Consider the following 63,569-nt stretch of genomic DNA (forward strand, 5'->3'; position numbering starts at 1 on the left):
ATGCAGTGGAACATACTGTAAGCTCAATATTGACATATATTATATTATATTTATAATGACCATATAAAGCTGTGGCATACACACTTATTTATATATTTCTATTTTCAAAACACTTATTTATATATTGAAATTTTCAATACATTTTTATTTATATATTCAATACCTGAATTTCCCCTAGGTGATTATTATATGCTTTTAGACACCTGAAAAATGTAAGTTTTGTATTCATTCCCATTTTAGCTCTGTTCTGCTGAACAATTCCTTAACAAAATATCAATTGAAATATGCTCCTCTATGTTCAGCAGCTACAGTGGGGTAGTATCAGTATCAGTTGTGCTGGATAAGTATGGTACAGATGGCTTAATAGCCTTCCCTTGTTGAAACAGCTTCCTGCTGCAGCTAGAAACAGGGTAGATGAGAACATTGAGAAAAAAACAGAAAAGCAGAGTTGCAGGCTGTAAAACTGACACAGTGAACTGAAGGATGCTGAACCCTACAGCTCTGTACAGCTAGAGGGAACTACCACATAAAGTGATAATATATTGTGAGTTTTACATACATTGTCACATTCTACATGTTCATTTGATTGATACATTTCATGTTAATATATCTTTTATGTGGATTAATTTTCATGACCATATAAACCTACTTGTGCCATGTGATATGATTAAGGAACATGCAATGCATTAACACAAAACTATATACATTTATTTTAAACCTAAATTCTGACGCACAGCAACATTACTAAGATTAAAGTAAAACCTGTATTATATTTCCTAAACAAATTGAAAATGCAACAGTACAGTAGTCAGTCTGGATCTTTCAGGGACTGGATGTTTTGACTGCTATTTCATTGCAAATCAGTATCTGGGAAAAAACAGACCTATGGACAGAGATTCAGAGCTATGGAACCAGGCTTGTTCTGGAGCAGTTACTTGACTTAGTTTACTAAAGTTTGTAACTAAGGTCTAAAGTAAGAAATTACCTGAATTACTGTGATATAGTTTTTCTTTCATTATAATGTCCAATTATCATTTAAACTTAACTATGGGACTGATAACGCTGCAGGTGTCACTTCTGACTAGTTGTGTTTGTAAGGCTACGCTAATGTGTTTGACTTTCACACTGACCAGCCATTACCAGCTATGTTGTGCTACAGTTTGGCTAAATAATCTGAAACTGTAGACAGCATAGGGCGAGTGCTGTTATTTGTTTTGGACCGTAACATTCTTTTTGCATGTCAGTAAGAACTGGGACAAGTTTTACAGTTTAACCTACTTGCTTTTACACGAAGTTCACTGGGGCGGATCAGTGTATAAGGAAACATCTGGTTCTCTCCCTCCGGGTAAAACAAGACAGGATCCCTCAGCTTCCTTCCTGTGTTTATGTCATGCATTTAATGACAGTGAATCAGTAAATCCCAAGCAGGAGGACGTTTTCTCTCTCTGTTAGACCCGTTGATTCTTTTCTGTCTGTTTGTATTAAAACTTAGAGATCACGGCTTCCTAGCACACTACTTACAAAGGACTAAGATTATAGTCACCTGTCAAAGCTTCTTATAATCTACAAGGAATATCAACTGAGAATATAATTACTCTGTAGCACATACAAGTACTAAATATTTCAGTCAACTGACACAACACAGGCCTGGGAATTCAACAAATGTTATGTTCTATCAATTCTCATATTTTGTATGAATATTCATTAATTATGTACTATAGAGCATATTTCTTTCTGAGGTTAAAAACTAATCAATCAAATTGAACTAAAATAAAACACCACCATGATTAATTGTTTATCAACCTTCACTTACAACGATGACAACTTTCTCATATTAATAGCTTTATTTGCTGCAAACACCTGGAGTTCACAAAGTTGCGACGTTAAATGAGTAATTAGGCCATAACTTCTAGCGCTAATGGTGGTGGACATGCGACAAGTCTGTCACCAACTAAAGCTTTCAAACCAACACGGAATCGAAAAACACCCCTTAAAAAAAATAGAGTCATCAGAAAGGCAGAGTTTGTTTTATTAGATCTTGCAAGTGTTTAAATTGGAGGCTCACTTCGGAAGTAAGGGGAAGTCTAGATTTTTAAAAATAATAATGAGAGCTACGACCATCTCAGAGAAGAATTTCATAGAAAGGAAGGGGAAGTTCACAGTCAGACGAGGTTTCACGGCAGTCAGCAGCTGTGCATCATAAGCTGCAGCAGCTCTCTCTGTCCTCCAGAGGCGATACTGGAGTTTGGAGACGAGCGGACGGCGCCGAGCGCAGCCTTGTATCATGTCGTGCACAGCTTTAAAATAGGAGACAAAGTTTTAATATTTAGCGACAAGCCGCTGTTTTCATCGCTCTCTGACAACATGGAGTATTGGAGACAATGTGCGATGTGGCTGATCAGCTGCAACGTGCTGCCAGCGAACCACAGGGTAACTGCGGACACAGCGCAGGTGTTCGACTTGGCGCAAACCTTGCGGGACGGGGTGCTACTGTGCCAGCTGTTGAACAACCTGAGACCCTGCACCATCAACCTGAAGGAGATCAATCTCAGGCCGCAGATGTCACAGGTACACGGATCATCGTGCGCTGGTGTCATGTGAGAGGAACTGGGAAAATGCTGTGACGGCAGGGTTAGGCTGACAGAGACGCGCTACACTAAAAGTGTCATGTCAACAGTAGGCGATGCCCATCAAATGAAATTAGGGTTTTTCATAGGAAGGCGCTCCAGAAGGCATATCAACGCAAAATTATCGAGGTTTATCGAGGCGTATTAGAGTTCAAGCTACAAATTGGCAGCTGCTTTTTGAGAAGTAGTTGTAGGAAATACAAATAATTCAGGTCTCATGCCGCCACAGAAAAAGTAGATGTCATGCTCGCATATACTTGTTTTGTTAAAATAACTGCAAGCAACCACAGTAACTGAGGTGTTAGTATAAGTTAAATGCAGAGGAATGGGGGGAGATTGGTTATTCTGTCCTTTCAAAATAGGTCAGTATTAATTCCCAGTAGGCTATTTTGTAGTTTAAACTAAACTTATGGTTATTTTCCATCTGACCAACACACTGTCCAGAATTTGGGAATATAGAGCCATCCTCTTTTCTTTGGCACTATTTTAAACCACTGGCTGACTCAGACAGGAGATTATCATCTGCTTTGGACATGACTTCAACCATCAGTTGTTTTCTAAATATGATAATTAACCCAAGCTGACTTCTTCTGTGTCTGTGCTGTTTTGGTGTCTTTAACACTGATGTTTAACAACTGATGGTGCACCGCACATCCCTTAGCCTGGGAAACCCAAATCAATGGTCTGAGGTTTGACCTCTCTTTACCCATCATTCCTCCTGCTGCCACTGGAGAGGCCTGATAAAATCGTGGCTTTGATCCACCCGTTAGTTAGGGATCTCTTATTATCAGCTTGTGGTTTGCTTTCCAGTGAGTTTGAAGTCTTATAGCATGTTTAGTTAGTGTTTAGAAGACAAAAGTACACACTTTAAGAAACATATTTTCTGCTACATGGCCAGATAGTGATCTTTGTTGATGTAACTGAGACTGATTTTTATAGCAGTGTATCTCAGTATGAGCCAGTAAATATAACTAAAATTGGGTGTGCTTATCAAAGTACTCACTATGTCACCATGACAAGATTTTCTTTGCACTTACTTATAGGCAGTAGCTAGTCAGACTTAGACCTAGCTTGATTCTATTTAACCTGAGGTCATTGAATGTAATAATATGGACCAGGATACAAAGCACGCATGCAAAAAAAGGTTTAACTTAAGCAAGCCTAATAATTTGTTACTCAATTTCATACGGTACAATTTTAAATCCATAAATGTATGATTGAAAGGCAGCATCACAACCTTAAAACATATTTAATAAAAAAACCTTTAATTTAATGACCAAAAATCTTTGCGTCAAAGATAATTAAAAATCAGTTTTCTAGCTGGGCATTTGGTTGCACTCAGTCTACAGTTTTCTGTGCTCTGTCAATGCACTTATCTTTTATGTTCTTGACAGACAGAAAAAGCCAACAGGGGCTAATGTACAATGGATTGTCATAGCCTGCAGCTATAGGCCATCTGATTATGGTCCTTTAGCTATCAGTGAGAAAAGCATATGTGTCATGGAACTCTAGGTTTTAAATGGCTTTCGCTGTGCTCTAGTGACCTGCGATCTTGGAAGTGGAAACAAGGGCTTGAAGGTAATGGACTGGCGTACGAGAGTGCAGTGTACTGTGATGAAAATGCACCCAGAAATGCTGTTTGTATTCTTTTGTTTTCAGGCCTTGGTGCAAATACAAAACACGGAACTGATAGTAAAAATTGTATATATGCATCATGAATAAACAGGCAGTCACCTTGTGTGTGACCCCACCTTGAGAAAATGATAACAACAGATATCCAAAGAAAATCATTCAAGAGAGAATCAGTCAGCATAAACATCAACGTATATGAGCAAATAAGATAATAAATAATAAAAAATATCCAAAAGATAAGCCTCAGAAGGTAATCTATTATGAATAAACAAATCATTAATATCCTTCACAAAGCCATACAAAAAAAGAAACATGTTTTCTCCAGTGAAACCAAAGATCTTGTTCACTCTCAAACTAGATGTGAACAAAACAATATGCACCAGAGCTGTGGCTGTGTTCAGGACTACGATACTGCTATTGGTGCAAAGCCATCACCTTCATGCACTTCCTCTCCAGACAAACAGGGCCCCAGGGGGCGGTGGAGTGATTACAGGCGCCTCCTCGATGAGCTGATAAAAAAAGAATTATATCTCTTCTCAAGAATCTTGTTATAGCTCTCTCTTTTACTGCTAATGATCACATTCATCTTCTAGTTTACTCATCACTCAATAATGTGGTTGAAAGGGCTAATTATATCCTTACAGTTGTTTACTGTTTGAATACTATACAGTGTGATTTGTACAGCATTTTTAGTATAAGTGGCCCACGCTTGACTAAGATCTCAAGCTTGAAGCTTAACTCATAACCATAATCACACTGTCTGTTTAGAAGTTGAAAAGTGAATGCATTCTTCCCACTGAGATGCAGATCCTAATAGGAAGTGACACCAAAAAGCGCACATGGTTAGTGGTTTCATTTTGCACCATGAAACTTTCAGTTTTCACTTTCAGTTTTGCAGGATATGTGGTTCATCTTCATTTTTATAAAGGCGTCTTCAAAATTCCCTCAGTGGCATAGTGTTGCTGTAATAGAGAATTATTTAGATTGTTTAGATTACAACAGAACTAAAAGGTTTGTTCTGTTAAATTATGCATAAAATATTTTATTGCAACATGCAATACAGATTCCTGCTGGAATACCAGTATAGTGGAGGTGAACTTAATTCCATCTGTGGTGCTCCAAGCATTAAAAGAAAATATTTATAACTTTCAGTAGCAAAATATATGTCCAAAAACTATGTCAGCTGTTCATGGGGACTGTCTCGTTGGCAAAGAGTACTTCCAAAAATGACTATTGACAAATTGTGCTTATTCTGTGGCGCCGTTTCTGTAAAGAAATATTGATTTTTAATTTTCCACTCTTCAGCATGAGCTTTGAGAAAACTGAGACATGAGCTTTGAGAAAACTGAGACATGGGCTTCTCAAAACCTGGGCAGCTAAATTGCAGGAAAATGTGCTTTTAAATTCTGCATTCAGGTCGTTGTAGCCAGACAAAACTACGTTTGGGTAAATAATATACAAATTAATATGAATGAATATAAATAAAAAGAGAACAACATTTTGTTATTATTAAATTGATATGTGTACATTTTTGCCATTTTCAGTTCCTGTGCTTGAAGAACATCCGGACATTTCTTATATCTTGCTGTGATGTGTTTGGGATGAAGAAAAGCGACTTATTTGAAGCTTTTGATCTCTTTGATGTTCGGGACTTTGGCAAGGTAACATCTACATATATGATTTTTTTTTTTCTGTGACAAGACAATTAAACAGTCCCATGCTTTCATTTATGACGATACATGAAAGCAGTCAAATTAATTTTGCTCTGTCCTCTTTTCTTCTTTTCCTGAATTTGAACAAGCACTGCCTGTTATATTTATGTGACATCAACAGCTGAGTGATAATGAGGCTTGTACTGGTTGTCTCTAATCAATAATTCAGTTTACGGTTTTTCTCCAAGCACTGGGCGCACTGTTGGAAACAGTAGGCCGAGTTTTGAGAATGTGGGAGACAAACACCGAACCTGTGTTCCACTTTACAAAACACTTTTCAACATAATACATCAAATCCCTGGTTAACAGCTACAATTACATACTGGAGATAGAAAAATGAAATTGAAATTATATAAGAAAATATTGGATTAATATGAGCAGAAAACTTCCAGGGGAAACTCAAACTCTTTCTTTCACCTATTGCCTGTCATTGCATTTCTCTTGCTTGGTCATCTTCTTTTTATTGCCATTATTATGGGAGCCAGTTTGAGTGTTTGCACAGTGTTACCAGGTCAGTGGGTTTGTAGTGTGCTCCTCCTAGCTACTCAGTTGAATCTGCTCACAGCACAGAAGCCTGATTTAACTTCACTGAAAAAAGCACACACTTACTCTGCGCAGCCTTATTCCCACACTTCTTTACTTGAGTGCAGTTCATAAATTTGCCTTGGAGCATTTAGAATTGTCTGGACATTTATAGGCTATCCATGGGGAAGTACATTACTGTTTATTTCTTACTTTTGAAGTGCATTTTCTTTGTATTAAACTGATGTATTTATTTTTCTAATTTATTACCATTAATTGAATTTATTACTTACTAAAATACAGAGAGACTAGCTTGTAAAAACCTTACCTTAATGCCAAAAGGACCTAATTTAAGGTAACTATTCGCTGTTATGTATAATACTTTAATTTTATAATTTTAATGATTTTTGCCAGAATGTATTATATGGGTTTTTAAATCATTTAAAAGGTATATCCTGTGGTTTAACAGCATAATGCTTTCCTTGTTTCTTAATCAGAAAATTGTTAAAAGAAAGAAATGATCTCCAGACAAAGAAAAGTATATTACAATTCTTTCACTGAGACATATTATACATGATTACACTGTTTAATCCACTTCCCTTCAGAGAACAGAGGGCACTCATACGTATCAGAGAACTGTGCCGGAGTGCATATTGAGCTTTGCGTGTAGTTTCCCTGCACAAAATCATTTCTTTCAGTTCAGTGTGCTCTAAAGAAGCTTCCAGTTAATCTGGTTGCTGTTAATCCCACAGGGGAGGTGCTGCAAATATGTACAGTACATCCAAGCTGGGCTGCATAATCTTAGACATGTTCGAGAGATGCCCATCAAACAAACAAGCATCCAGAGAGTGAAGATTGCACTACATCACTGCATTACTTTCTTCTTCTTCTTTTTTTTTTAGCATCATTAGTTAAAAATATGGGTGTACTGTTGGATGGGTGTCAGGAAGGGTTGTACAGCCAAACAAGAAATGTTCAATCACTTTTTGATTTTCCAGAAAACATCCAAAGACTACATCTCAAATCTCAGCCAGTGTAATCCACTGGGGTAGAGTTGTGCCAACTCTGCCCCTAGATTGAGCATTAGTCTACTGAATATCTAATGAGAGCTCTCTAACCTACATTTCTGGGCTGAGTTTCTTCAGGCTTCACCTCAAGTAGACTGCTTGCAGCAGCCTGGAGGCCGGAAGCATGAAGAGAAGGAAACAAACCATTTGTTTAATTTTTAAATTTTATTTAGCTAAAATATGAACATCACAGTAAAAGCAAAATGCAATCATTCAAGTAAGCCGAGAAGGTGTCACAGTTGGTGTATGGAGCTTCAGAAAAGCTAAACATGCAGTCAGGCTGACAGGTGCAGTGAAAGGATTTAATAGAGAAGTGATGGCTAGGATTACAGGTAAACAACAAAAGTCCAAAAAAAACAGGCCAGAGGTCAAAGACAGATAAACAGAAAGGAAGACTAGAAAACTACTGGTCTGGCACAAGAGACAATCTAGCAGGGAACTGGTTGAAGAATACTTGTGGACATTATACAATAAGCTAATGAGGGAAATGGGATCAGGTATACAGGCACCCACTGACAGTTTTAAGAGTAGGAGACAGGTGTTTCTGGAAGTCAGGGAGGGAAATCTGAGGATATCTGATGGGTGCAAGGGCATGGCAGAGAGACATCCTTCCTTCCATCTATTATTACTACCGCATTATTATTATACCACTTATCCCGCAGTGTAGAGGGTCACCAGAGGGCTGGAGCCAATCCCAGCTGACACTGGGCAGGAGGGAGACAGGGACAGAATGGCCAAAATAAACAGGACTCAGACAGGAAGCATGGGAGAAGAACATTTAATAAGCATGGTTAATAAAATAGTAATGGTTAATAAAATAACTACTCATGCTCCTTGTGTTGCTGAGAGTTATGAATTCATGACACTCTTGTGTCTGTATGGTGAATATGAAGTTATAGCCAGCAGGTGATTAGCTTAGCTTTGAACAAAGGCTGGAAATGGGAAAAAGAGCTAGTCTGGTTCTGTCCAAAAGTAAAAAAAATGGCAGTGTAACAGAATCTGAAAAGCTCTTTATTGTCCAGCTGTTTGTCCCTCTGCGGGCGACTTAGAAGTAGAGGAAAACCTTCTAAAATACTGAGGTCTGTAGAGTCATTATCACCAACCCATCAGTGAGAGAGTAAACAGTGAGAGACACTGCAGTTCCAAACTATGTTACAGTTACCTGCTGCAGCTAAAAAAATATAGATGGAGACATGGAGCCTCCTTCCTGCCCTAGCATGCATAAATAATCATGAGATGGTCCGAAATCTGTGGACACTAGTGAGTTTAGTTTTTGGGGACCTAAAAATAGTTTTGAGAGTAGTCTTGGCTGGAACTCTGAACGTTAACTTGCCTGGTGTTAAAATGTAACTGTGTGCAATTTGTCTTCTTAAATAGGGAAACAACGATGGTTCAGTTCTATGTGACATACACAGTGTTGCAAGTGTCCTTATTCTTTGTTTCATGGTACTCTGGAGCTTTAACATACACTTTGTAACTAGGCCACACTAACCGCTGTGGCTGGACGAGCTTGTAGGTTTGCTTCTCAAGTCATATGTGGCTTAAAGTCTCAGCTCATTGGGCAAGTATGAGAACGGTTTGTTTTTTAAGATCTGATGATTTACACTTTATAACATAAAGTAAATAAAGGTTGGATTTATCCAGCATATTTGTATGGGTTATTTCTTTCTTTCTTTGTATGGGTTCTTCTTTCTCACTTTAAGAACTGATATTTCTTTTTTTGTTATGCTCTTTTAGTACTAAAAAAAAAACAAAAAAACTAAGCCCTGCATAATGACTTCATCTATCTGTGGTTATATCAGTTGGAGCAGGTGTGATGCGTTCCGTGGAATTAAATTTACACTGATGGTGAATAAGTTGCTAAAATACCACAGGCATCAAATCATTCATTCAATGTCTTTCCCTTAATACATATTGTTTTTAAAGTGAAATTTATAGCAGTTCAAAGATTTTCTGAACTCAGTTAATGTGACTTTGGGTGTGCTGTAGGTGTTAGTCATGAAACAGTGATACACAGCTGCATATTAAACTTGTAAGTACATAAAACCATATTGCAAATAAGTGAAATTGTATCACTTCAAACAGAGATTTTGAGTGTTTTAAGATAACTTGTGAAGATTCAGAAGCCTTTTGCAGTTTTAAAGCTGATCTCTCACACTATAAACAGGACTCTTTTAAGTCACAAGCACACCTGGGTTCAGCCAAAGCCACAGCACTCATTCACACAGGAAGAGGAGACAAACTGCAGATAGACAGACTGCTTTATCTAACCCTATCAAGCATCTTTTTTTAACCGTGCATGCACATCCAAAACCTAAAAACAGAGTATTTGTTATTACATGTTATTACTTGAAACGTCTTGATACCAAACATAAAAATGATAAGGTGAAAGCGTTAACTGGTAGATTTTTTTTTACATGTGCTTTATTTTTAATGACACATAAATACATGCCGTGTGTTGTTGTTAATACACACATCTGAAAGCTGCTCACTACAACCACAGTTTTTACTGCTGGTCTATGAGTATCTCCACTGGAACATTCGGGTTTATTGACCTGCTCAGAGGAGCCACAGTGGTGTTGATGAGGGAGGGGCAAACACCTCTTTGTCACTTGCACCACTCAGATTTTATTCTTGCCAGTCTGGACATTTAACTGTCATATTTTTGGTCACAAGCTTGCTTCTTTAACTTTGGGGGCAATCTAAGAAATTTGAGGAAATATAATGTCATTTTCATCAAATACACATTATATTTCCTTTCACTGTTTGTCCTGAATACTCTACTGACTGCGCTTTGTGAACGGTCAATACTGTAGTGTCAGTCAGGACAAGTCAATTGCAGCATCATATGGTTAATTCGTTTGTCAGTAGTGATTTTATATCTGAGTGGACAAAATTGATGTACACTGTTCATGGACACTGTTCATAATTTTTACAAGCCCTGAAGGCACACGCCTGCCTATATATATAACAAACAGCTTCCAGAGTTTAAATCAGTCCAGTTTCATTTGTGTTAGCAGACTTGAGATAAATGTGCAACAATTGTATAAGGGAAAAAATGCTTATTTTTAATTGCTTAAATCTGATGACGAACATAAATGTATAGCTTCAATAAAGGTATATTTTTTCTGACTATGACTATGATTTATTTGCTTATATCGTCATATATCATATATTTTATATACTTATATCATCATGAAAATCAGATTTTTAAAGATTCAGATTACTAAAAATGTTTTTGCAGAGAATGCAGATATTTAGCTCTTTTCATCAGAGCTTTCTCACTTACATTTTCTATTTCACACGATCTTACACGCAAACACCATCTCACTCACACACACAACCCTGCAGGCAGTCATGCAGTCTGATGCAAAACTGTGAGTTTAATCTTGCATGACTATCTACTGCAGTTCCCTTTCTCTGTCTTTCTGTCTCTCTGTTAACATTTTGCTGTCATTGGTCTTTATTTAAATTTGAAGTCTTGGTATAATTAATTTAGTTTTTCCCTAGACAGGATGTACAGGTTTGCAATGTATGTATAAACATTTTGCATGTATGTATAAACATTTTGGGCAGCATGGTGGCTTGGTGGTTGGCTCACTTCAAGGAGGTTCCTAGTTCGAAACCTTTCTGTGTGGAGTTTGCATGTTCTCCCTGTGCTTGTGTGGGTTTACTCCAGGTACTCTGGTTTCCTCCCACAGTCCAAAAACATGTATGTCAGGTTGATTGGTGACTCTAAATTGCCCATAGGAGTGAGTGTGAGTGTGTGAGGTTGTTTGTCTCTATGTGGCCCTGTGATGGACTGGTGACCTGTCCAGGGTGTACCCCTGCCTTTCACCCAGAGAGAGCTGGGATAGGCTCCAGCAGATCCTCGTGACCCTGGTTATGGTATAGATAATGGATGGATGGGTGGTTGTTGAATGAGAGGTACTTGGTGGATATTCAGCATGTGGTTAATCTGTAAATGGCTAGTGGCCCCCAAAGACCAGGAAATGACTGGTACACCAGGCCATCTGTCAGGAAGCACACAAGCAGATTCAAGACCCAAAAGGCCACCAAGACCAAAAGGGTCAGCAGTAGGGAAGAAAATATAATAATATAAATAATAGAAACAAAACACAAAGAAACAAACACACACACACATATATATATATATATATATATATATATATGTGTGTGTTTGTTTCTTTCTTTATATATATATATATATATATGTGTGTGTGTGTGTTTGTTTCTTTGCATGCAAAATGTTTATATTATATATATATATATATATATATATATATATATATATATATATGTTACATTACAAAACTACATTACTATACAACTCGTATGCTGCAATACACAGCTAAAACAGCTAAAAGTAATGGTATAGGTATAAGTACTACAGAGGAAAATAGATAGTCGTAATAATATAACAAAGTCAAATTTTGAAGGGGCCCAGTAAAGTTTTATATGTTGTGCTGGTTTGTTCTGACATATTTTGCTCGATGTTTATATACAGTGATATACTGAATTTTGCTTTGGTCTCCACAGCACGAGTTTTATTTTGCCCAAGGAAAAGTTTTTTTTTCTAGCTTGTTGAGCACATATTAGTTGTCACTGAATCTGCTACCACTTTGCTTTTCCATTTATCTGGATACCGTTTTGGTAATATTATGCCATTAGCTATAAGATAGCTGTAGTAGAGCCATGACAGAAAATATCCTTGGATGGATTTGTCCAGGGAATGGTGTTAATGCTCGGTATCTTCAGATGCCTGAAATTAGCATTTTAAGTGGTAGCTAATGTGCATATGTACATAACATTATACAGTTTATGAATAGACATACACAGAACATTTCACACAGACAAATTTGAGTTTTTTACTAGAGAGCAATAACACGTGAAGTTATAAACACTTAAGTAGTCTTTCGTCTTTTAAAAATCATTAAACGCAAAGGCTCACTTTTATTTGTTTCTGCAGCATAGTATCTGAAATCTGTTCTCCCAAGTTCAGTTTCCTGTGATCTGACACTTTAAGTGCTTTGTTTAAATACCCCAGAGAATGCAATTTTTGCAGTAGAGCATAAAAATGAGTATTCCAGTATGATATAACATTGCACTGACATTCACTAAGTCTCTTTCACCTTTGTTTCAACAGGTTATGGACACTCTATCCAAGCTCTCTTACACACCTATTGCACTGCAAGGAGGATACAAGTAAGTCACCAAATGTTAAACATAGTCAGTAGATATTTCATAAAGTTATGGTAGGCAAGCTTTTTGGTAAACCTTCACCACCAACTGCTCCTCTCCTTACTGTCACTGCTGCCACACATAGCCACCTCTTACTCACCAATGTCCAGTTTTTCCAGATGTGTCAATTTCTGCTATGCAAAGTCATATTAGGTTGTTCTGGAAGTAACTGTTCAATAGCTTCTTCATAGTAATTTTTCTGTTAAACACTGAACCTCATGCTGATTTGCTGTCATTTCCAGGCCATTTCCAACAGAGGAGAGTCTGAAAGATGAGGACATTTACAATAATCTGGAAGACATGATTGAGTATGTATGAGGCTCCTCTCTGAAGGCCCATTACTGGTGTTGATAAAACATGATTATAGTGCTCAGCAGCAGAACCAGCTCTGCATATAATCCATGCTCTCCAGGGGTCTGGACACCCACATGTTTTGGTAAAAGGGTTGGCTCCCCTTCTCTGTTACTGTCAGAGGAAATGAATGAGTAATTCTGCATGTTTTTGCTGAGTGCTTGCAGTCCACCCACATCAAGCTTCTGAATGAGCGCTGTTGACAGTTTGATTGATAAAGAAAAACAAATAAGGCAAGCCAAATATGTATAGGGCAGATATAATATCTGTTTTATTTTCATGTCACATCAGATTTTTGAGCATGTGCTCTTGGAATTGCACATTATTCCTTTCTGAAGTATTTCATTCTCTATTATAACCAGTGAGTAGTAATTAATGATGAGTATGAGTAGAGAAAGTCCACATATTTTATTTATTATTGCATTACTCAGCTATTTTTATAATGGATAAAAACATTTTTTTTTCACACAGATGGCAAATAAAGTGTGTTGCTTATTATTTATACTGTAAATGCCTTACTGCTAAATGCTGCTTCTGATACAGAGCAAACAGCCATTTACAATAGCTGTGTCACTATAACTGCTATTATTGTTTACATTTTCCACAAATGGTTGCCAGATGTAATTTGTGATGGATAATCAGTGCATTTTAGAGCCACTAATGTGTGTCTGTGTGTCATAGTCAGAATGTCCCTGAGGACGAGGATGAATTGTATGCGGCAGTCTATGGACTGGAAGAAGACTATGCAGGTGGCGAGATCTATGAAGACCTCATGAGGACTGAGCAGCAGCCCCCATTGGTACCACAATGAGTCAGCCAAACACAGACACACAACCACACAAACACACACACATTTAATTTTTGCAGAATACTTAGAAATTCTTCAAATTTAACAGTCTAGCCTGTAAAAGTGGAGCAAATTTTAACAAGTTCATATTTAACTGACCAGCCTAATCTATAGACCAATGTATCATATTTTATGATCTCTAATATTTATATATAACAGTTTTTAAAAAGTAACTAGTCATTATAGATGTCAGATAAATGTAGTAGCTATAAAACAATAATTTCTAATGAAATGTAGCAGAGTACAAGTAGTAAGTGACGAAAATGGATGATAAAATTTGAGTGCCTTCAAAATTATACTATAAAGGTACAGTATTTGGGTTCATATATTTACACAGTTACCAACTCATACTTCAACAGGGGTCAATTTTGGATTTTTATTAACTTTTTTATTAACTGTTTAGCCATTGCACTTACCTGTCAAATGCATTCTTAAAATGCAGTCCTGTAAGTATGTACAGTATGTTTTTAACAATTAACAACAATGTTCCTGGTGGTTGCCAGTGAAAATGAACAGTTCGCGTTTGCATTATTGCTGATAAAGTAGCTACTACTAATGAATATGTCGTGACTATAGACAGAGTTTGACATTTGCAGTTTTTTTAAACTGTTGTCAGTACATGGTCCAACTACTGCACTGTGTTGTGCATCTAGCAGCAGAACAGTACCAAGCAGTTGTGACCAGTATAATTTCAGTGATAATCTGCATATGCAAGAAGTCACAGTTGCAACCTTCAAATAGCATGCACTGGATGAAAAATGTGACAATTTGTTTGTTAGCCATCTCATTTTGTTCCATATTAATCTTGTTAAAATCAACTCACATAATAAAGGAAACAAAAGCAGTATTAGATTTCACTAACTTATTTCAGTTTTGGCCTTCACCTCACCCTAAACCTAACCTAACCTGCATGTGTTTGGACTGTCAGTGGAGAAAACCCACACAGATGCAGGAACAACATGCAATTAGGGTTTGAACCGAGAACCTTCCTGGTGTGAACTGAAAGTGTTAAACACTGAATCTCAATGCTACCTATTGCTGAACCATACTACAAATAGTAGTATAACTGAAAGGATAATATATATAGAAGGTTAATTGAGTATATTGCTTGTGAGCATTTTACTTATATTAGTCAACTAGTACACAGCTACACCATCTAATGTTTACAAAAATGAGTGTTTTTAGACCAAAAAGTCGACCATATACAAGCCACTGGGAATTTTTTCCCAGTTCCTGATTAATGTTTGAAATGTTTTGTTGATGTTGCCCAGACCTGCAGGGGCTGAACTCAGCTGTGATCTCAGAGAGCACTGATTGTCCATCTTTTTATCAGCCGCCCACTGCACTTTATAGTTGCGTGATACATGCAGGAGGAAGTCTGCACATGCTGCTTTAAAAATACTGCCGATTGTAAATAGCTTGTAGTAAAAAGACTTTATTTCCATTTCCAAATTCTGAAATGTGATATGGATACAGACCTTTAATTTCAGTGTTCTTACTACATATTATGAATATGCTTGTGGTATAAAGTTTCTTGTCTGCAGGTAAACACAAACACAAGTCTAAATTTCTTCATCAAATCAAATACATATAGGTTTAGCACTGTCTAAAGTGGTCATCTTTCCAGAAGCAGACAGAGGTGGATGTCCGGAGCTGCTGCCTTACAGAGATCAAACAGACTGAGGAGAAATACACAGAGACCCTGGAGTCCATTGAGAAGGTACTGAACCTCCTTTAATAGTTTTCTCTGCACCGAGGTCACGTACTGTTACAGGACGAATGAGAGATTTATATGAAGACTTGTTTCTTCTTCATTTCTTCTTTCTTTATTCAAGAGCACTGTCCTACAGATTAAGAGCATAATTTAATGATTACAAGTTCAAATTTTGTAATCATTCTCTCAAAAGGGTCTTGGCAGGTTGTCAGTGTCCACAAAGAGGCAGGCATATCTTTGAAAGTACTTATGCTTGACTAAACATGTTTTTCTTGTCACAATTACGTGATTTCCTGTGTTGTATCTTCAATTGTATAGTGTGTATTTTGAGATACTAAACATGTTACATATCACTTGTTAGCTCACTTAGCACTCAGTGGACAGGCAGTCATCTTTGCTCTTACTAACATTGCACTATATTGATTGTTAGACAGCATTTTTACATTTTTGCATTTTTAGCCCAACACGTACGTACTGTAGGGGCATTTGGGGGAAATTCCCAGATATCAATTCCCTAGATGGGCTTGCTATTGACCTTTTATCCGATATCTTATGTGACGCCTGTTATTTGTTTCAGTATGAGTACATCACAGCAAGTCACTTATTAATACACATGACATTTTATAGTTTGTAGTTTGTTGATCATTTCCAAGTAAGTAAACAGTTATTGAGAATAAAGAAACTGTAAAGTTTGATTTGGGTTTTTTTAAAAAATGTTTCAGTATTTCCTGACTCCTCTGAAGAAGTTCTTCTCTCCAGATGAAATTGACAAAGTATTTCTCAATATTCCAGTAAGTCTCAGAGGTTTCTGATCTTGCCATGTGATAGGAAAATACAATGTTTATGTCCAGTTACTGATGGCTTTTCTAATGCAGGATTTGGTTAAACTTCACAAGAGCCTGATGGTTGATTTGCAGGACTCCATCTTGAACAGCAATGCCTTAAATCTCTACCAGATCTTTATCAACTACAAAGAGAAGTATTCATCAACACATTTCCATTAAATGTTGTATTGTTGATAAGAAGAAAACACACGCAACACACACGCTTCACTACTTTCTTTCATTGGAACTTTCTCCTTTGTGAGCCTTTTACATTTAAAGTCAAAAAGACACATCATTTAAAACACACACTGTCAGTTTTCTGGATTTGTGATTTGTTGTAGTTTTCATTATTTGTGAATTCTTAAATTGGTTTCTTGCCCAGTTGTCATTTGCAGTTAGGTCTCATTATCAGCTTTAGGGTTACAAAACATTTCATCTTAGGTTCACTTAGACCATGTTGGTGTTAAAAGGCTCAGATTTTATGCAGCGTGTTCTATATCTTCTCTGTATTCAATCCTGTGAAAGTGAAAGACTGCAGAATGTTGTGAAAAGACACAGAGTTTGATTGACGCCTGCTTTTTGAGAGCCTAGTCCCTTTTCTGTGAAAGGATTTTGATGTTAGTTGAATGAATATCATGATGCAGTGTGAATTTGTTTTGCAACAAGTTCTGTATCAGAGAATCTCTTGATACTTGCAACATAATATTTTGTGAAAGCACATTTCCCCCACTTATACACTGTAATTCACTTCTCATGGCCTCATTTCCTTTCTTCTGAACTGTAGATTGCTCATTTATGGAATATACTGCAGTCGGGTGGAGATCGCTATCGCTGTATTAGACCTCATTTGTAAAGAGAAAGAGGATGTTCGTCTGAAGCTGGAGGTTAGAAACCTGAAGAAGCTGCCCTTCAGTGACATATACACACACAACCTCTCATGCACACAGTTTTCCAGCGGCTCCTAGTGTGTATATTGTGCACTACATATATATTAGGTGTTTTCTTTATTGCATTATATCTGGCAAAAAACAATTTGCTTTGTGAACACCTTCTTGAAAAGTCTTGAACTGGTTTTTGGCTGCTGGTCATGAAAATCTCCCTCTTGAGTGTATGCTGCATATCAAAAACATGCAGTCAAATACGTTGTATTATATTTACTTTCTCAAATTCCTGAGTGACATGTTCAATCTGAAATTGTATTTCACTTATTTAGTTCAGGCAAAATTTGTTGCCCAGTGTGATTTGTCCTGTTGGCCCAGTTTTAACAAATATGATAATATTACCACACTGGTAATATATATGTTTAAAAAAAATATTCAAATACCAAATTTAATGAAATTTACTTTGAAAGTAAAAACTAGATGTAGAAATATGTCAATTATAATAAATCTTACCCCAGGGACATATGAGATGCTTGAAGGTTTTGTTGTATTTTTCATCAGTTGTAGTCTTGAAAACAGAATATAAAATGATGTCATACTCAGCTTTATATGACCACTTGACAGCTTCATAAAGTTGAAGGTTTGTGACAGTTTTGGGCCTTTAGATGTGTTATTGTATTGTTTTGTCTATTGGTCTCCATAACATAAGAGAAAATGACATTTTCAAATACAAAGTGTGTATAATGACTGCAGCTCTATTTTGTATTTGTTCTAGGAGTGTTCTAAAAGAGCCAACAATGGGAAATTTACACTGAGAGACTTGTTGGTTGTCCCGATGCAGAGAGTCCTGAAGTACCATCTCCTTCTTCAGGTAAAGAGATATGATTCTGTTCGTTTGAGGCAGCAGCATAATTCATGGGAGACTGTAATTTTCTGTGTAAGAAAACACTTGAGCTGATGTTGGTGATTAGTTCTTTCTGAGTGGTTTGTTAATCACTGAAATCCACTAACTCTGCCTTCCACTACTTTGTTTTGACACTCTTGATTCTGAAGAAAATTTTCTTAAAGGAAGAGCCTCTTTTTAGAAACAAATCAGAAATTTGACCTTATAATTACTTTATACATCAAATGGAACATTTGAGGCTCATGTGTCTTACTCTTGGAAAACCTTTTAGGTATAAGATCACATCCATAATGTCCAGTCTGACTTGTAACTCACATATATCTTTTACTTTTTTCTTTTCTAAAATGAGTGTAAGTTTTATTATTATTATTTCACTATTTATTTGATGATTCAACTTTCAGTACGTTTTCTTCTTAAAATAAAAGTGTCCACTTGAGGGCACCATTCTCCACATACTTACCTCCCTTCAAAATGTCTAAGCCGATCCACACTGCAAATAAACTTGCACTGTTTTGACAAGTCATTTAGGTGTTGCATGTAGTTTTAATGTCTCACATCTCAAAGAAATACAATAAGTGAAGAAGGTAACACAATTTCAATTCATCTTCAGACATTTCAGGTTTCTGATTTCTTCTAAACCTAGGATTTTTTAATGGGAAGATTATTTATTCCAGGGGTGTCTGTTTACAATTAAAAACAAAGTTGGATTTGATATTTATATGGTAGTTGATATAATTGTTAGACATGTTTTGTTAGTTATTACAGTGTAAAAATTTCACTCACAATTTTTGCTCTTTGTAAAAACCAGAAATGCAGCTTTTCAGAATCCCCACAATTTCATCTCCTCCTGATAACTGTGTGACACAGTCTCGCCTGGTTGGTATGAATCAAAGGTCAGAGTATAGCTGGCAGGGCAGATGAATAGAGAGCTGTTTTAAATTGTTGTAGAGGGTAAAGGCCTCCTTGGTAAATGGTGGTGATCCTAGGTGTTTTCAGCCACCCCCTGAGGAGAAGGGAGCAAAAAGGGAAGAAAGGAAAAAGGGAGGGATGAAGCTGAAATCAAGTGAAAATGAATACTGTAGCTTGTAGCTTCTTTCTACTACACATAGCACACGTTACAAGGCAAATACGGTATTGGCACATAGCAGGTGGCAGTATGTGGTGTTAACAAGCAGCATCTGTCTAGAATAAAGTATAAATCAAATGTAAGCTACAACTAAAATGTCCTGCCAAAATAGTGAAACAGTATCCATTAAAAATGATCCATTAAAAGCACAGAGTTTTATGTTATGATTTGTAATTATATTGTCTGTGGAAATTACTCCTTCTGGAATAGTATAAGGTTATTTGTCTCCTTTGCTGTTTGACTGGTAGTGAAAGTCTTCCACAGGAGACTCTGGACAGATTTCATCAACAGATTGGTTCCTCAGTGCAGGTTACACTCCCAGCAATAACTTCCATGTGTTGATTAATCAAATAGACACATGAGTGTTGGCAGGATGATGTGGTTAGAACATTTTTCCCCACTGTTCCTGGCATAGTTTTTTATAGTTGTACACATTCATAAAAGTGTATTCATACATGTTTTGTTAATTGCACTTTGTATTCAGGGGGAAAATAGCCTTTTTTGCAGTTTATTAAATATGAATTACATTGAACTGGTTTTAACGATCTGCTTGTAGTGTTGGGCAGTGTGTTCAAGAACACTGCAATAAATTTTATTAACTGACTACATGTTTTTACAAGGTAAATCTGCACTGGCAAAGTTACAAGTTACTATAAAGTGTGTACAAAATACTGTAGTGCAGTAAAAATCATACTATTAATGAATGCAAGGTAATGGAGTAGTATAAAATATCATAAAGTGAATCTAAGTAGTTCGTACTGAATAGTGCATGATTGACATGAGTCATATTGTATAGTCTTACATGGAGAAACAAAACAGAAGAATAAGAGACCTTTTTTATATATCTCTGTGTGTTAAGTTTGAAATTTTAAGGGAGTAATCCTTTCATACATGAATTATGAAGGCTACAGTCAGGACTTCTTTCCTCTCGTTTTTATGGGAATGAAAAGAAAAGAAGAGTTTTTAATTGGAAAAAACAACTTCATAAAACAGAGACAAATATATGCAGAAACTATGAGTACTTCGAATAGTACTTCAAATCTTTTTACTCACGTGTATATATTTTTACAGATTCTAACACTCTTCAATGCAATGCAAAAGAGACATTCTTGTGGCACTTACAATAGCTGACCAGTGGGTCGCAGCGTATGAGATGACACTCCAGCATCCACTGCAATGTGTGATATGCAACTAAACAATCTGAACCCATGCACATACTCTACAAGAAAACAGCTTTTAGTGACCACTGTGCATGAAAGGGTTAATGCTATAATCTGTAATGTATTAAAGCATATTTGTGAGTTTTTAGTCAGTTCTCAGTCTTTCAGAATAACATAGATAATGGGCTGTCTTTTGAGTGTGAAAAGGGATTTTTGGTTATGGAAACAACATGAACTGAAATTGAAACATGGAAATAGCTGCCTTTCACACAGTTAAAAGTCAGCTTCATTATGAAATCAATAATCCAGCTACTCATGCTAAATGAGTTTATCCCTGCAGTTGCATCTGTGTGTAAGAGAGTGCTGTTAGTGAGTGGAATCCATCATTTCTTTTCTGTCTTCCTCTAACAGGAGCTAGTCAAACACACTCATGATGCTGCTGACAAGAACAACTTGAAGATTGCTCTTGATGCCATGAAAGTAAGTGCAGTACTTATGGTAAATGTACTGCAATCATTGTGATTTCAACTTGTTACCAATATCAGGCTGATTTAGAGGATAATTCCAACAGTGTCTGCCACTCAGTTATCAACTTTTATTAGGTGGAAAAAAAATCATAAATCATTCATGTTTGACTGCTACAAATGTGCGTGAAATGATAAAAACTTTATATTTCCATCACATTAGCTACCGCTGTATGCCCTTTTCACTTTTCTAGTCCTGAGGGGAGTCTGAGCTTGAAACCTTGATTCAGATCTGTAATATTTACATTGCATGTGCGGGTTGCTTACAGAAACACACTAAACTCCACAACATGATCATACATGTGTAAAATAAAGGAATAGTTTGGTTTTGTGAGGATTGTGCTTATTTGCTTTTCTTCAAATAAACCTGGTTTCATCTTCACATTGAGCAGTCAGGTGAGAGTGAGTTACCATTCCTCTTATTTAACTCCCAGCAAGAAAGCAAATACTGTGAGTTTATTTTGAAAATGTATGAACTGTGCCTTCAAATGTACAGCACAGAATATCAGCATATTTTTCTAGACTTTACAGATAAATGCATCCAGAATTTTCTGGCATGTTTCACTATCTCCAGACTAAACTTACCCTCTGTGTGTATTTCTTTATCTGTGTCTGTGTTGCCCAGGACCTGGCTCAGTATGTCAACGAGGTGAAGAGAGATAATGAGACGCTAAGGGAGATTAACCAGTACCAGAGGTCTATTGAAAACCTGGTAATCTAAAAACCTTTTTCTACAACTATCAGCAACTGTTAGTGCACAATTTATGAGGGATCAAAATACCAGGAAGAAATGGTTGTTTTTAGGAGCTGGTCAGTTTTTGCAAGTCACAACTCAGCAGCTCAGTCTGCCTCTAAATTACAAATAAAACAAATACACAAACATAACAACATCTTATTTAATTAAAACTATTTTGATAATAAATGAATGAAATATATGATATGTAAATGATTTCTTATTAGGTTTTGACCATTCTCATTATTTTCTGACATGACACTAAACAATTAGCAGAGAAAATAATCAGCATATTAATCAAATATGAAAATATGAGCTACTTGAAACCTTATGCAAGTTAAAGGTGTTGTTTATAGCAACTGCATCGTAAATAATTTATTGTAAGTGTAATTATAGTATCAAATTAGACTTCTTTTATATTGGTGTCAGAGAGTCTTGATTTCAGTGTTGATTACAATAAATCTTACCCAGGGGGATTTAGAAAACAACCACCACAAGCACATCAAATGTAACCTGAAATATTTGTCATACAGATTGTACATGAAACAAAAGATGCCATCAGAAGCTTTGATAATAAGAAGGGTGAAATAAGGTGGTGAGGGAAGACATTCATTAAATAGAACCAGTATTACCAGGGAAAAAACAGAACCAGCAGTAAAAGTATTATGAGGAAGAGAGGATGAGAGCTTGTCAGGTTATAAAGACCTTCTCCTTGTCTTGACTGAACAAGACTTATGACCTAACTCAATGTCAGTGATGATAACAAGAATCAACAAGAGATGGTGTGAGAACTTAAATGGCATTTTAAGAGGTGATATGGATCAGTTTGGCAGGCATTTAGATGCATTAGTTTGCTATACTATAGTTCTAGTATTTAGGGATAGATAAAACCCTTTCTCAGAAATCATTATTTCATGGTCATTAAAAATACCCAGATCTTTCAAAGAATTTAAATGATCCTGGGAGAAGGTCTGATAGATCCTTTTTACATCAAAAGGTTGTCATGACTGAACATAATGCACAGTTTTCAGGGCTTAAGACAAATAAGACACTGACTGCAAGAGATGGCCTGTTATGTTATAGTATATTGTAGTATTGCTCTATGTTATATTTCTTTTATGCTTTTCTTTAGAATCAACCCCTAATCACCTTTGGTCGACCAAAAGGAGATGGTGAAGTGCGCATTGTCTCCAGCGTTGACAAGAGGAAACAAGACAGGTTGTTCTATTTCAGCTTCATTGTCTTTAAAGAGAAATTTAGATAAGCACAATGAGTACATATCATTGCTACTGTGTAAATATAGCAATCTAGACCAAATAAGGATTCGTTTGTAGTCATCAGATACATCATCTCGGCAACCACATCTAAGAGGACTCATTTATTTTTCTTTGGCTATAGTAATAATATAATTAATAAAAGTATAAAATTATGATTTTATAACATTCTGTCTTCTTGTTGTGCAGACACATCTTTTTATTTGATGTTGTTGTCATCGTTTGCAAGAGACGTGGAGACAACTATGAGATGAAGGACATGCTGGACCTGAATTACTTCAAAATCACCAACAACCCCACCTCTGACAGAGACTGTAAAAAGGTCAGTTGGCAGAAAGAAAAGAATATACTGAATATGTACAGTATTAATATTGTTACATTAGTCCAACTCACATTGTTAAGAATGGTATTGCCTCCTTTTCTGCAGTGGGGTCAGTGGTGTTTTCTCTTCTGTAAAAAAGTCCTGATTTAGTAGCCCGGGAGGCTCTGTTTTGTTACCCCACACAGTTTGTACAGTATGCTGTTTTTTGCCTTGTGGGAACGTTTGCAGGCGACTTGTTGATGTCTTGTTGATGTATACTCACAGATGGTGTCTTCTCACTCTGGTGCTGATTGCTAATGCGAAACTGACAGCTTGCCAGAATGGGATGGTTTTGTGGTTTTTATCAAAGGCACTCCATTATCATCCTCATTTACTCTATTGTGCAGTAATGATGTGTGTGCCTGTCTGGTGGCATGTGGTTGTGTGGGATACGTGCATGGCAGTGATTGATATTGTACATGCGTGGCCATGGTCTTGATGTATTTTCTGTGCTTTCCATTATTTGTGGTTGTCTCTAACATGATTTTTACATGAGTTAACAGTTGTACTGGACATATAAACAAACAGCATGATTTTGCTTAACATGTTTGAATAAGTTATCATCCTTTATTTTTATTCCATCCAACTTCCAACATAAAGCACTATCAATCATATGCTGCACAGAAATACACACACATGTATAAGAATTCATTTGTAGCAGGATTCACACACAGTAAAACACACATTCAGAGACATACGGAGATAGTGTACATGCAACCACCTCAACACACAACCACAAACACCCCCACTGCAGGACAGAGATGCTAATATCAGGTGATGAATGTGTGCAGTCCTCCAAGGCTGCTTATAGCTATATATCATTTTCTGCTAAATGAAACTTCAAAGTGTGGATGTGGTGCCACTGAGCACCCACACAGTCATTAATGATTTAACACTCAGCAGAGCTCTAAAACACTCAGGACTTTGCAGGGTTGGCCAATTACTGACAGGTAAACCCTACCACTTTTCCTGTTACTAGATATAGCACAACAAGCTGGAACAGATTAGGGTGGCAAAAGAGGTTTGGGGATTGATGGGAAAGACACTCCTAAATATACCCATGGAAAAGAAATCTAATCTGTAAGTGCTGTGGTGGAGCAACGTGGTGGCCAGCAGTTGAGAACCATGACTTTTTGGAATAGTTAACCTGAAAGTGCTGCTGAATTAAAAACAAATACACAATAGTTAAATGTTAAGCCCTGATTTTTTTTTTAGTATAGAAATTACATCTATAAAACCTCTGGCAGCCATAGTGAAGGCCACTGTTTTTGGCTTAGAGGTTTTGGTAGCATTTTCCTAATTTTAGGACTTTCAAAAGTTGTCTTTCCTCTGAGGCAACTTTGGGTAAAGTTCCACTGCTGCAGCTCTCTTAACACTGACAGCAGTCTGCATATTCTGCGAGACAGCCGGCAACAACCTTGGCACTGAGACATGTTAGAACATTAATGCTTGTACATATGATATATGTTTCATGAAACTTCCTGTTTGATCCTACCAGTAGGACACAGTACATGTTTGACAACATGGTCGGCTGTGATCAGGGAAGGAGAATGAAGGGCAAAATTTATAGGCAGTAATAGGGATAGGGGAATTTCAAGCAGGGCACACGCCAGCCAAATAAAATTCAGAAATGCTCAGCTTTAAGTTAGCATGTATTCTACTGTTTCCCATATGTTAGTGACATTTTTGAACTGTGAAGGATTGGAACTGTATCGCTACTACTAAAATATAATTTATTGTATAGTGTTCTGTTTTAATTAGCTAGCAATCATAAAAAATGACTTGTCAATTTGAGAGGGACTTTATGTTATTACAGAAAATTAGATTAGAAGATCAATACCACCCTTGTCTGTATGCTAAAGCTACAGTTAGCAACTTGCTGCTTGTCCGCTTGGCGGATTGAAGTGTTTGGACCGTTTCTTGTGTATTAACTTCATAGTGTGGTTGTCACCGTTCGCATCTCTACTCAAACACTGTATGCTGCTGGCTGTTGCTTACCTTATACACATGAGAATGGTATCAATCTCTCTAACTCATGGCAAGAAAGTCAATAATGTTAACTAAGTAAGGTTGGAGTAACCTACTGTGCGGTTCACCAGTGAAAATGTACATGTTGTTAGATAATTACAACAGGATAAATTTAGTTGGTCATTTTCCTTCTGTATTCATAAATATGCAAATGTTTCTGCACATGCATTTGTTTTGACTGATGTCCTCTGTTTGACCTCCATAGTGGTGCTATGGGTTCTACGTCACACACCAGCATGGGTACGCAGGCTTTGAACTCTTTTTCAAGACCAGAGAGCTGAAGAAGAAATGGCTGGATCAGTTTGAAATGGCCATGTAAGTACACAGTCATAGTTGTTTGTGATCAGCACAGAAAACCACTGTGTGTATATCATAGGAAAAACACACTATGAGTGTGTGCATGGTGTTTATTTGTCTTTGTTTGCATCCAGTTATTCCAAGGCCGAGAGAGGTGTTGACTCTTTCATATGCACTGTTTGATCAGGTCTAAGCTGTAATCAAGCACACACTGCTGACAACAGTACGATAACACACACACACACACACACGCACACACAAACAGGCCGACACATTAAACTGTTCCAAAGAGCTGCAAAACTACAAAGAAGTCACTCTGCTTCAGTAGTGCTTTATGGAGGTGTATCTTTTGTATTATTTTGTACCAGTGGGAGATTTTTGCAGGCTGATATCCTGTCTGGATCTTTAAGTTGATTCAGGGGAATCCACTGTTGTTTTGATTGACTGAACAAATGATTTTGTGTTTGAAAACAGAATCCCTGATATGCATGCAGACTATCTGTTAGGCCTTATTTCTTATAGTGTGCTGGATTATTCTTGATATATGCATAATAACAAAACGGTATACTGTAGCTTATGGGGATGCACATTAAACAATGCACAATTTTAGTTTTTCTCTAACTTGAACTGCAAGTTCATGTACTCATGTATAAATTTATACACTTCCATGACCACCAGGTCACTGATATTTTCTCAAAACCCCATGTGTAAATTCCAAAATTTAAAGAAGTGGCCATTGTCACCCTGCTCTTGAACCTATTTTTATCCATGGATCCATGGTTTGTGTCTGAAAACTGCTATGTGTGCCTCTGTGAACTGGGTAATGACACCAGAAGGGGCCCATTCAGAAAGTGAAAATTGTACCTGTAAAGAGGATGTGGGCTTCTGATGAAGGACTCACTTATGGAAGCACTCAGTTTAAGTGGCTTCTGGATGGTGTGTACAATACAAAAAGACGTTTTTGTGTCAGCTGTGTTTGTTCACATTCCAGGAGGGCTGCTTGTTTCTGCTATGCATATTTTCCTTCTCATATTTGAACACATGCAGCTCAAAATTGGATTTGTCTGGCCTAATTCAAGTCCTCTTCATGTACATGTACACATGTCCTTGGGGTAAAATTGCTTCTATTTTAGCCATTGGATGGAATAAACTGCAGAGGTTTTTGCCACAACAATGTTTCTTTAATTTAGTTCATAAAGAAATTATTACAAATTTTTAATAAATATAATCATTCACATTACTTAGATACACACACAAATTCAGCGTTGTTAGCCATACTAGCAGCACGGCTGTAGAGATGCCAGTGACAGTCTGCCTAAAATTGGTCCCCACTTTGGTCCACACTGAAATATTTCAGCTATTGCAGCATGGATTGTCATGGTATTTCGTACTAACCTTTGTGGTTTTGGGTGAATGTCTCAACAACTGTTGGATAGACTGCCATTGAATTTTGTATCCACATTCATTTCCCTCTCAGGATGATGTGTAATAACTTTGGTGATACCTGACTTTCATCAGGTCAAAATTGATTCATTTTAAAATTTTCTTTCTGTATCTGGCAACTGACAGTCTAGACAGAGAGCAGGGTGTGACATGCAACACGACACTGTAGACACATGTAGATGCACTGCAAATAATTTAACTAATTATATTCCCATAAGCCTCATCTGAACTTTGTGTTTAGTGATAATTACCAAATGTCACTATGCTGCAACAAAGATGGTGACCGTAGTAGGCATTAGACCTGCTAAATATGAGCCTACTACTGTTGCATACTGACATTAGCATTTAGCTGAAAACACTGCTGGGTGCATTACAGCCTAACGGGCTCTACAGTACTGCTCTAAGCTCTTAGTCACGTTTTTATTTAACCAGTTTTTCTTCTTCTATGTCTCAGATCAAATATCCGACCAGAAAAAGCCAATCACAACTCTCACCAGTTCAAGATGCACACGTTTGAAAGGGTCACTTCCTGTAGCTTCTGCCACCTCTTGCTCAGGTATGATTTAGGCATTGTGAAGAACCTCTTATATTGTGGATAATTAGACATAATTCCCAGTAGAGAAACAATGTTGCAATATGTGGCTCCCAGTCCTAGGTCTGAGACGGGATGAAGATGAACTGTAACTACACATATTGTTCTAGGATGGCAAATCATCATGTGTTATTGCACTGATATGAAAATACACTTTAAATTCTTTTTCATATTGGAGGTATGAAAGGAACACCATGACATTTCACATTTCAGTCTTCAGTTTTCCTCAGGCACTTTACAGAAAAAAGTTTTTTTTTTTAATTTAGCTCTCGCTTAACTGGAAATGGCTTATTAGTGCTTGGTGTAACTGAAATAAATAGGGGCTTTAGACTGTTAGCTGTCTCAGTTTCCAGCAGACCATTTCAGTTTTATGGTTTGGAAAGCTGAAGGACATATCATGTGTCATTTTTCTTATCTTGAGAGTGTGACAGAAGCCTGAAAATCCAAAATGTCAAGGCATTTCTCTTAAGGAGGTGGTTATACATGAAATATATCCTATGTTTTATTGTCTCCAGAGGCATTTTTAACCAGGGTTATCGCTGTCTAAAATGTGGGCTGGGGGCTCATAAGGAGTGTCTGGGGCGACTGGGAGTCTGTGGGAGAACAGGTGAGATGGAGGCGTCCCAAACCGATTCTGTTTCTTGCCAACCTTGTACTCTACATATGCTAATTGCTACTATGCTGTGGAATTGTTGCTGTAAATGTGTATACTTCCATTACTTTGCCTTCAGGCTCAAATTCTACATACCTTTATTTTCCTGTCAAAGAAAATCTAAATTTTCAAAAGACAAACATGATTTACTTGTTTAACTGAAAGCTAAAATATGTCATCTAGATACCCATCTGCAGCATCATTTTTTATGTCAAGCTTCGGCTCTTTGTCACCAGTGTGGTGCTGCAGTTTGGGTACATTACCCTCCCTGAATACACAGACAGCTAAAGGCAGCTCCGGTCTTTGACAAGCCTTTCTAGCAGAAGTGCTGTGGTCTTTATGCATTCTGAGGTGTGATGAGGGCCAGCCGAGGTTGACAGTTGAGGTTGTATGTCAGGAAGCCACCACACTCTCATACTGCATTCCTCTCACTGTGTCTGTCTCCCACCTGACTACAGATTCTGCCAAGACGAAGCCCAAGGTAGGACGTGGAATGTGTCTCTTCTTTGACTTACACACACAAGTTGACATAATTATTGAAATACAGTATAACAGCAGAAAATGTAATATACATCCTCACATGTGGAATCACGTACTCACGACTATAGGAAAAGTGTAGATGATAAATTTTGCCGTCTTCCATTAAAACTGTTGTTAGTGAACAGTTTAAACTTGTAGAACCTGAAGGATCTGGTATTGCTGTAATTCATGTTTGTAAGATTACTTTAATGGTACTCTTCATCATCCTCACTTTAGGACCAATACACAGAAATAATCAGACACCTTCACCAAGATATTTTTCAAATACATTATGAATCAAAACTGAACTCTCTCATTTGTGAAAGTATACAGATCCTTTGCTATGGCACTCCAGATTGTGTTCAGGTGCACCTTGTTTGCTTTAATTATCCTTGAGATGTGTCTAGAACTTGATTTGAGTTCATCTGTGGAAAACTGAATTGATTGGACATAGTTTAGAAAGGCACACACCTGTGTATACAGTATAGGGTCCCGCAATTCATGCTGCATGTCAAACAAAAACCAACCAAGAACTCTCTGTAGACCTCTGATAAAATCGCAGTAAGGCATAGATCAGTGCAAGGATATAAAACAATTTTTAAAGCCTTGAGTGTTCCCAGGAGCACAGTGGCCTCGATAATTGTGAAATAGAAGATGTTTGAAGCCACCAGGGCTCTTCATGAGTAACTGGGAAAGAAGGACCTTAAACAGGGAGGTGACCAAGTATCCAACAGTCACTCCAATAGAGTGTCAAAAGTCCTCTGCAGAGAACCTACCAGAAGGATGAACATCTCAGCAGCACTCCATAAATCAGGCCATATTTACTCAAATATACTCTTCTCTGATGAGAAAAATAGCTTTCCAAACACTTTATGCAGAAATGTCAGAAAATGTATTTTCACTTCGTCATTATAGATTTAGTGCAGACTGATGGGCAACATTTTATCCATTTTGAATAAAACCTACAACACAACAAAGATGAATCATTTCTGAAACCAATGTAGACTGAGTCAAATTTTAATTAGTTAATAAATAAAGCTGCTAAAAACTGGTTATATATTTGGATTTAAATGATACTTTAAATATTAAGGCCAATATCTTAGTAGAAAAAACAAATGTGTTATTAAGGTTATTGTGCAATTCATTAATTGTAAATGTTTCAAATCATTAACAATTTATACTTTGTGATCATTTTAAATGTATTGATTATTTAATGCCATGTTGATTACATGTCTTAAAATTGGTGCAGAATGGTGCAACATTTAGTGTCATTTTATTATAGTAACAATTCAATACTTTACAAATGTATATTCTTACTGTGGGCTCAACATAAGTCACCTGTTATGTGCGTAGAAAATGATCAGGGCCTTTTCATTCTAAACGCTGTATGGATAAAATTAGTCCTCTCACTCTGCAACAAATGCAAGAAATTCTAGTTTGCTTCCCAGACATTCCAGTTTCTGCAATGTGTGACAACTAATCTAAAAATAATGAACACTCTGGTGGGTTGTGGTCAAAGTGAGGAAAAAAGATCCAGCACTTATATATTTTTCTATTATATTTTAACCCTCAAAAGACAAAGCACTAACAGAACTGAATTTTACTTTGACTTGGTTAGATATTTCATATGGTTAGACCACACATCTAAAGCGTGTAGCGCTCACAGATGATTGTATTAAGAGTATGACTCATTCCTCAGGTCAGGCTGATCCAGCACAGGGAGTAACCTCTATATTTATCAGTCCCTTCCTTTTTCCACATTTCTTTCTTCATTTCTTGTTTTCATGCTTTCTTTTCTCTGCCTTACTTCTTGCTTTTTCTCTGTATCCACAGGAAAGCACATCAGCAGCCGATCCAGGTCAGTATGCCTTGACCACTTGACCACTTTTGTGAACCTGCTAGGGGCTTTACGTGGTACCCCTTAAGCTGCTTTCATCTTGGTTCTGTAGCAACACCGAAACACAGATAGGATGAAAAGGAGACAGTTAGTCAGAGGCCAGAGTGAGACCCGGAGCCGATAGCTGGTGGTTTAAAGCCAACCCTAAGATGTTATCATACCCCTTTTTTGATCAAATATTATTCAACTCTTTCTTGCCATAAAAACCGTGAAGATGTCAGTCTCTCCTGCTCTCACACAGGGTTCAAAGTTGGAAATGAGTAACAACAGTTTCCTCTTGACAAATATATTTGAATAAGAATAACCAATGAATAATAGGATGCAGAATGAATCCTTAACCAAAGCACAAAAAGCCCCTTTTCTCACCACAAGCAGTGATGCCTAAACCCTAGACGGCATTGAAGATGTATTGGAGTGGGTGGAATTATTATGAGAACCACAGCAGGAAAAATGCTGGCAGAAAAGCACTTCCAGCAGTCTATATGCCTCGGCCTCAACTGCTGAGCTGTTGCCTTTGCGATAAATCAATTTCCATAAGGGGCTTTATGAGAAAGACAGCTGTGCTTATTGTTCTTATTAAAAACATGAATGTGAGATATTCCATTCATCTGAGGTCACCATCAGCTAATAGTTTCTTCAGGCTGGTTTGCAGGGGGGCCCATGGCTGGAAGGGAGATGTGTCTGTGGGGGCTAGATGTGTGAGTCAGGAGAGAGTAAGTGGCTGTGTCTTTTATGTTGGCAGGGGTGTTTAGTCTTAGCCTTTGCTGGATGCTTGTGGATGTATTTGTCTGCCACATTGAGGAACGACCGGAGCTGTGCTATTCAGAAATCAAAGAGATTAATTTCCTGCAATTGTACATTGCTGATTTTGAGCCTTGTGCCATTTTAATGGTTAAAACCCCAATCAAAAACACTGTCAGAACTCATTTATGTACATGCAAAAGATCAATTATGGAGATATTGCATAGTGTACATGAGCAATTATTAAACAGTTGGTTCACCCAAACCACCAAAATATGTTCTCACTTTATAAGTATGTAGCTCAGGTGCTTTTATTTGCACAGATTTTGAAATATCTGCCTCTGAGAGTTCTGCTGTCAGCCCAGCAGTTATGAGTGATGATGGAGAATTTTGTTTGTGGTGCTGAGAGGATTTTAGAAATACATTCAAGTAGCAACTTTACAACAGACAAAAAACTCTCAGTTGGTTTAACGTCATTTCTTGCTGCAGGGATGTAAGAGTGAACTCTAGACTGAGTGTCACAGACATTACTGCTTGTTGTGTTTACAGATAGGACAGAGAAATCATCTGACCACACCCATCCATAGCAAATATGAATACATTTATTTGAAACCAATCACCAGAATTATCAAAACATCTTTTTGAGGAAGCATTGTCCATTTTCTCATATTTAGAAAACTATATTAATAGTTTTCATAAGTACTAAATTCCACTTTCATCTCCAACACTGTGAACCTGTAACAGATGTGTAAGTCAACCCACAAATCAAAAATATCCCCAAAATTGTTTAATTTTGTGCCACTATTCTAGTGGGACAAAAGGTTCATCATGTTGCCCTTGTCATATTTTACTCAATAAAAAGTAACACAGTTCTCAGTTCAGGAGAAAAAACAAAGAACAGAAAAGGTAAAAAACATAAAATGCTTCAAAATATATTACTGGTAAATCATTGTGTATATAGTCCAGGCTACATTTAAGTCGAATAAGAATAATTGATTTTAGCTCTGACAGTTCACCAAGAACAGCATGTTATTAATCAAATAACAATCAAATTACTTTTGTTGCACTGCTGTGTGTTGCTCTGTATAAGACTCTTAAATAAATATCTAAACCATCCATCCATGGTCATGGGGATCTACTGGAGCCTTAAATATCTAAACCTTTGAGTATAAATATGCTTGTGATCTGTGTCTACTAGGTTTACCCAGGATGGTTGTGATTAGGGACTACAGTGGTGTCCCCTATCCTCAGTGTGGACCCCCACTAACCATTCATGCGGGGGATGTCATTGAACTGATGTTTGCTGACCTGCACAGCTCCTGGTGGCAGGTGCGTGTCACTCAGCTCCTCGTTTTATTTCAACATCTGTGACTCTATGAAAAAATAACATGTTATGGCTCACTGGTTTGACTTGATGCACGCAATATCTTTGCAGTGATATTGGTTTGATTCCGTGCTGCATGTCATCTCGTCTCTCTAATGCTGGATTTCCTATATGACACAGGGAGAAATGCAAAATGAAAGTATTAATGGTGTGACATTAGCAATTAATCTCCTCTGGGCCATTATTGTTTATAAATCACTAATTGAATTCTGGTTGTTTATCACATTCTGTGTCCTGTCAGGTAAGTCATAAATATGATGAAGTCAGCCCCAATTAGAAATATCAGATGAAGACCTGCATGAACTGTACTGAAACCTAGGTACATTACAAACGGGGACTGTTGTCTTCTCTTTCACTCTTCAGATTGAATCACAGCGTACCTCAGATGATCTAACCAATTAGTGGCTTCAGTTGATTAATTGAGTGCCACAGTGAGACAGTAAAACAGCAGACACTTCAACCTCTGGAGGATGTTTTAATGGTGGTGCACAACCTCATGTACAGGCACATTTGGCAATCACCTCATGAGGTCAGCCAACGTTTGAGAGCATTTGACCTTATCTATTTTTGAAAGGATGGCGATTCATCTGGGGTCTTCCAGCAGCCTCCCTAGCTGTTTCTCACTCTGCTTTATGGTGGCATTAAAGCCTCATCCTCCTTCTGGTGCTGCTCCAATCAGACTGCAGTCTTTGCCAACGGCACAGCTGGGAGTAGGCGTTTAGCCTGATTTCCTATGCTCCATGTTTCTCTCTGTTGTGACAGAGCACAAGGTGGAGGGTGAGGACATGAATGCCAGGAGACTTCTTGTAAGCTGGTAGAATGGCTAGCATAATGTCATGCCGCAGACCTGATGGCACTGCTTTGTTTGCTGCCATGGTTACTGTGCATGATGGAAGGGGATAATCATAGGAATTAAATGATAATACACATTTGTATTTATTCCTGTCCTCTGCAGAGTGATACTGTAGTAAGTCTACTTGAAGCTGCCGTGTGGAGGTTTTGACCACTAGAGGTGCTACAGAGCAATTTATAGATTCAGCAGATTAGCAGTGTTGAGATAAGGAATGTAACGTTTTCAGGCTCATAATATGTAAAAAATACAGATACTTCCCTCAGTTTTTGAAAAATCGGAAAAAAGGAAACCATTGCGTAATTTTAAGTAGCTGAAAAAAACATTTACCATAAATAAACATTTACCATTTACACACTATAGCTCACTGAAGACACATATCTCTTTGTGTCTTTTTTCCCCCTAAAATCACAGTTTATAGTTTTTAGTTAATACACATAATAACATTTGACAGTCTTTAATATGTGGTTTATATGTACTCTAGCTGCACCAAATCACATTAAACTCACAGCTGAGATATCAGCTACTAACACCATTAAGCCAGTTAGCAGGACTAATTTAGACGTTCCCTTTATTCCTTAAAGTTGGGTATTACCTCATTAAAACAGATAACAAAAAACAGCAAAAGTCAGATTCTGGTTAGCCTACTGTGTTTGCCTTCTTACAACAGTGCAATTACAGTCATGTCATGGGCGGATGGCTATTGGACAACAGTGTTAATGAAAAAGTAAGACTTGCATATTACCTCCAAACAACCATGTTTCAAAGCATATCAAAATAGCTTTTCAAGTGTTTTCATCAAGTTTGTTAGGTCTTATGGTCACACACAATGCATTTTAGTGAAAAGCATTGAATCTAAACAAACGCTCTACAGCTATATAACAAATTCTAAACGGAAAGCTCCACAGGGTACCTTTAATCTTCAGCGTCCCCAGTGGCGCCAGAGGATGGAATTACAGAACATTGAGAATTCATATCCCCTGTTACCCAGAAGGCAATTATCCCCCATCCCACTGGCAGAACAATACAATCAATCACTGTAATTTCATTTGATCCTTTGGCTGCTGCCTGTTTATGCCAACAGAGTAATAAGTTTAATCTTTATCATACGCTTATCGAAGGCATAACAAATAGAGAGGGGCTCTCAAAAAACCTTTGATGAAATGTTATTACACAGAATGAATCATAGAGATGGGTAAAGATTCGCTTTCCAATCTAGTTACTGCCAGGGCTTCCACGGTCCCAAAAAGCATTTCATACTCTAATAAAGAGCAGTGTGGAGGAAAGCATAAACAGGGCAGGAAGCTCAATGAAGGGCTTCACATGCCCTCAACACACACTGTCTTCTCAGATTGACTCAATAGACTTCAAATTGACCTCGAACTTAGAACTGGATGCATAAATGATCTTGAGCTAAATTTTGAAATATATGTCTACTGCTGTCATCCAGATGATGTGCATGATACATAATTAACGTATTATAATAAACTGAACTCTCTAAGTAAGAACAAATCTATATAAAAATTAGGTAATTTGTTTTATCAAATTGGTTTGTTTAGCTGGGGGAAAAAAGTCTTTCTACACTATGTTTGTTGAAGGAATTAATGATTTTCATATAAAGCTTGTATTTGCTTGAGGCGGGTTAGCTAGAATGGAATTGTTAGGCTTTAGTGCAAGCCAGGGAACTCACGCTGTTTGGATATTCAAAGACCAGAATAAGATCCATTATTTAGTGTTAAACGAGGCTCTTGTTTTGATGCAGTACAAATCTAACTGCCGGCAGAGTTTGAACCATAATTAACTTGGGCTGCAAATTAGATGCACTGCTTGTTGTGTGCTAATTGCTGAGGATTTATTGAAGCAAGTGTGGGAGGGGAAGAGGAAAAGAGAGAGAGAGCAGTTTAGTTGCTCCCAGACAAATATAATGCGATTAACAGCCAGTTACTATTGCAGGGCAAAATTCTGGCGACAAGCAAGATTGGCTTCTTTCCAAGTGACGCTGTGAGGCCTTGCCCATGTGTAAGTAATCAATAAGACATATTCAGCGTGATTACAATGCATTCAGTGGATAATGGCTACTATTGATGTCTTACCAAAGGAATGTAATGCTTTTCAATTGCAGTTTTTTTAGCTGTAGAAGACTGATTTCAGCCATTAGATGTGGCTTGAATATCACATTACCACAAATGACCTCCGCCCCTCTGTATTGACTCCATTAAAACACTAAATAACCACAATTCTTCTATGCCAGGTACCAAAACCTGTCGATTACTCTGCCCAGCTCTGGTAAGCAAAACAAAACCAAGACTGTAAATTGCTAACAGTTACCACAAGTCATTCTTGCTCTATTTTTTATTCTATTGACTGGTCTCATCCTCATGTTCAGAATGATTGATTGCAATGTAAGTGTAGTAGCTGTTCATGGGTGGTTCAGGTTTGCAGGACCAATGGAGAGATACCAGGCTGAGGTGGAACTCCAGGATCGAGAAAACAGCACTTATCTGGTTCGACACAGGAGTAAAGAGTGCACTGAATATGCCATCAGTATAAAGTAAGTGATATGATTACTTGTTTTCCATTGCTCCCAAACTAAACCTACAGTCTCACTCCAGTTTACCAAGAATAGTGGAATAAACAAAACACATAGGAGTCAGCAGCAGTCTTGTGGGCAAAAACACCTCATTGTGAGAGGCGAGCGGCAAGAATCACTGAAGCAAACAAAATGCCCACATGCAAATAACAGCTCAGTCCAACAATGGTGCTGTATCTGGAAATAAACAGGTCATCAAATGTTGAAGTGGAAGGGCCACAGTAGAAGGACATCATGCTGTGTTCCACTTAATTCACGGATGAACAATAAGTTATAATGGCTCAATAAGCAACAATGTGTAAAGAATGGCAGGAGTTTGCCTGGTCTAACGAATCACAGTGGAGACTAGTATTGCAGATGGGGGTGGGGGGAGAATTAATTTAATGGGTTGGTTCACTCAAAGCAAAACATAAAACAAAAACTTAATTTCTCACTTACTCCTATATCAAAACATGCTGATAGTTTCCAGGTTTTGGGACGTCTGTTTCAGAGATTTCTGCATTCACTGAAATTCTTCTAAGTCTCTAACAGCTGCTATACTGATGAGGAGAAAACACACTATTCCCAGTTCTCCTAGCTTTTAAATGCATTAATACCAGCTGCTGAGGTAGCTAATTCCATCTGAGACACTCTCTCTAAAGAAAATTTCCACTATGCTAGACATATTGTGTAAAGAAACTGCACAAATAGAGAAAGTGCCAGACCCAGAATAGTATTTCATCATATTTCTTTAAATAAACATCACAGAAATTTATCGATAAGTGTAATCTCAGTGCATATAAGTGATACATGCGCTGTGTTGAGGAAGAAACTCTAGAACTGCAGGGATCATTGTTGAACTTGGACCCAAGGAGTTCATGAGGCATTGCAGTTATAAAGATTTAATGTTATGAAACAGTAGTGTTATCAAGAAACAAAGGTGATCTTTGCGGTTGAGGCCCATGACAATTGCAAGAGAAAATATCCAAGGCAGCCTGAGATATAATACTGAAAATTTAATATTGAATGAATGACAGATGCAGATTGGCATGCTGGGTAGTGATTAGCTCTGTTGCCTCACAGCAACAAAGTTCCAGGTTTGAATCCTGTTTAACCTGGGTTCTTCGTGTGTGAAGTTTGCATATTCTCCTTATGTCTGCATGGGTTTTCTCAGGTACTCTGAAGTCCTCCCACAGCCCAAACATATGTAGTTTGGGGTTAGGCTAATTGCTGACTTTTCATTACCTGTAGATGCAGTGATCTGTCCGTGTGTACCCCACCTCTTACCTGATGGCTCCAGTCCTCTTGAATGTACCAGGATAGGTTGTAGATATTTGATAGATATTCCTGCTAAAAGTCTTTGTCAAACAGTTTGAGGTAAAATACAAACACAAACACTCAAGCAGCACAAGGTACAAATTAGTTACAGGTGTGGATAGAAGCTGAGAGGGGTAGGTGGGGCTGCAAAACATGAGAGCCATGAGGAGACACTGTGAACCTACCCAATATGCATAGGTTGTCTGTGTTTAAATTAAATGTATATTAGGTAAACCACTTTTCTTCAAAATATATTTTAAATGAAATTAGTTTGAACTCATAATCTCCCAGTGATATTAAGCACCTCTGCTATACCCAACAGCAAAACTTTTACACCACTACAAAAATAGAAATAAAGTCAGTGGATACATTAAACTCTGTGAATATTGTTGCTTCAAGGGTAAAAATCCAGTTTCCCTCTGAAGCAGCTTTTTAAGTCTAAATAAATTTAGATTTAGATTTTTAACTTTAAATCTAAAACTCTAATTGGCCCAGATAGAATTTAACCATAGACCTGTTTTGGGAAATGGCATTTGGATTTGTTAAAGGAGATGTAACTACCACAGCGAATCAGCTAATCAAGGCTAAGAATGAAGTTACTATAGTGACTGTCTTCCACACAAGGTTTATTTCACACTATTCACAAAGTTTAGCAAGTGAAGTTATGGGCAATGTTATGGTTTTATGAAGCCTGCAGCAGAATGTTAGCTACTGTAACAATGACAGGTGTCATCGTGTGGAATAAACATCAATGTCAATGAGTGCTGGACACATCAGTAGCATTCCATCACATTCATAAATGAGGTTCCTCAGTAGTGTATTGGGGATGGTACACCAGGTCACTAACATCACATCGGCTGTTGTTAAAGTTTACCTGAGGCTGCTTGCAGATACATGTTTCTATTCCTGTATACATGTTTCTCATTTTTAGGCATGTACACAGCTGAAAGAGGACAGTGTGAGTGTCACTTTTGTCTATTGCTATTATGTGACAAGTGGTCAGAATAATATCCACCCTGGAAAATTCCCAGACCATGTTGTATGAGTGAGGACTGTTGATTGCTCAGAGTAACAGGGACACCATTCCTGAAAATGTGTTGCTGTTCAGTTTCTTTGTTGTCAATTTTCAATGCTCTGAGCATCAACCACAAAATTCTGTCTTGATTATACTGAAGTACAAGTAGAAAGTATAAATAGTTCTTAACCTAGGAAAGGAACCCAAACTTTCTGCATGGCTAGACACAAGAGGTAAATAAGAAAATGTTTTTGAGTGATGAAGCTCTTATCCGCACTTCCTGTGCCAATTGCACAGGCTTTATTTGAACCGTACATTATACCTAAACACAGCTGAATATTAGTTTACTCTGATGGTCAACTCAATAATGTGGAAGAGCTGGAATTGGATGATCTATTTTACCATCTGTCTGTGTTCTCCACCTAGACATACTGTACATTTGTCTCACAGCTTTGCATCATATTGTTTGCTGCTCTCAGTCTTAGAAATGTATTTCAAAAGCAGGCTAGCAACATACTTGAATTGTAGATAAAACATTTATTACTTTAGGTCTTAATAAATGTCTGCTTTATCTGCAAGCTGAGTGCCTTTGGTATCCTGCTTTTGAAATACAACACTGTTCGTTTAACTAGTGAATATGTTTTAGGCAACATCAAAGTGCATTCAGTGTTTTAAAAAGAAGAAAGGACTATCGAATGCTCCTGACCTGGCATGACGGCTTTAAGAGATTATAACGATTGAGGGTGCACTCTGAATTAGTGTTTGGATGTTAGGACTATTTAGCCAGTGACACACCATTCCAGCCCATTTAGTTTGGTGAACTCATACGTGCCTCATTGGAAGCTTTGATATACAGGGCTAGTTTCTGAACACGCAATCCTAATTGCCTGTCTCACTGCTTAAGATCATTATCAGGATGGCTGTTTCAGATAATGGAACTTTATACAGAGAACTCCTACTAATCAGCTGTAACTGTCTAATGTCAAACAGTACAAGTGGTCAGTTTGTGTGTGCTGAATGATGTCTGTGTGGATGTGCAGCATTGTCAGCCTATAGGAGGAAATAAAGACTCAGCTTTCACCCAACAGGGCTCATCTGCTCTCCATGTTATGCACATTGTAACTCAACATGCATGAATTATGTATTAACCCCCATATATTTATAATGTAACAGTGAATATTCTCGTCCATTATATACTGCATCAGGAGATTTACAGTGTGGCTCTGTCTCCAGTGCACTGTAACTTGCACAATACCATATTGGAGACATGCAATATACAGCACTATGCTTGTAGTTGCCTTGACATCACATGTTCACTTGTGTGAACATTATGTATTTACAGAACAGTGTGTATTGGTTTGCAAAGTTGGACCCCTTTATTTTTTTAACAAAGTTAATTTATTTAATAATTTCATTATTTATTCAAGACTATCACATACCCTCTCAACTATACAGGGCTTTACACTCAGTTATGATAAATGTTTCTGTCATGTGAACAACTTATTAGTGTCTTCCATGGGAAGACTTGGGAAAAATGTTGACCTTAAAATTATGCTAATTTCTAATTCTAAATACTAAATCAAGATTAATTTTGGGAATGCTTTTGATTGATCTTGTTACGCCACAGTACCTTGCACAAAGGACACTGAGAAAAATGAAAATGAACAGAATTTCATATGATACAATAAATGTAAGTTGAATTGAAGGATAGAAGACAAAACAATACACCACCCAGGTAGAGTTAACAAAGGTTAGATATGTTTCCTAAATGAGAATATACAAAAATGATTCCTAATTTGGGGGTTTGGGAGTAAAGGAAAACAAAGAGAGAAAAGGGTTTTGTTACAGAATATATCTTTTTACTGACTTTTCTATGATTTCTTGCTATACTATAGGGGACTTTTAGTTCTTAACGCCTCCAACAACATTTCAAATGAAACTATTTAAGGTAAATCACTGTTTAGCCAAACTGCTCATACCTCATATCTACAGATCTTACCTGTGATAACCACTTATGCGTACTGTGGACATTTCTTAATTTTACAGGTTGCCAAACCAAAAACTGGCTTCCCCTTTAATGTTTTTTTTATTATCTGATGTGAGTGAATTGGATCTGATTTCCCCAACAGGGAAAAACCCAAGGTCTTCTTGTCAGACAAAGTTGCTTGACTCAGCATGGTAACCCAAAGCACAGACAGAGCTTTGTGATGGTTCACCATAGAGACTGGATGAATGTGGAAGCATGTATAGTTGATTAGCAGCCCATGTCTTATTTATTGTCCACAGGTTCAATGATAAAGTCAAGCACATTAAGATTCTGACCAAGGATGGCTGCTTTTACATCGCTGAGAGCCGGCTGTTCAAGACTGTACTGGTAAAAGCTTTAACTCTGTGAATTTCTTGCCCTGTAAACTACTGTGGCATTAAGGAGCATAATCATTTTAACATTATAGCAATCTCTTGAGAAAAACCACAGCATGCAAGTGGAGATATTACTTTTGTTGTTGTAGTGATCAAAGTGTTGTTTTGAAGTGCAGCTAATATTACACTGTTTCTAGTACTTACACTTGAAATGGGCAGGCTGCTGTTGTATTGTCAAGCTCAGACAAGCAACTTCACCCTAACTAGCCTTCCCACATGCCTTTTCTTTCATTTCTATACATTTGTACACAATACCGTCTAGACTGATCTTGTCTTACCAATGTTAAGGGTATGTTTTGTTTTATTGCGCTTGTTTTACACAGGACCTAGTGGAGTACTACAAGCAGCACTCACTGAAGGAGGGTTTCAGCAGTCTTGACACCACTCTGCAGGTCCCCTATAGGGAACTGTCCAATGGAAACATGCCCAGGGCCATTACCAAGGCTAGAAGCGGTGAGTCTTCTCAAATATCTAGGTTTCCTCTCTGAGACTGTCTGTTCAGGTGAGATCCTGATCCCATTATAGTTGAAAGCAAGTTTGAGCATTGTTTTGCCTGTTTAGAGTACCAGGAGCATTGGTTGTTGTTATACAGTCTAGTTCAGATAAAGTAAGGGGAGACGTTTTTCCCTGAGAAGGTTAGACCTGCTTGGAAAGCTTCTGTAAATGACCAAAACACTCATTTGAAACTTATATTTCCCAGGTCATCACATAGAAACAATAAAATGAGCTGGGGACAGACATAATGTGCTGGAATCAGCATCTCACTTTCTATATTTTGTTGTAACAGGCCAGCTACTGTACTGAATGCCCTCACCTCAGAAGACTGTACAAAAATGTCCTAGCTTACATTACAAAATCGCGCTGACAGAGCATTTGCCTGGTTATTAGACACTCAAGTTAAAACTGTGTCTTAATACCCGAGGCAGTCCTATCTTTGACGTGTGAGACATGCTAGAAATATTTAGCACAGCATAATGAGCTAACACGATTCCCTGCGGAACAGCACAGGGTGGAAGACAGCAGCAGTTTTTCTTTGGAGACATGCCTCTTCAGTTTTGCATGGTTGATCTTCTTTTGTCATTTACATAATAAAATCAAGTACAGTACAACCATATTTCTTTATAGCGTGAGAAAGTGCTTGCTATTGTTTTCACTAACTAGCAGTGCAATTGAGAGGTAATAAAGTACAGTATACATTAGTGCTTAAAGCAGTTTAGTTGAATGATTGTCAAACATGAAAAAATGTGCTTTACAACAATTCTATGACAATTACATTGATCACTGCATTTTTCAGTCTATTGTGCTTCTGTTTATTCCTACTAAATGACACAATCAATCAAATGCTTTTTTTGCATCTGCTTTGGAGCTTTTGATTGTGTCACATAATCTTCAACACATGACATTTGATCACAATTCTACAGGAACTGTAGATGTTTAGTAGTTTCTTTTTCTCAGAGAAAATAATATTAAAATAATGAAAAAAGACTAAATTGGAGCAAATATTCTTAGTATACAAGAGTTACTCACATTTATACATATAAATAAAGAAATGTACTGGTACTGGTATTGTTGACCTTTAGTGTGATCATTTTTTTGTTCTGATAGATGCAATGGGTGTAATGTTATGGATTTGAAAATTGCAGGCTTGGAAATTTGGAAATGCAGGTGGACTCACATGTGACAAGCTCTCAATCTGTCAGCAGGAAACATTCACCTAGAATTTTATTGCTGAAGTACTGTGTGGTGAAGAGGCCATTCTTGGCTGCGAGAGGTATAAAACATCATCTTTGATTTCAGCCTGCCGGCATGCTCTGGCATGAGTAAATGCATTCTTGTACTTCAACAAGTCCAGTGAACGTGTCATTACTGGGGCTCTAAGAGATGCTCATTCACTCTGAGGAAGCATGTGAAGGAGAAGGAGAAAAGGAAAGAGGGTTTGAGGAAGAACAAGATTAGGGGAATGGCTGGTTGGGAAATGCAAGTGTGAGAGAATAGATTAAAATGGACAGAAGTCGAAAAAGAGTGGGAGAAAGATGGAAAGTGAAGGGGACAGGAAGTTAAAGAGAGGCAGAAAGACTGGAAGGAAAGGGTTAGGAAGTGAAGAAGAGGTGTGAGGCAGAGTGAATGAAATGGGGGATGGTGAGAAAGCCAATGATGGAAGGAAAAAACTGAAGGAGATATAGTAGGAGGGAAATGGAAAGAGGTAGATCGAGGTAAAAAGAGAGGAGAAGGACCCTATTTAGGATGGTATCTGTAGCTTTTTAAAGCAGAGTTAAGGAACGTTTTTTAAAGGAAAAAATCAGCATGCTACACCTAAACCTCACAAATATATGGTACATGGTATATACTGTATTTGGTATTAGTTTCATTTGCAGACCCAAGGAAGTTGCTGCTCCTGCCCAAAAACAGTCCTTCACATAACTCATGTAAAACGACAAACTGTTGTTTGCACACTGGCTTTTGTATTGATTAAATGAGCTTTAGAGGTCCCGGTAGGCTGATATTTTTTTACCTTTGGAGATAGCTGTTTCACCTTTGTTCCAGTCTAAATGTTAAGCTAGGCTAACTGCCTCCTATCTCTAGCAGTACATTTAACATGCAGACACAACAGTAGTATTAATCTTCACATCTAACTCTCAGCAAGAGAGGCTTTTTTCAAAAGAGATCAATACAAACCAGACAACCTTCTGTACATGTGATCAAGCCAGTCAGATCATATTTCAGCTGCAACGCATTTTGCATGCATTTTCACTTTGTATTATAAGTGGGTTTTCATATCCAAATAAGACATCCATATGCAGATAGTATGCTACAGTAATATCACGTGCAAGTGGGTTAAAAGACTGATGCAGAGTACAAAGGGAAGGTATGGGGTAAGCCAGACAAAGGGAGAACACAAGACAAAAGAGAGAGTGAGAGCAATAGAGACAGTGAGTGAAAGAAATAGAAAAAAGTGTCGGCAGCTCACCAGGCTTGGCAGAAAGGTCCCAGTTAGGGCCCAATGCCCAAGGCAAGCACCAGGAGCCAGCTACTCCAAACGACACACTCTGCACACTGCTTAGCTCTGAGGTGGCTTCACAATTTTCCTGACAGGACATGACATTTCACTCGGTCTGCCAGTGGAGAAAACCATGTGACAGCCGCCTGCTGACACACACCTGAGGGATACCCATAGTCCAACTGAGGGAATGCGGCTGTTTCCTCAAAACTGGGAAAAGTTTGCAAATATGATCTGATGTAAAAGAGCAGGAAGCAGCTGGAGGTAAACTGTCTTAACTTAAAGAGAGGTGTACATGTAAACAACCACAGCCGCTGCAACAGCAGCTGAGGCAGCCAGACGAGCTCTGGAACAAAGTCAAAGTTAGCCTTTTGTGTCTGTTCGGATGTAAAATTCTGCTACATCCTTGTCCCTCTGCCTCCTTTGGCAGCGTTGGTCTCCCAGCGCATCAGGCTTCAAAGAGGCTCTGCAAGAGGTGTGTTTGTGCATCACTGCCATTCATCGTGCTTCCTTCTGTGAGAAAGCCTTGACAGACCTGCCGTTGCCTCAGTGCATTCTGGGATAGGTTATTATTGCCTTAAGTCGTCCACCCCCATAGACAGACTTAGTGTGGGCACTGCATTTTCTGTCTGGTAAACAGCCTCCGTGAAAAGACAGATGTCATGCCAAAACAAAAAAACACACACAAAATGGTTTAAATCTCATAACAGACACCTCATAGCAAAGAAAACAGAATGCAAGGCTGAGCAAACAATCACAAGATGCAAAACTACTGAAAAGCCATCAAAACTCTGGAGTAATTTGTTTGTAAAAACCCCAGCCAGCATCTTTAATTAAGTTTGACTGAGTGATTTTTGTCTGTGTATTTGTTTGAATGCTACGGCTGGGAAATCATTTAAAATATATTTTATTGTCTAGCAGATGGATCATTTTGTAGTTAAGTATTAATATTATCATGACACACAATTCTATTATTTTAAATTCATGATCGTAAGTGGACATTATTCAAAATCTTTGTCAAAATCAGATCTGAAAATATTAGAAAATGTATTAGAGAAATACTAAAAGAAATATTTAATCATACTATGCATTATCAGCTACTTGTATCAAATTCTACAGCTAGTTTAAGCTTGTATGTGTACATTCATTATATGTAACTTTATATATGTGTGCATATGCATTATGCACACATATATGTTTTTGTATAATGTATCAGTTTCCTGCAGAAATATATAGTATGATTATTTGTGCGCTCTCTGGTCAGGCAAACAGATGAGTATTGGCCTGCATTTACTTATCCCTGTGGGGGAGAGGGAGAAGGCATGGAACCATATTGTTGTGTTGACAGGAGGTGGTTTTCTGAATGTGAGGGTCTGCTGGCTCAGATGGGGTTTCATATGGAAGCAGAAGTTGTTGGCTCTGCCTTGTGGAAGCCAAGCCGATACCTTGTCAGGATGCCATGCTGTGCCCAGACATATACTTAACCCCATGCTGCTGCTTTAGCTCACCTGGTCTGAAACTTAAAAGTTGTTATTTGCCATTATTATGCAGTATGACTTGAGGAAGTATAAGTTATACTGCATGGCCAAAAGGCTGCAGGGTTTTGCTAAGTCTATTGCCCAAAACACAGGGAATGGCAGGGCTACATTCAAACCAGTAAAATTCTTTCACACCAAACTAGGGAAACAGTTTCTTTACAGAAATGCCTACAACAGGTTGTATTTTTAGTGACAGGATATTCCAGGCAGGATTCCTGCTCATACAAGCCCCAGGTGAAACTCCCTGGCTGGTTATGGAATTTTTGCAGCTAACATCGCTAATAGCACTGCTAGAGGTGAGCGTCACTGGAGTAGCTACTGTAGCCAGTCAGATTGTCGCCCCTGTTTTCTCTTCTTATCTCAGTTTCTGCCTCATCGTTGTCATTTTCATGAGTTTCCAGTATCTTGGTGACATTTATCATAGATGCATTTTTATCATGTTGTTAATCCAAGACAGGAGGCTAAATAATACTTCACTTAAGTAAATACTTCACACCTCACCTGAGCAATGTAGACTTGGTCACGTGATTCCAATTCATTATCCGGCCCATTAGATTTGTGCTTGTAGCAGATGAAATAACAATTTATTTGATGCTTTTCCTATATTGCCCTCTCCTCTTACGCTTCTCTCCTCCTGTCCTTGCTTTTTGCTTGTTTTTTGACTTTGCCAACTTTTCCTCTCTCTCTCTTTTACCCTCTCTCATACTATCTTTCTGTCAAACTTGTGTTTACTTTGCTTATGTTCTCTCTTTGCTCCCACTACGGCCTGAACCCCCCATCACTCGCTTCGTTTCTCTGTAGTTTCTCCTGGCGGCTGCAGCTTTGTTCCTCCCTCCTCCTCGCCTTTCTGGTCAGGTACAGGTACAGCTTTTCTACTCTCTTTGTCTCTTCCTTGCTGTATGCCCATATTTCCCCGTTTCTAAATACAAACTCTCTTGTTTTTCCTGTGTCTATTAAATAATGCAGTGTAATGATGCCTCTTTTACGTCATATTGCACGGACCGTGTGAGTTTCTGTGTGGGGAAAGTACATTCACATCAGTCTGCTCTAATACCAAATTGGAGATATTGTGGGTTTCTGACAGCTTTGATATCTCCCACTTGGCAAAAAGAACTGCAGAAAGGGCACCAACCAAAGAGCTGCAAAGCCATCATCGCTGGTATTTACATTTTACTAAAGTCCAATAATAATGCTGTCAACAGCTAATTAAAAAGGAGACACACATTTGTTTCTGTGGTTTCACTTGTCAATGAACTGCAAAAAATATGTAGCACAGTAAAATATGTAATTTAAGCTTAGTATTAATTTATAAGTTGTGACTACAGAGCTAACAATAGTGGTAACCAAACTGGAATAATAAGTGCTCCCACAATGAAGTAATATATTTATCCATTTCTGTCATTCTGCAGACATGGTGTGAATGCAGCATAACAGATTGTCTTTCTTTCTGTGCATCTTCATCATTATCACATATGTAACATGCATGTTGTGTATGTGTGAGCTTCAGTATCTATATTTGTATAAAGTGTGCGCATGAGGGAGTGAATGTATGCCTTTCATTCAGCATATCTTCCCAGTTGTGTCACCCAAAGTGTCCACAGATAAAGCAAACAAACCTATGCCCACCTGTGTTCGCATGTGATATGAGCCCAGACTTGCATGAGTAGGAATAACCTTGTATAACCTGATAAAGGCTGATGCAATGCATGAGCTGAATTGAACATTAACTTTTAATAAGATCAGCATATGACCACGATAACCCACAGACTCTCATCTCTGCTCTGTGCTTGGCACTGCCAAGCTGGGCTGCTGTTTACATCTCTCTTCTGTGAATCGGCTTTTTTCTTTCATCTCTGTCTTCATGGTCCTGGTTTTACATTTAATATGACTCAGGCCCATGAATTTTTGCTGCCCTGTCATCCTTACAAGATAACCACTATGGATAATACCTGTGAATATTGTATTTCATGGAATTGTAAACCTTGTTCAAACAACAGCCAGAACCCAAGGAAATCTAACAATACTGTATAAAGGTAGATAAAAAGTTCTCTAGTGTGTTGTGACTATATCTGTAGTCTTTTCACAAGGATTACTACATAACTGAACATTTTGTTAAGATGAGCTTGCACCCAATCATTCTTTGCTGCTTGTTAGTACATAAAGTTGCTTATAATGGGGAATTTCTAAGAAATTCCATTTTCAATTTTGAGTTATAAATATACACAATGGGATGTGCAAAGAAATGACTGAGCATTCTTATGAAAGCTTCCTAATCATATTCTTGCCCAATCATGTAGCCCTAAAGAAAGTCTTACCGGGCCATGATGTCTTCAGGGCCACACAAGAAGATCTCTTCAAACCTAAACTATCATAAAGTGCACATCCAGTGGTTTCAGGGGCACCACTACAAAACGGGCAAAATGCTGACCATTTTGTGTGTACCCTGGTGTAACTGGTGTGGGTTAGGTATATTCAGTGGCAACAGGACAGTTCAAGCCCTGTAGTTACATTGACTGTCAGTATCAAGAACAGTGATAATACTGACAGTCACTGGTTATCTTGTTGCATTAAATACCTTGGTGCATTTTAATATCCTAAGTTGCTTTCTGTTCTCTCCTCACTATCCTACTAACACTTTTGGTTACATTAGCCTAAGAAGAAATACCAACAGCAATCCTGATAGTTTAAATTCACAGCTCCTATGGAGATAGTTTGTAGGTGTAAGAGCACAGGCAGGTCTACAGGGTTGTCAGGTGGGCACTCTCTCCATAACGGTGTTTCGTTGAGTTGGACCCATGACAATGAGAAGGCATCTCATCTGAGAACCACCTCGCTCTGCCTGCACACACACCCCAACACTCTCAGATAAACTACCCTTGTCAAGAATTGCTGCTGACTTGGACAGTCCACTCATCAGCAGAAAAACTAAGCTAGTAATAGAAAACTAACCTAGTAAATATCTGCTAGTCAATAAAATTTGCAAAAAGTTCAATCTTGACCATGTAAACAGGAATGTAACAACAACAACAAAAAAATCAATCAATCAATCAATGTATTTAATTGTGGTAGGGCCTGTGTTAACATTTTTCTTTCCAGGGGTTGATGAGAATTTAGAGTTAAGTTTTGTTCAAAAGTTAGTCACCAAACATTCTTGCCTCGACTATTGTTCTCAAGGTGATAAACTTAAAGAGGTAGGAGAGGAGCTTTAAAAAAAGCCTAGGATTTCTGAATGCATAGGATTTCTGAATGCAGAAGAGTGGCTTTAAGGGGGTGACACAGGTGAGGAGTTCCACAGCCACGGACAGATTGTTCCGAATGGAAATGGGTTTTTTCATTTCAGTTAGTGAGTATTAAACGTTCTAAAAATGTGGAGGAAACATCTGTAAATCGTACTCTTAGATACAATTCTGATTAAATTGTATGGAGGGTGATTTATTGATTTTGTGAGTGTAATATTTCTTGGTGGACCAATCGCAGCAAATAACTTCATAACCATAAATCCTGAATGAGGTTTTGTTTTTTTCTTTTCCATTTTCAACCCTAGAAGTGCTCTGAAAACTTTACTAAAGTCCTTTGAATCTCTGGAAGTATTCTTAGGATATTTGTGACATTGAGTGTGGATGGCCCCTATTAAAAGAGCTCTCTGTCTCAGTGTTTTCTCCCAGGGTGGTGGGTATTGCAGTGGCACGCTACGACTTCTGCTCCAGAGACACACGAGAGCTTTCACTGCTGCAGGGAGACATTATCAAGATCTACACCAAGATGTCCAATGGATGGTGGAAGGGAGAAGTCAATGACAGGGTAGGTGTATAGATATTGTATTTCATTTGCACCTTGATGTTTTGTGTCATCTGTGCACTGATCATATACAGATGATCATATATTGTGTAGTTTTTTTGTACATCTAACCTATGAATCCATTTAGTAATCTAGATATTCCTGTATAATTACACATCGAATTGATTGGACAATTCCCTATTAGACATAATGCTTTAAAATGGCTATATTGTAGTTTAAATGGAGTAAGTCACTGTTTTTTAACCACGTCCTTGAGGTAATAACTGTCTAACCAGTAGAGATTCAATATATGTTTTGGCCCAGATTAGATTTCAGATTTGCTGACACATACCATATAAACACCTGATAATTGGACGCCAAACCTAAGAGTAAGAGTAAAGACTTGAGAATGGAGGCGCCCTAATATCTGTGTGATTCAATACTTTTGTCTGAATTGTGTTCTGTTTTTCTGCTTGTCAGGTGGGTTGGTTTCCCTCCACATACGTGGAGGAGGAGGACTGATGGTTGAATGACATCTATTCAGCGTCCTTTCAAAGCTGACCACCTATAGTGAGTGCTAGGCTGCTGACCCACACTTTCTGTGCCCTGCAAGTCAGATCTCTTTGATAAAAACCCAGAGACGCAGACTTAAGAGGAAGCGGCACTGCCCTCAAAAACCTTCTCCTGCCCTCTGACAGACTCTCATATGGAGCAGATGTCACATCTCTGATTCCAGGAGCGTCATACCATATCTCGCCTCTCTGCCTCCCTGTCTGCCCCCGCAGCCCACTGGGAAGTGCATGTGCTGTACCCAGATAACCCTACCCGCTCACCTTGTCTTATTATTGATAAGTCCTTTCGGCTGGTGTGAGACTTGCCTTCACTGTCATCATGTTTCGATACTGGGAAGGAAGGCTCAGTCACCCAACTGGAACACAGATCCTGCTGACAGCACACCACCCAGGTACTCCACTAAACTGAAACTCAGGAGCCGAGGGGGCTTTGACAGTTGTTGGCTGTTCAGACTGTTGTGATCAATTTTCTGTCTCAGACTAATTTTCTTTTAAAAATTTAATCACTGGACTGATATAAACTGTGTAATATTTGAATGCAATTGCTGAAACATGATTAGAAATCATTTGAAAAAAGGATGAAAAGATTTCAGCACCACAGCATGAAGGATTGATCTGTCATTCACATACGATGTGTTTGCAGTCTTAATGACTATTAGTCTTGTGGAGCTAGAAGCGATTTTATTATGACAGGAAATCATGTGTGCAGTCAAAGTAGTATGTTTTGTTCCTTTTCTGTTAGAATTTCTTTTTGATCACAGTATGTATTTGAATCACTGCCCATCTTTAAGTACTGCCTTTGTGAGGCATAAGATTTGTGTCAACAATTCGTAAGTACTTTACCTTTTTCTTGTTCCCATTCAGATTTAAAGCAATAGTTTGGCATTTAGGAAAATACACTTAACAGGTAGGTGGATACTGTTACCTTAAAGCAAACTGGTATCACCAAGAAAATAGATAACCACAATTCTCAAAATATCAATCTATTCTTTTAAGCCAAAAGCAACTGGCCCCACGAGACTAAATTACTGTGGTGAATCAGCTGAAGGAGGAAGGAACTCATATTTTGATGATGTTCCCATTTAAATGGCACTGAAAGAAAAAAAAACATTCTGATGGTAAACGTCAGACATGTGAAGTCCTCAAAGAGAGAAAAAATATGCACAGAAAGAATAACAAAGACAAATAAGCTTTAAAGTGCATGTGTGGGATGGATTGTTCAATTGGTAGCATAGGTCTGTACTTCACTCTGAGCGCCTTCATCTTTTGATCATTCATTGTGGAAACCAGAGAGCCATTTTACATTCCAAAGAATTTGTGTTTACCTCAACTCTTTTTGGTTCCAGAATGAATGATTCAAGGGTGATGTAAGAGCCGTTCACTGAAGAGTAATGTAGCACAACAACGTTAAGTGAGACTGTTTTCATTCAAACGTTAACACCCTGATAACCTTGTGTGGCATCAATATTTAATAAAAGCATACTCTTTAGAAATTTGATAGGCCCTTCTTTCCTTTTCAGACACATGTTACTGTACATAGTAGGAACAAAGGATGCAGTTGCATCACAAGTCACAGCTGTGTCTGACAGTTGTGGACAAGCAGTGAAGAACTGGCTCTAATACTGGCTAAATATAGAAAACAGAGAAAAGAAACATCTCAAAACCGTTTAGGTGAATAACGTGTAAGTTCAGCTGTGTTTTCTTTCTAAAACGATGTCACTGAAATAAGAAGCAATCCTGGGCCCTATTTGTCGAATTTGCAACATGTAAGCTGTTATTTGCAACTCCTGTCATGTTGGTTTGACACATTTCAGCTAATTAAAACACCATACCTGAGACAAAAGTATGAGCATGTGACAGTCAAGTTTCTAAATTTATCTCCCAATTTGCAGGTCAGTTGTTTATGAAACACTGCGAATCCCCATTTTGAAAAATGCCCTGTGTCTTTAGCCCTGTTTATCCTCTAGACTTTCAACCCTTACCACAAAGTAGTAAATGTTTTTTGATACATGTTGTGGACATGGTACGCTGTAAGCTATCAAATCAAAAAAAAAGTAAAACCTATAGGTACTGTATGGTGTGAGAGGAGATCCAAACCTCTACAATACATATATTGTCTGTAATCTATGAAAAAATCTTCTTAGTTGTTAAGGAGTAAAGGGCTGTCACTTTTTAAAATAGGTTTGAATACATTAGAACCAAAATGTAATTTGCCCTGTAATCAGACCTGACAACAAGGCATGCAGTGGTTCAGATGGTGCATGTCTTGATCTTAGTCTATAAAAACTGATTTCACAGTTAATTTCTTAACTGTCTATCTAATGTAGATGATCTAACATCTCCTTAACCCCATAATAGCAGGTGAACAATTTGCTATTTCATTCTAAAAGCCAATCGTTGAGCTGCCTTTTTACGTGGTCAAGGAGAATCTTGTCCACCTTTGGGAGGTGAGCAGGGCCATGCCTGGTTGCGGCTTTGATAGACTGCCTTGGAATACCAGGTGCTACAAGCAAGGATTGGATGTCATGCTAGCAACCCATGCCTGTACAAGCCTCACCGCTACAGAAACAATGAGCATCTCTTCCGGAGAGACCTCAGTGCCCAGTGTGCTCACTAGCATGGGAGGAACACAGACTCAGTCTGGGATATGTTTGTTGTCATAGACAAAAAGAAGACATTGCAGAAAATACATAGACATTTAGTGCTGAACACAGTGTGTGATTCTTTTTTCTTTCACCGTGCCAGCAGTAGAGAACTGGTAGTTACAGACTTATATAAATGGTATTTAAAATACAAATAGCTTATATATAGCTTATTGGTTGTATGCTAATGAGTACATAATCAAAGGTGATTAATAACTCATGGCATAATGACAAACAGATAACACATGCACAGGGAGACCTTTATAGCAAATATTACAAGGCTCATATTATTGCCTCCAGTAATGGAGTTTTGTTAAGATATTTCCAAAATTACCAGGATGTTTGTTGGATTAGACCTTTTGATTTAAAAGTATTTTCCTGCAAGCCCTAAACACTTGTTTACCTTCGGGTTATGAGTTTTCTTTCCTTTAACTGTGAGCCAAATTCTATTTGTAAATCAGCTTGTGGCTACATCAATGTTTTTTTTTAACAACAGGCTCAGCAGCAGCTTCAATTACTTCAATGTGATTAAGTCATTTGGACATTATACAAGTAGTTATTTATCAAATCATCTATAACCATGGTGTTCTTGCTGGTTTCTGTCACATTTTCCTTTATTTAATGTTGTTCAGTCAAATTAGTTGATGTGCTCTTTCTACTGTTTTGTACCATTTAATTTATGTTTTCGTAAGTAATTTTAAAATATATGATTGAACTGAAATGCACTGTCAAATATGAGAATGCCTTTGTACATGAGAGCTGCACAGTATCCGTATTCTTGTAATGTAAACACTACCTCAGGCTCACTTTTCCCCCACTGCTCTGCTGCCTCTCTAATGACCAAACTCAGCAGAGGGAGGGCTCTGCTGCGCTAACAATAACCCTCCCGTCACAAAGAGGCTGAAAGAATGGCTCCCCTAATAGTCTTTCTCTCTTTAAACTGCCTGTTCCTGTCTTAGCCAAAGAGATGAAAGGCGACAACAGAGAAGTTGGACAGCAGCCAGAGAGAGAGAGAAGTGGGTGTACAAGGTTGCATGGAGTAGATAAAGTACAGGGAAAAAGAGGATGGTGTGTGTGTGGGGGGGTATGTGTGTGCATGTACGAGAGAGACAAAAGGCAGAGAGAAGGAAGCAATGCATCATCTTCATCTGTCTGAATGATCTCCTTAACCCCCGGTATTTGCCAGTCAGCCCCTCTGGATCTTTATATGGGGGTTAAACAGGGATTTAGCAAAAGCTGAAGCTGCCCTCAAATACGGTGAGCTCTCAGTTCCTCTCAAAAGGCCCCGACTCTCCTAAAAGACTTTATCTCTAAGATTTATATTCAACTCCTGACTTGTGGCCATCAACCTCCTTACAAAATCATAAAACTACAGCTACTAAGTTTTTCTGTATTCAGAAATGGCACATAAAAATTACCTTGCAAGAGAAAACTATAAAAAATGACTATAGATAAAAGGTACGCAGTCCTATAACAAAACCCTTAGAAGCTGTAGAAGCTAATATTTAATATTTAATGGTCACAATGATTTGATGGCAAAAAAAATCAGCATTTGACTTGATTGAGGATGATCTCATCCAAATAGCCCAAAAAATTCCAGACCATTGCAGACCATCTGTGATTCACCTCGCCTCACCTCCTTAGTGCTTTCACTGGGATTTTGTTAAACACACAGAAGAAAATGAGACTGCCCTTGCCAGAAAAACAGCAGCATTGATTATATGTTCAAAAGGCTTAAACCACCCACTTTACACCTGTTCACTCCTGAAAACCACAATCATTTCTTTAAACAATATATTTACATTCAGAAACATGGGCAGAAGTGGCACATTGTTATGCCACTGCAAAAAGTCTTAGATAGGTAAATAGAATATTGATTTAAATATATATATATATATAGTAATATTTTCCTCTACTCTCAGCCACAACCCTAAACTTCCCTTAGTCTAGTCAGTTTTTCAATGAACAGAGGTCATTTAGAAATAAACACCATATTTCCTAAGATGACAACAGATAATGTCTCTGGTGATTGAGACTCCATCAGTGTGAAGCACTTTCATTAAATGCAAACCCATAAAGATCAGACACAGGACAAGATTTAGACATGATACAGGGTAGACGCTGGCTGTGAAGAAGGGAAGTGGAAGATGCAACTTAATTGAATCTCCTTGAACACTCCAGAGGTGGTGATGGGGGATGTGTTAGGTTGAGCAATAGATGCAAAAAATTATGTAAGAATTTGTGAATGAAGAGAGTTCGAGTGTGAGCAGAGATGCTGAAAAAGTTGGAAATGAAGGCTGAATTAAAAACAAATTCAGTGACAGAAAGATCTTACTTAATGAGCCCCTGTAAAATCTCATTAGCCGCAGAAACCTAACCCTATGTGTTATGGATGTCAGATCAAAAGATACTCATGAGTTGTTTTGAAAATGTCATATCAGGTTATCAGGAGTCATTCTGAATCGCCCGATCTTTTTCAGGTGTACGGATTTGTTGGAAATAGTTAATGCAGTCTTTGGTTGGCTTTCATCCTCTCTGATAGTGTTTTAGTACTGGGTTTTGAATAAACTATTTCCACAAGTAATAGTTAGAGTGATATAAAATTTGTTACAGATGTTCAAGATTTCCAGAGAATGATCTGTTGATGCTTCATCTAATATATTGGTGGATATATAAAAACAAATGTCATAATAAAAAAAAAAAACACTTTTAGCATTAACATTTTACTTTTCAATACTTAAGTTTATGATCTACAAGAATGCAATTCCTATTAACCTCAATTGCTCTTTATGTGTGGAGCAAATATTACTATGATGAACATTACCTGTTAAACAGCATGTCCCAGTATAGATCTGTCAATGTGAGCACGCTGATTTTAGTGTGTTAATTTTTGAATGCATGATAAATATATAATTAACCAGTAATGTCCAGAGGTTGAGACGAGTAGAGAGAAGAAAGAAGGAAGAGAAGGATGTGATCACCCTCCCCCATTGCCTGGATGGTGTTGCTGAGTCTCTGTGAGGACTCCATCAGTGCTACTTGGCAATTAAGATCTCACAGATCAAAGCAGTCTAAATGAACTAATCCTCAGAGAACCACTACTCTCTCCTCCTCTGTCTGTCTCTCACTTTACCTCTCTGTCTCTCCTTGACTCGTGGCTCCATGTGCTGACTGTGCTTTGATATTTGACAGCAGTGGGTCTCGTAAATGTAAAATGGTGAATAAATGTGCATTAATGGCTAACACTTTCATATTCTTAATGCCACTTTGCACGGGTTGGGGAGCATAATAATTGGTGACATAATTGGTGATCATGAATCTGTAGCCACTCTTATCTGAAGCCCACATGCAGCGCAGCCAAGCGCAGAAGCCTAACACAGACTTATGAAAACCATATCAGCTTTTGTGTAAAGTTTTATAACAAGCAATATTAATGCACCTAGGCCTGCATTAAAACTTCTGGTGCAACAAGCACCTCCTGTGTGTGGCGAGTTGGAACCAGCACTGGCGTGAAAGCAAGTGACAGCCTTGAGGTCAATAGTTGTTCAAGGGAGCGTGACGCTGCTACTGTAGCTGCTTAGCAGGTCGGTCATTATCATAGAAAAAGCAGAGCATCTGCCTGTGACTCCCGGGGACAGGTTTAACGAGGTGGCGCTGCTTGTCACGGGGGCTGTCTCTCACCCCTCCTGCTTCTTCCTTCTCCCCCTCTGTCCTAGCTCTTTTTCACCAATCTCTTCCTCCAGGTCTGCCAAACAAGAATGTTGGTGTTTACTCCTGCCTCTTTCCATCAGGGAACCATTGTTTCATGGCAGGCTTTTGTGATGAAAGCTTCTGTCTTTCCTCCTTTATTTCTCCCCACTGTAACTTGAATCTCTTTGTTTCTGTGTGCTCATTGCCTGCCTCGAAACTACCTCTCCTCATGTCTGTCTCTCTGACAGTCTGCGGATCTGTTTCTTCTCTAACGGCTTCTCTGTACCAGTTCTTTGTTTTGGGACTTTGTGCCACCACTGCCACCTGTGCCTCTTTTTCTTTCAATACATGAGACAACTGCCCTTGGATTAATTAGTGCCATAGTCACCACTGGTCAGTAAGAAATGAGGAAAAAAAACACTTTCTGTTAAGTTACCAAGTTAGTAAACTAATGCCAGAAGTTAGTAGAGACTGCAGATTTAAGGAAGTAACTGGAAAATGAGACAGCTCAGTATATTATAACTTATCAAAAAATAAAATAAAATAAAAAACATTGATGAGATAGAGCTGAGGAAGAGGAGATACAACTGTGTGAGACTGTGACCCTGCACATTTCTCTCTTCTTTTTTTTTGGTATTTGAGTAAATCCACAGATTTAAGGATATGAAGAAAGAGGCTAAAAGCTCCTGAAACTGCAAAATGCTGCACCTCTAATAGAAATGTAATAATTTCCCTCCTATTTGCAAACATATATTCATACTTTCCTACACACAGCAATCACTGTAGTTATTTCTATTAATGTAGCATGTATCTTTAGCTGAGGTTGTCCCTTTCTCCTGTTCATGCATCAAAATTCAAGGGACATATTTCTCATTCGAACTAAAGCTGAAATACTCATGCATTGAGTTTGATACTTAGGGTGTGGTCCTATCAAGCTAATCCAATCCATCTGACACCTACTGTATAACAATAGTAGAGCATAAATACAACAGCAAATATATAATACCTGCCATATGTGATATTTTTGACATTCTGTAAAGATTTTAGAGCTGTCTGCACACTTTGGAACAGGTGGAAATCTTTTACACATTCTACAGGTATGTTATTTTCTTCTCCCAGTCAGAGGTATTTATGATGAAACCCAGGGGTCAAAACAAACCTCCCATCCCTCCCTGCACGTGAGAAAATGAGCATAAACCATTTCCTTCCAAGCTCTGGGAACTCTGGAACAGACTGTGAATTGTATCTTTTATTTATGGACAGTGTTGGTGTGATACATAAATAATTTCTTCAACAGGGTGTTGAGGGCTTGCGGTGCCAATCCCAGCCGGGGCTGATTTGCAATTTAGGTGTGGCACCGAATGCCAGAAGTGCTGGATTTGGCATTGAGAAAAAATAGACAGGAGCTGTGATCGTGTGTGACACTGAAAAGGATTACCATCTGTAGCCGAAGAGCAGATTGCTGCTGCCCTAGATTGTACTGAAATGAGAAACATCAGATCGGTTAGTGGTCGTGACAAGAAAGCTGATTTTTTAAAACAGGTTTAGTGCCAGAATCGAAACTGCCCTGTTTAAAGTGTTATGCATTTCAAGTAACTGATTTTAATTCCATATTTTTGCCAGTAATTGTTGTGTACTACACACTGACTGCATAACATCCCATTCAGTTTATACTACAAGTACTTAGCAATACAATGATAGTTTCAGATAAAATAGATGACCTAAACGTTATGCTTTCAACAAATGTGTTTTTCACATCTTTCTTGAGCTAATGGATGAGGGCAGTGTGGAAATGTGGCTTCCTAGTTCCAAGAACTCTGAAAAAGCAATAGGAGAAAGGTATTTCCATTATGTTCCAGTGGAGGCAGCTTAACTTCCTCTTTGATCTATCTATTGATTGTAGTGTACTCTAGCTCTGTGTGCCAAGCCAGCAAACCACCCACCAGCTGTCCTTTCGATGTCAGGGATATGAATAGGAGTTTGATAAAGCCACAGATGGCATGCTGCTCCCACCCCTCCATAAGTGCCCATTCCTGATGTGTTGTCGCATAAATGGAGTCAATACAGTTTCTACCTCTGGAGCTGAAAAATTGATTAGGATGGAGGGGGGATGTCTGTCCTATATATGTTGGTGAGTCAGGGTGCCTGGCTGCATATGCTGTACAGTGTGTATTGTGCACATGAAATCACATGTGGTGCACTTCTGCATACATGTGTGTTTCAGCTTGTCTCTTATGATGTTCAGCCTCTTTTTACTCATCCAATAAAACTTATTCAACATGGCTAATAAAAGCTAAATAACAGTTCTCACGTGTTTTCTTAAATTTTCTTAAAAATTAAAAATCAGTGCATAGTTTGACATACGTGATGATATGGAACAGCTGGATGCATTGTTAACAACAGAATTTACAAGATATTCACTGATTTTCCCCAGCTTCTTTGCACTTTCTCACCTTTTTAATTTAAACATGTTGCATCTCACAGGATATCAAAACAGAAGAGGCTTACTGGGTGAGAGTTGAAACTGGCTGTTAAACTTCCTCATATCAGAATTTAACAGAACAATTCTTTTGCAAAATCTGTTTATTGGAATTGATGCAATCGGTGGATTTGCTTGCATGGACAAAGTACATCTGCACAGTTTTTGTGTTCAACTTTGGTGAACTTTGACAAAGCAAATTTGTGCCCTTGACTAACATCAACCCATCTTGACAGCTCTGTCCTTTGAATTAAAGAAGAGCTGTAGAGTCCAAAATGAAGAAAACGTATTTGTTGCTCCATCCACTTTTATTTAACCCTTCTCTGTGGAAGTAACTGTACCAAAAAAAAAAAAAAAAAAAAAAAAAGGAATGATTTGCAGACAGTTATGACACAGGAGACAATGGTACAAATACATATTTTGAATAAAGTGAATTCATTGTTCTGTTAGCAGCTGAGCTAACAAGCTTACTAACTGACAGTTAATGCTTGTTACCTGACAGTTGGAAAGCTCTCTCTCTTCACAAGCTCCTAGTTGAATAAAATGAGGTAAAATGCCACAGGGGAATAAACAGACCAGTATAAAGAAAATATGAAGATGTCTGAAGAGTTATTTGACTGACAAGTTCTTGTATATCTCCACCTGGCTGGTTTAGCTTTATTGCAACCTACAGCCCCGTTTTTCAATGCAACGTTATGACATGACCTGGTCTATAAAAGTTGAAGAAATGAATGTTACACAGACAGAAATTAGAGACAATACATACAAATTTCAATTTTCTCGAAGTCCGCTTAGAAGAGTCATCCTTTTCTAACCATCCTAATTATGCACAGTACAGTAATTAGTTTTAATTTGCTGCTAGGAATCATTTTTGCATGTCTAGGTGTAACTTTTTCTTCAGATGGTGGATATCGCTTATAAGGAAACTTTCTGAACAAACTGACAAGCAAATAAATAAATAAAATGACTTTCACTGTCAGGCGGCTTTTGCTCTATGCGAATAGCACCGCTGCTCAAAGGAAGAGAAGGCCTTTGTGGAAACTGCAACTCTCCATATGGAGGCATGCTTTCAGTTTCATTTCTTTTGTTACAGTGATGTTGCCAGAAGCTGACGCTTGCTCTGTGTTGGGTCAAGGGCGACTACAATGTTACACACGCAGAGTTGGGTTAAACTTGGGGGGTGCATAAAGACCTGCAACATCTAAGATGTTTCTTGGAATACATGATTTAAATAGAAGCTATACATTGTTTATAACCCCTGATTTAAAAACAGCTAGGGGAAGAAAAATGAACCAGGCTTTACTCTATATCCTCATTTTTAGCATAAGCATTATTGATTTTCAAATAGTTTGAAAAAAATGCAAAGCTGGGGAATTCTATATAGCAAGGCTCATCATATATGCACTACATTAGTGTTACTTCTTGACTGACAGGAAAGTTCCTGTTTCTGTCCCTTAGCACCACATTTTTGTTTTGAATTCTACTGCTGGGCATTTGAAAGAGTGTCATTGATGAGCTGAATATGGATATTGAATTGCTATTAAGCTGAGTGCTTCAGTCACGTTGCTGAGCCTCTTCTTTCCTAGATACTGAATGCCCCTTGTCTTATGTAACTTTCTGTTGGTGCCACCACTGCTGACAGTGGCAGAACACAAGGACTGCTCGTATCTAAAAATGTCCTCCTAATACCCCCTCCTGAGTCTTAGAAGTGAAAGGAGGAAGGACAAGGCGTTGCTGTGACACGGAACAGTGGGGAACATAACTAGCGAACAAAATCCTCAGGTTTCTTTTTTGTGCACTGAATCCTGACCTCTGAGGAAAAAAGCAACAAACAAAAGCCCCATGCTGAACATGTTCCACTGCTGCCATATGTAGGTTTAAATGTCAGCATTTTTGTCTAGCTATTTATGATAGTATCGGAAAATATAGTCTTGCACATATTCAATACCACTGTGCATGTTGTAGTTGCCACCTTTGCTTTTTCTGTTTCTAATTCTAGTGTAGGAAAAAGGGAAGTTGCATTAAGTATTCCCATGTCCATACTCCCACAGTAAGCAGGCCATGTAGAGGAATTATGGTGCTCATTTTTCCCTTAGTGGCCAAGAATGTCAATGTTGCCAGTGTGTTGCACCTGCTCTTGAGGCAGAGCAATGGTCTCCATCCAGTTGTTCATCAACCTTTTGTGCCATTATCTGCATTTAAGTGCAAGAGACTTGGATTTAACCTTAAAACTTTCTGTGCTAATAGCTAAATACAGCCCAAAGCCAGGCACAAGTCTCATAAAACACCAATTTTATTGCACTAACATGTCATAAAGGTAATTGTCTTTCACACACACATACACACACTCTGGCCCTTAAACACCGCTCTACAACTTCTTTTCCTCCGACTGTCAGCACAAACAGTCTCAAGTGTGCCACTTCACATTCTACAGAGCCAGTTCAGGGAGAGGAACCTTGAACAAAACTATTAAATCACAAAAAGGCAATACAACTGTAATGTTGGATATATATGACATTGTTACTGTATTTGGGGGGAGAGCACAGTCATCTGTCAGATTTGGTCACATCCACAAGCTTGAAATGGCAATTGACCTTCTGCTAAGCCCCGTCCCACTTAGTTAATGTTGGTACCTATCAAGCTTTATGTTTTCACATGGCACGTGTGCCTTTTACACTTAAAACTGGGACAAATTTACCATTAAAATTCTTGGTAATTTTTTAAAACAATGGGTTCTTGATTTCAAAAAACCAGGTGTGCTAGTGCTAGCCCACGACTGCCAGCTGTAATAACAGCTGTTGGTGTCAGGTTTTATCAACTGTACTTAACTTAGCTGGTTGAAAACACTGACTCTGGCAGACTTTTTGCATAATCTTTCACCTGATTTGTTTTACAACAAGAACCAAGTTGAAAGGTCTTCTGTGTGAACTTAATGGATAATGATATATAGATAAATTGTGCTAAAGGGCTGAGGCTAAAGGTTCGTGTCATGGGCAAAAGCAATCCGCATCCAAGACATTAAATAAAATTAAAAAAACATTTTCTTGTATTGCAGAGTAGGGCTTGATATGTGTACTACAAGTGTGGAAAAATATAACGTTCTAACGTTCTACATTCATTCTAAGATAGCATAACCTTGTTAAGGTGATTAGCTTCCACACGTACTAGTTAGCTTTGCACCTGGGCAAGCAAGACAGAAGTTTGAAACTTTATTGTTTGTATTGTCAGTGTGTTATTAAAGCATGTTTCAGTCTCAATTTTACAGACAGAATGCTCTGGGAAGAAAGACTGTGTTTGGTGAACCTAACACTGTTTCAGATAACAGCATTTTCCTGGGGAGTAAACTTCAGATCCAATACAGAGCTTACCCTAATCTCTGATAGCCTCCAGGACTGGCTTTAGACAGTAAGAAAATGGAAAATGCTACAGTGAATGTGATAATGTGAAAGAACCCTTCTTCTAACCTGTAACCCCCAAAAATATGAAATGTTCCTTGGCCTTGAAATGAGCCTTGTCCTACTGTTTATAGTAAGCTAGTTAGCTGGACATGCTAATGCTATGTTAGATTGGATAAACGCAGTGCTGCTTCATTCTTCAGACTTCTCTTCTTGTATTTGCGTTAGGGCTCAGACACAAACACCCAAACTCTAAATTATCACTCTTAATACAATCCAAAGCTGCCACTTCAATATGTGAAATCCAAAGCTTGACAGGCCTGTTGTGCGTAATTATAACTGTTAAGCTCTGTTATTATTGGATAAACACTATTCGGGGTGGAAGTTGGAAACAAATGGCCAGTTTTGCAAGGATTTCCTGATGATTAGGATTTATTTTCTAATTGAAAGTAACTATCACATAGTTGCTTCTTGTGTTGTCCAGATTTACAATGACTGTTGTTTTCTGTCCTTCAAAAATGTATTATTTGCTTTGTTAAATAAATAACATCCATTCCTTTTCAGTTAGCTAAATTGCACAGTGTATTAACACATTTCAAATCTCTCATCTTAATTTCCAAAAATTCCTTTCAAAGCAAGAGTCTCTGTCAAAAAAACCATTCTCTGCTCTTTTCATCGACAGTGTCGTTTAATGAGAGGCACTTACAGTAGACTCTAACACAATTAGGTGTTTCATGACAACCTCGGGAGGAAAATTAATCTCTCAAATGAAATTGGTCTCAGTGCTCAATATGTCACCCAGTGGGATGCGACTTCATTTCTATTCATTGACCCTCCATGAATTAAAGCTCATTTCCTGAACGTGTCGCTTCGCGGAGGCTCCCGCAGCAGGATGCGAGCTTTCAACCGTACCAGCTCAGAAAACCTTCCCCTCTTCCCATTTGATTCAAGGATTAGATTTGATTACAGATTTGAGCTGGACAACCTCTGCAGCAGCCGTGCAATCTCCATTTTTTCCAACTCTTGTTAAATTTACATAAAGCTGATGGGATTGTGCATTGAGATTCTCCCACATATCATAACCACGACAAAGATAGGTTAGAGCATTTTAGAAAAACAAAACAACCATAAAACCAGGAATTATTTGTTGGCTGGTATACAGTATTGTAACCAGCTCTTGCTTCAGTGACTTGGTCAAATATTGGCATTTATAGCATTCAAAATCTTTTAAAATGACATTCAGCTATTGTCAT

At 38.0% G+C, this 63,569-nt stretch overlaps 1 protein-coding gene and 1 long non-coding RNA gene across 3 annotated transcripts; one reads left to right on the plus strand and one right to left on the minus strand.

The window, feature by feature from the left end:
* The first annotated feature begins 2,158 nt into the window (after positions 1–2,158).
* On the plus strand, positions 2,159–52,407 carry vav3b (vav 3 guanine nucleotide exchange factor b). 2 transcript variants are annotated; one of them, XM_026313098.2, is made up of 27 exons: positions 2,159–2,568; positions 5,804–5,920; positions 12,707–12,765; positions 13,044–13,109; positions 13,834–13,951; positions 15,627–15,719; positions 16,436–16,504; positions 16,589–16,692; positions 17,322–17,421; positions 18,194–18,289; positions 21,020–21,088; positions 21,758–21,844; positions 22,998–23,083; positions 23,329–23,461; positions 25,734–25,843; positions 27,723–27,824; positions 28,376–28,467; positions 28,971–28,993; positions 30,865–30,889; positions 32,868–32,998; positions 35,857–35,922; positions 36,155–36,189; positions 36,338–36,454; positions 41,091–41,178; positions 41,549–41,678; positions 49,414–49,562; positions 50,019–52,407. In XM_026313098.2, exons 1-27 carry the CDS (start codon positions 2,365–2,367, stop codon positions 50,058–50,060), a joined length of 2,511 nt encoding a protein of 836 aa, XP_026168883.1. In that variant the 5' UTR covers positions 2,159–2,364; the 3' UTR covers positions 50,061–52,407. The 2 variants fall into 2 exon arrangements, with proteins under 2 accessions (XP_026168883.1, XP_026168884.1); XM_026313099.2 differs by having other exon boundaries at positions 15,630–15,719.
* On the minus strand, positions 18,976–23,665 carry LOC113133985 (uncharacterized). The gene is made up of 3 exons (XR_003296044.1): positions 23,533–23,665; positions 23,015–23,107; positions 18,976–19,325 (listed from the first exon to the last, which is right to left on the minus strand). It is a non-coding gene; the product is annotated as an uncharacterized LOC113133985 (long non-coding RNA).
* Positions 52,408–63,569: the final 11,162 nt, after the last annotated feature.

This window comes from Mastacembelus armatus, chromosome 17 (genome assembly GCF_900324485.2).
Source record: "Mastacembelus armatus chromosome 17, fMasArm1.2, whole genome shotgun sequence".
NCBI classification, from domain to species: Eukaryota; Metazoa; Chordata; class Actinopteri; order Synbranchiformes; family Mastacembelidae; genus Mastacembelus; species Mastacembelus armatus.

What these genes read in the sequence shown, in the direction of transcription:
- vav3b (XM_026313098.2), top strand. Translation starts at nt 2,365, where the DNA reads ATGGAGTATTGGAGACAATGTGCGATGTGGCTGATCAGCTGCAACGTG. An exon ending in AGAGGTCTATTGAAAACCTG is followed by an intron (nt 21,845 to 22,997) that starts GTAATCTAAAAA and finishes GCTTTTCTTTAG; the next exon opens with AATCAACCCCTAATCACCTT. An exon ending in GATCAGTTTGAAATGGCCAT is followed by an intron (nt 25,844 to 27,722) that starts GTAAGTACACAG and finishes TCTATGTCTCAG; the next exon opens with ATCAAATATCCGACCAGAAA.